The sequence below is a fragment of the Pyxicephalus adspersus genome, chromosome 9, assembly GCF_032062135.1.
Source record: "Pyxicephalus adspersus chromosome 9, UCB_Pads_2.0, whole genome shotgun sequence".
NCBI classification, from domain to species: Eukaryota; Metazoa; Chordata; class Amphibia; order Anura; family Pyxicephalidae; genus Pyxicephalus; species Pyxicephalus adspersus.
The window spans coordinates 26,964,999-27,034,548 of record NC_092866.1 but is presented as its reverse complement, the minus strand read 5'-3'; the positions used below and the strand labels follow the sequence as shown (position 1 = coordinate 27,034,548).

Sequence of the window (69,550 nt, the reverse complement as noted above, 5' to 3'; positions counted from 1 at the left end):
GAAGCAAACAAGAACGTGTGTGTGCTAGTGACTTTTGTGGGGAAATCTAGTCCGACGGCAAAGTCCGAGGTTTAGCCTGCAGAATATTGCAATATTTACCCCCAGGAGGCTCCTCCAATCAGGCATCGTAAGCGTTTAGACGCCTATGTAGAGAAGCTGAACTCAGTCAACTCTTGCCTAACAGGAAAGAAATAAGTCTTTTTAAAATATGCTTATTTCTTAGCGCATATAGATGTTTTAAACATTTCAACTGCACAAACTTTTTTTTTTAGGCTAAGGGTAATATGTGTGCCATTAGAAAGAATGCTTTTTTAGGGGAACAGTGAGTTTAATGCAAGCTCGCCAGTGTGAAACTGCCGGGGCTGCACATATCTATCGGAGATGTTGCTTCAGTTGATGACTTCCACGCGAGTACGCCAGCGCCTCAGATTTGGTTGATGAATTGATTAAAGGCCTCTGATTTTGGAACACGAATATGAATGCACGAGTGAGCTTCCGATTTTGCTTGGTGAATCAGCCTGATTATATGCAGCAATAGAAAAGGATGGATTCACAATGTTTGAATCATTAATCCATCCCCAATTAATTAAATAAATAATGTATTACGTAGAGAAAATACAGAAGAATGCAATTGATATTATAGAAAGGACATGAAAATGATCAATATAATTAAGCCTATATATGAGTATAGTTTTGATGATTTGGGAGATGGGGGAAAAGACCTAGGTAAGAACTGAAGTCAAACTAGCATACAATTGTTAAAGTTTCCATGTCTAAATGATTGGAGGGAGTTGTGTTATATCCACAGCCCATTATGTTCCTCTAAAATAATTATGTACCATGTGGGAAGCTACACACCAGCTACATATAAGAAGGATCAGGGCAAACAGGATTCAGACATAGGTAGGAAAGCTGCAACCCAGAAAGGATTACACTCAAAGACCACTAAGGTAAGTTTTTGAAAAAATGAAAACGACATTCTATGTTTGGATAGTTATGGCTTGAAGAGGACTTTGTATAAAACTTTATGGCACCTGATAGAAGTAGGATAAGTAAAAATTATGGAGATACATGAGATTTCTTAGGGAATGATTAGTACATATAATCATCACATTTAAATTTGTTTGTTGGTGGCAACTGCTGTTAACTATTGGTTATATATACCTATATCTTTGTAAAAAGCACCTAAAAAAATCCTGATATACATCATATAAATTATATACGAAGGATGTGGTGGTGTTAATGTTAGTTTCCCACAAAAACTAATTGGAAGTAATAAATGTATAAATGTAGAAGAACAAGATGGTAGCTTTTTTTTAAGTTTCAAGGTTGATTAACTACTGCCAACATCCCTAAAATAGACATATATTGAAAAAACTTTAAATGTAGGGAACTTTTAAGGTAGTGCATATAGAAAAATGTATGTTTAAAAACATTTTATTATTAGCATCTTAGTTAAAAACAGCTTTAACACAATACATGCTAGAAAAAGAAGCCTCCATATATAGTGATTACAATTCCAATGGTCAGAAAATAGCAAGACCTACAAATAACAATTCTGTGGTAATTAACACAATATCATACAAAGATAGTCCTCATATATCTCCAGTCTTTATACTTATCCTGCATTAGATGTTTCTGGGACCCACCCATCGGCATCCAACTGTAAAGATGGCATAACAATGCCATAAATGTGCTTGAATATTATTTTCCTAAGCTCATGCTTAGTCTTCCTCATGTAAAAACACCCACAGCCACAGAAAGCTAAATAAAAAATTTCCTTTGTTCTACAATTGACTTTTTGTCTTAAATTAGGGATGTAGCTGACTGGTATTTGAATAATGTCTTTGTCACAATAAATCCATTTGCACTATGTGCAGTTCCCACAAGCATAGCCCAAAAGGCTATGTAAAAGCTTGTCTCTGAGAGATAGTAATTTTTTAAGTCACTTGTGGACAAGGGCCTAAATGCTTCTTAATTTTTGGGGCAGATAACAAAGTTGCCCTATATTGACTACATATGTTTCTCAATATTTGATGTTGTTAAGAAAATTTGGTGACAATTCTTACTTCCTTTTTCTCTCTACAATGAAAAGAGAATTTGAGAACAATCCATTTTCTTAACTTTGTGATAGACTTTCTTAAGGCTGTTTTTTTTTTTTGTATCCTCTGTCTTGCAATCTTAGCTGTACATATTTGGCTGCGCTTTCGAAATCTTTTTATTCTCTTTATTCTCAGATATTGCGAGAAAGGGATACTTTTGATTAATGGTGTTGGATGTGCACTTGAGGTGGATAATATAGTATTGCCGGCTGTCGGTTTGCAATATAACTAAGGAAACTGAGATTTGCGTTTATTTTATTTGAATTTCAATATCCAGGAATGGAATCAATGAGGCACTGAATTGCATAGTAAAGTTTAAATTATAAGTCTTACTCTTCATTTTTTTTTAAGAATTCCAGTAATAGGGCATCAGGGCCCTGCCAAGTGATAGGAACGTCATCAATGTAGCAAAATGTGGTGGAAATACATCGATAAGACATCATCACAAAAGAGTTCCCTTTCCCATCCCCCCAGATACAGGTTAGCATAGGTGGGGGCACAACAGGTCCCCATAGCTACACCCTGCATCTGGAGGTATGTTTTGTCAGCAAAGGTAAAAATATTCTGTGTTAGAATGTAATTCAAGAGTGCTAATATAAATGTATTTTGTTCACACATTGACTGGTTCGTTGTCATAAGAAATTCACTGACTTTACTATGAGGTATACGCAAATATAGTGCCTCAATATCAATTGTCACTAATAAGGAATTTTCCGGGACTGATAAACCATCCAATGCCTTTAACAGATCTTTTAACAAAGACAAAAGGTCTTAAATATTCATCAACTACTCAGCTAGCTTCTGAAGAAAAAGCCCATTCCAGGAACAATAGGAGAGCCTGGTGGGTCAGTGAGTTTCTTATGAACCTTGGGAAGCACATAGAAAGTGGTAAATTTGGGGTATAGATTCTTCAGGTATTCAAACATGTCCTTATCAATAACCCTTTCAATTACAGCTTCAAAATTATTAAATAGTACTCATCATTGAATTTCTCAATCTGACTAGTTGACGCTTCTTGATACCACTCGTGATTTTTAATATTCTCAGACACATCTGTTCATACTTTTCCATGTCCATAATGACCACATTTCCCCTCTTGTCTAAGGGCCTAATTACAATTTCTAAATTCGTTTGCAACATTTTAATTATCTTTTTCTTTTTGATTGATACCTTTCCTTTTCATTCCTCAATTTCTAGATCTCTAAATGCTTGGGAAACCTGTTTCACAAATGTGAAGATAGCTGGATTCTGTCTCAAATCAAGGGCATTTTTTGATTTGGTTTTATTTTTGAAGAGAATTGTCCCAAATTTCCTTTAGCTTCTGTAGCAGGTAAAAAATCCTGCTCTGCAGGATCGTCAATATTACCCTCCTCCCAGAGTTGCATCAAGGTTTTAAGTGCTCTGAAATCATCTCATCTCGTAATTGTCGCATCCTAATTAACATTCCATGAGTGAAGGACCCCTGGTTGATTATCTGCACTTAGCATATACGTGTATGTATGGATTATAAGTGGTTTTTGAAATATTGTTTAATTGATGATTGTGTACAATTATTATTGTGTTATTTTTCTTTGGTAATGATGTATAGATATATTAAAAAAATTGATTATTGTAATTGTAGATCTCCTCATTCTAAAGAAGTGGACTAGGTTTCCGTGAAACTCGTAGAAAATATCTCACATTTAGGGTACTTCCAGCAGGAGATCTATGTTGGTGCTAATAACGCTTTTGTATATCATGTGTGTGTTAGAAATTTTTACAATGTGAATTGGAATAAAGCTAATTTTATAGTTTTTAATTGTAGTGATGAAACTGTCTATTTGGCCTTAAAAGTCCCATTCAATTGGTTGGTTAAAAAAATGCTTTAGTAATAGTGCAATGGCCCTGTACTTCTGCAATCCATAGGATCCTTCCCCGGTGTTACCGCTTTTAGACATATAAATCCAGACAGAAATGAACTGTTCAGGAGGTTACTGCCATGTGAATGTTGGGTCTGGTGTACTTTAGGGTAGAGCTTACTGTATTAGGTTTCAAAAAAGTGTGGCAATTTGAGAAAGATTAAACAGGGGGACGCCATCCCCATCTTTAATGGCTACTGGGGCGGATTGGGAATCTCGGAGTTTGCAAGCAAGGAGGGTATCCACGTTGTTACTCTTGTGATGGTAGAGTTGCATCATACTCTCTAAGTTCCAAGGCTATTAACATGGAGCGTAGAGAAATCACCTTCCTAAGGAGACCTAAGGATGGTTTGAGAGCAACCTCATTTTTCACCTTTATAGCACTGAAGTGTTTGAGCGTGTTAGTTCGAGTCCTACTTAAGATGTGTACTTATGGCAATGCTCTCTAAGAACAGCTTTGTGAGCCTCCCATAGAGTGGAGATGTACAACTGACCCTCTGTTTTCAGAAAAATACTGTTTTAAGGCAGACGTTAGAGCCATTTTGGAGGCCTCCATTTTAAGGAGGAAGTAATTTAGCCTCCATTGACAAACCATTGTAGTGGAGGGAGACATTTGAACATCCATGGTAAGTGGGGCATGATCGGATGGGGTGAATCTTTGAAGTGTTACGATTTCGTAGAAGTGGAAGATTGATAAAGAGATAGTCAATACGGGTATGAGTGTGGTGTGGGTTAGAATGGTTAACTTTTTGCTGGAGGGATGGTGAATTTTCCATATATAATAAAGCTGATGTCTTTTTATCAACTGTCTAAAGGAACAGGAGGTTTGCATAATGGCTACAGGAGGTGGTGTGGTTAATGTGGAAAGGCAGCCACTTATGGGTGAGAAAAGCAAATTAAAATCGCCTCCCGCTATTTAATGTGTTTGGTCAAATTCCTCCAAACGGTTTAGAGCTTTGGGGAGAAAGTTGGCCAGAGTTGGATGTTACAGAGGGTGAGGTGGGTGCCCTGATTATGGGTCCCATGAAGAATTAGGTATCTGCCCTCTGGGTCCACTATAGATTGAAGCAAGGTAAATTTAAAGGAATCTAAGTAATATAGCAACGTCAGCTCATTTCCTATCCGGTAAGTTAGCCATGTAACAGGTCAGGTAAAGGCGAGAAGCAAATTTAAAGGAGCCCGTGTGATCAAAGTGGGTTTCTTGTAAAAAGATCACATCTGCAGGCAGGCGTTTAAATTCTTGTAGGGCCAATTTCTGTTTGGTATTAGAATTTAGCCCTTTAACATTAAGTGAAGGAAGTCTAATTGCCATTGGACCCGATAAAGATTAACTGTAATGCTATGTTGCTGGAGCAAAGGCCTATGAAGGCAAGCTGCTCTGGGTGACCACTACCATTCCACATCAGGAAACCTAATCTGTTTTTTTGGAAGGTGAGGCGGTGGTAGAAGACAAGAGGTAAGGGACTGGGGGAGGAAACAGACTGAAAAAGGAACATAAAAAGCAACATCAAAACCAACTTTTAATGTGTCGCAACTCAGCGACAAGGGTGCTCCGTCCACCCATTAGTCACAAAAGTTCAAACCAGAGCTAAGGGAACAAATCCAATGGACTGGGTGAGAGGCATCCCATCAGAGTGAGGAGCTCGAGGGGTCCACAGACCTAATAAACCATTTATAGTCATAATCATAAATACAAACAGAGTTGTATTTGAGCTCCATTAAACTCAATGTTTCGCATATTTCTCGCCTTAGCCCTAATCTCTTCTTTTAGCTAAAAATCTGCAAATAACATCTCGCGGCCTAAACACTGTAGAGGTTTGTCTCTAGGCCCAGTGAGCTCTGTCAAATTTGATCACTTGAGAAAAAGGGCAACCCAGGATGCAATTGAAAATTGCCTGAAGTACTGGCTTAAATTTGGAGGCCTGCGTAACTTCTGGTAGACCTCGGACTGGTATGTTATTTCTCTGCCCTGTTGTATAGGTCTTCCAAAATACGGTGTAAGTCTTAGTTTTGCATCATATTCTAAGGATCTGTGTTCCAAGTGGTCAATGGTCCCCCTTTGCTTGTTGTAACTCCTCATCAAGACTTTCTACCCTGCCTGCTAGGGATTGCAGAGACTGATTGAGAAACGTGCTGCTGCTTGTCTGCAGGGGAGAGGAGAGGGATTATTTGGTTCCATTTTATCTGCCTGGGAGACAGGGGATTCCTTCTTAAAGTCCTGGATAAGTAGCTGAAAGGTCCCAGGCTGTGAGGATGGTGTGGAGGGGCCTTCTCCTGCTTGGATGCCTTGATTTTGCCCATGGTTGGAGCTGTTTATGGCCGCCGTATAGCTATAAAGTGTTGGCAATGAAGGAGGTCAATGCAACCTTTTTCAGGGACCACCAAGCCACGCCCTAAACTTGGGATTCTTTAACACCTATCACATGTAAAAGCCTATGAAGGAAGCAACAAAATTTGGTAGCTGGGAAAACAGCTGTATCAATTGTGTCAGCTAACTCATTTTCATGTAAGAAGCCGCACTGGATTTGATATACCGAGGGAAGAAAAAGAAGACTTGTGTATATATATATATATATATATATATATATATATGAATATATATTTATATGTATGTATATATATGAATATATATTTATATGTATATATATATATATATATATATATATATATATACATACACACACACTCATATACACAATACAGCCTGTATCGATCGAACGTTCGAACGTTCATCGCGCATGCTCAGAACATGCACGATCACTGAACGACCGTACACACGATAGATGGTCAACGATCGACGTACAATCCGATCCGCCGGTCCGGTCGTTCATTTCCAACGACTATCCTCGTTCGTCGGCGTCGTTGGTTACTTTTTTTACGAACGATTTTTGGCCAATCGGTCGCTCGTCGTTCGTTCGTCGTTCATTTCCAACGATAAAAATTGGACGTGTGTACGCAGTTTATTATAGGCAGGTTGGCATGCTTGTGCTCGCGCTCGATATGCAAAGTAGGGTATTTCCGCCCTTCCTTCTTCCGCCCTTGGATGTAGGTGGTGATGCGCACTTGTCAACCGGTGTGTTTGTTCACGCCTGCATCCCAGTTCCTAAATGTAGTGAGTTGCCCGTACTCCATGATGACACCCTTAAGGGAGGGGATGGACCAGGTTGATGTTGGAGTGACCTGCTGGGGTTACCATTTACTGTATTATACTGTATTATGTTTTAGATCCACTTTTGTGAAATTATTCAATACAGGTAATATTTTGCCCCCCCAAAAAAACAGCTTTCCTCTCATTTAAATTTTCTTTATACTTTGGGGTGGAAACTTTATACAACCACATGGTGATTAATGCTTGTCTTATCTTCTATATTTACCCTTTGGAAAAGTAGGCAAAACTCTGTTACCATGAACAAACACTGTAAAGCTGTTTCAGGACAACCTATCCTTTAAGGTGTATACCAGTGCCCTATCTAACCTGCATTGGTCCTCAGCCCTCTTTTTCTCAGTCATCACTCCCAAATTAAGCACCAGCAGCACCAGGTTGAGTAGGGCTGATTACAGCCTTTTGGACATTACAGTCAATTATTCCCAAACCTGCCCGCAGCATAAGAACGAGGAGTTAGATGATCAAATAGGCTAGATGATACCATAACTGACATGTCCTGGAGTGCCTAATTATCTAAATCTCCACAATTTTTAGAAGATTTAGGTGAATGAAATTGCATCTGAATAAATAAGAAAAAACTAAGTTGAAAGTCTCAAAAACACGATTTGCTGGAAATGCTAAATGAAAGGGTAATTTACCTTCCTGTCCTTGTATTGTATTGATGAATTTGATTTATATGTCGTTTAGTGGGGTGTTGTATTGATCTATATTAAAATACATAATTTTTATTGACATTATTTGTGTGATCATATTCTTTACATTGTAATGATCAATAAAGTCCACTAGGAGGAGCATACCTTCAACACAATATGTGTTTAAGCAGTCATACTGTTCTTCAATATTAACTTATATAGGTTCTGGAAATAGATACAGTTAAATTTACCACCATGATACATTTGGTTTGCACTTGTGCTCCTTATACCTGAAACAGAAAAAGATATATACCTTGTGTATTTGTGAATGTAGAAAATTGGAATTCAACCTGAAGATCTTATTTTTCAAGAGGACTGGTTAGGCTAGGTCAACCATGCTCTGGAAGATAAGATCATGTCCTAAAACTTTCTTGTAATTGTATACAAGGAAAATAATTAATTTTTTGGTAGGTGAACCTACTTTTTGAGTTTTCGTTGGGGTATAGTGATGCCGCCCAATGCTGGCAGCTGTTTAGATAGGGCCAGGCCGGTCCGCTGCCAGTCCGCCCTTAAATGGGTTAATCTCCCAGCATGTCCTACACCGCCTTCACCTGCCTAATGTCTGGTCAGTCGTTCCGGATTGGCAAGTCCTGGGCAACTGCTAAATAGCGCAGTTGTCCAAACGGGGGAGGGAAGGTAAAATTGTCATCCTTAGGAAATGGGAAGTTGTTACCAATGCACCCAATTTACCGGTGCTCCCGTCCCCCACAAGGCGGGGGGGGGGGGGGGGGAGGAAGGGAGATGATATAAAAGAGAGAGAAGTGTAAAGGATTGGTGAAATCAAACAGATTTTTAACCTGACAATTTGAATAACATATTATTTTAGCAAAGAAGCATGAATACAATCATATTTACAGTATAATTACATTAATATTGATCCAAGGCATTTCCAAGAATAGTGAAGAACTGACCTACAATAGCATGACATTTTTACATCACCATAATTACCAGTCATAATATAGTATAGTACGTCATCATTGTTTCCAATTCATAATGAAATGATAACCACATTTATAGTATAGGCAATAGGATGATAGGTTGTTGGAATACAGTAGATACAGTGTGACAATGACAGGTATGACTTTAGAGCACAGTATAATTGCATATTTTTCACAATATCATATCCTGGTAACATTCATAGTGTACTTAATGACTTACATGAAATCCTATGTGAGGATATTGTTAGACATGATTGATTGATGATTGATAGATGTTTGTATTTAGCAAAGTAAGTTATAGGAGGGGTTTACATGACAGAACATCATTTAAATTAGGTGGAGTAGTAGCTTTAAGGACAAAATTCCATTTAGTTTCTAAACATATTAGTGTTTTGTCAATGTCATCGCCACAAGAGTTGGGTGATAGAAATTTTGCAGTATTTGGATCCGCTAATAGTATGTGCCAGTGTTTAGAGAGTAGGTTAAATAGTCTTGTATGTTGTTTGTTAAAAGTAGTAATCACTCTTACTGTCTCATTGGATGTGGGTGTTTGCTTTGGAAGAATTAATGCCTGGCATTTTGAGATTTTTGCCTTGTAGTAGGCTTTCTTTAGATGCTTATCGCTATATCCTCGGGCTAATAGCCTTTCCCGGAGGGCTCTAGCTTCTTGCTCAAAATCAAAATCATCTGTGCAGTTCCTCCTGAGCCTTAAGTATTATCTTAGGGGAATGGTATTTTTGAGGGGTGAAGGGTGTGCACTAGACGCATGGAGAATTGTATTACCAGCTTCTTTCTTTTCGAAATAAGGTCATACTGACCTGACTTCTTGGTGTTTTACCTATGTATGTGTTCAAAAAGGGTGCTTTTTCTTTGTTGTATTACATGGTAAATTTAGGATTATAGGTGTTGCTTTCAATTTCTGAAAAGAACTTCAAAAAAAGGTTCGGAACATGTCCATATAATGATGATGTCATCAATATAGCGTTTCCAAATCCTAATATATTGTTTGTAAGGGTGTAATTTTGGGTTCTGAAACAGATTCTCCTCCCAGTCATCTAAATATAGGTTGGCATAGGAGGGGCCACATCGTGTGCCCGTGGCCACACGCTGTATTTGGAGATAAAACTGGTTGTTGAATATGAATATATTTTTTGTTAGAATATATTCCAATAGGGAAATTATGAATTCATTAAAGGCTGTATTAAGTGGAAAGTGACAATTTAAGTGTTTTCCTATGACATTAAGACCAGTTGTATGTGGGATACTGCAATAAAGTGCTTCTATGTCTATGGTGACTAGAAGCAAATTGGAAGGAAGTGTTAAATTCTGTGGTAAATCGGAGTAGTTCAATTGTATCTTTTAAATACAATGGAAGGTTTGTTACTAGTGCTCTTAGATAAGAGATCACTAGTTTACTGCATTGGAGGCATTTGAACTAATCCCTGAAATTATGGGATGTCCAGATGGGTTTTTAAGGTTTTTATGAACATTTGGGGGAGAGTAAAATGTTGGGCTTATAGGATGTTTTATGTAGAGTTAGTTTTTCCATGTCTAAATCAATAGTTCCCAGAGTATAGGCATTGTTTATAATGTTATATTGGCCATAAAAGGTATCAATTACCTTTCCTGAGATTTCCTTGTACCAGTCTGTGTTGTGTATGATTTTGTAACACGTTTGTATGTATTGTGGGTGGTCCATTATGCCAATATTCCCCTCTTTGTCTGAGTGTTTTATTGTAAGGTTTCTAATATTTCTAGTTAAAGCTTTTTGTGGAGTAGGGGTAATGTTTTCAGGTAGTCTGTTTGTATCTGGTGCCATATCTTTGTTCTCTTTTATGACAATGTTGCTAAATGTTTGAATATGGGAATAATTTGAAATTGTAGGGTAGAAAGTTGATTTAGGGCATTTTTAGGAGTATTGGGGGACAGTTAGATGCCACCAGTGTCTGTTGGTTCTTATCATGGGGTTCCTGGTTGTCTATTTTATTTTCTTCTATAATTCATACAGAATTGTCAGATTTTTAAAATCCTGAGTATTGAAGGAACTAAATTCTGATGGTATTGTAAATTTTGGTTGAGGTTGCGATTTGTTGAACATCACTTTGAGATTGGGGTTCCTGGCAAATAGCTGGATGTCTTTAACAAATTCGAATTTATCAAAGTCTGTAGACGGGCAAACAGATAATCCCAGTTTTAGTAGTTAGAGTTAATCCTGTTTTGGGGTGTAAAATGACAAATTTATTACTTCTAGGTCCTGTCCTCTGGGAATACATTCTGTAGGTAGTTGTCCATTATGTCGGCAAGACCAAATAAGCCTTTCACAAATGCATTTATGAGCACATCTACACAATAACTACAGGAATAATGTTAACACCTATTAGCCACCATATGGACACAGGGCACAACTTTGATAGTGATATTTTTCGCAGCCCTTGAACAAGTGTCACCCAACCCTAGTGGCAGTGACATTGACAAAACACTATTACATTTGGAAACTAAATGGATTTTTGTCCTTAATGTTACTACTCCACCTAGTTTAAACAACGTTCTGTCATTTAAACCCTTCCTATAACTAACTTTGCTAAATACAAACATCTTAACATCTTAATTAGGATATGATATTGTGAAAAATATGCAATTATACTGTGCTCTAAAGTCATACCTGATGATTGAAAACAATGATGATATACTATACTATAATATGACTGTTAATTATGGTGATGTAAAAATGTCATGCCTTGAAACAATATTGATGTAATTATACTGTAAATATATTAGTAATCATGCTTCTATGCTGAAATATTTTGCGATTCATATTAAATATTATGTAATTCACCAATCCCATACACTTCTCTCTTTTTTATATCATCACCCTTCCTCCACCCTGCCTTATAGGGGACGGGAGCACCGGTAATTTGGGTGCATTGGTAATGACATCCCAATTCCTAGGCATCCCAATTCCACTCCCCCCTCCCCCATTAGGACAACTGCGCTATTTAACAGTTGCCCCGGACCTGCAAATCCGGGTTGATTGACTAGACATTAGGCAGGTGAAGGCGGTGTCAGAGAGCATATCACTAGGCTATCCCCACCCTCTGGGGCCGTGCCACACTGCCCGGAGATATGCAAATACCTTTAACTCCTTTTTGATCTAATTTCCTTCTCAGGGCAGAAGTACCATCTCTGCCGTCCTCACCAGACCCTACAGCGCATGTGTGTGAAATTCACACACACAACTTCAATAAACCGCATACAAACTAGTTTGGGCGGAGGTTTTTATCCGCTATCAAACCATGGATAAGAGGTACGGCACATGCGCAAGGTCAGGGGCACACGCCGTACCATAGGACACGCTGGGAGAATAACCCATTTAAGGGCGGACCGGCAGCAGCATCAGTCCTTATATGGACAGCTGTTGGAGGCGCGGCAGCACTTTACCCCAACGAAAACTCAAAAAGTAAGTTCAACTACAAAAAATTAAAAAAAGTGGAACTAGGGGCCAAGTAAGCAGTTATCTTCTTTCTTCTTTCCTTCTCTTATGTCTTGACTAATTATTATTGTCACTACCATTGCTCAAAAAATAGTTTTTTTTTACCACAATTGTAGTTTTTGTGTGTGAAGCTAATCAGAAATTCACTGTATCCCAAAAGAAGCTCTATGTAATCTGTTACTTTATTATACTGAATACATTATTGTGATTATAAACTTTAAGGTCTCCTAAACCCCTGAGGAAGCCCCAATCAGGCGAAACGCATCAGGATACCCTGCTAATTTAATTTATTATACTCTTGACATGCGATTTAACCCATGGATATACTACAAACAGTGCAAAAAATAAAAAAAAACAGACAAAAAATCAATGTGTTAGTAGATACCTAGCGCATTAGAACTTTATTTAGTTTTAGGAAAACAACATAATTATTAGTAAAGTTAGATTTTTATATCAACATATATGCTGCCTATAAAAGCCTGCTTTTCTTACCTTCTTCCCACACCATATCTAAAAACAAAATGAGCCTACTGTAATTTATGGCTCAGTAGGAAACAGCAGCTGAGAAGGATATGAGAAAGGCCAAGATTCAAACTGATTTAGGCAGATAGAGGTATTGATACTTTTTTTTTATTTCTCCCTGATGGTTTAAATGAATTTATCTTTTGATTTGCCAGTCGCTGCACCTAATGAGTCAAGTCAAATGTACAATACCACTAGGCTTTAATTTTAAACCTTTGGATAGCATAGACTGGCACATCTAGAATGGGCTCTTGTAGAACAGCTACAGTAACTTTTTACCACAGTGCCTGCAACTTTCTTTGTTAGTCTGCATCTCTATGCCAGACTAAGCCCCTATCCACTCTTTTGAGTGCAAGTCAAAGTCTGGCATTTCCAACTCTGTCTGCTCTACCTATGACCAATCTTGAACGAACTGCTGGACTTCAGCAATGTGTTGTTTCAACTCCCTGATCCAAGACTATGTTCCAAATCTTCTGTTGGCACAGTGCCCCATGAGTCTGTAGGCCCACTAAGTATCTGCCCAAGCATAACATGGTACGGTGAGTGGCCTGGTTAGGAATTTACTGTATGTTATGGTACCACTTGTGCTAAGTAATGGGTACATTTCCTTCTTTTCTCAGTGGCTAAGCCTCTCACCAATTTTATTATATTGAACCTCCAACTACTTTGTTGCCCTGTGGGTTGTAGTGTGACTTCCATTCCTGAAAAATGGCCTAGTGTGTGACGCCATTCTTGAAAAAAATCACTTTTGTTCTAAATGTATTTTCTGTAGACAGAAATGCTTCCACACCATCTCAGCACCCCAATGTTTCCACACCATCTTTGGAGTCTGGTCACAGGTCGGTCACCATAAATTTAGTAAGAGGATCTACCATGGTTAACACATGCGTGTAGCCATTTTTTTGACATGTTGAGTGTAAGGAAATCAATAGTTAACACTTCCAGGGAGCATGCACCATTACCTTGACAACTGCAGTTATGATGCTACTTCTTTTAGTACTGTCTGGGTCAGCTGCTGCCCCTACAGACATGGATGTCTCAGAAATCAGAATGTTTATAGCAGCATTTTTCGGGAGACTTCTTTCTACTTAGAGCATTCAGCTTACACTTTTTATAGTATTTAATAAAGTAAAAATATAACAAAAACACATGCATAACAAGTACAGAAAAATAAAGACTAACCAAGGAACAATAGTTGAACAATTGCAACAATGTAAAACAAAAGGGAATAACTATACAATAATACTTAAGTGAGAATTGGTTTGCCTTGGTCCAGGTTGCTGTATAGGGTCAAATTACACAGGTCAACAAAAAATTAGTTTTAATAATCATCAGAAACCACAGCAAACTTTTCTAAATCAGTTTTTCAAGCAGATTTCGGATCTGTTTAACTTTGTACGTCCATGTATTTTGTACTAAATTGTTAGCACTATTAAAGTGAATGTTAATACATCTTCAGTGTGAAGTAAAATAAGGCACACTGTGGTATAGATCTACTGAAGTGTCAGACAGGGGCCATTGTTTCTTCAGAAATGCTTAGAGTATGATTTTCTTGTGTACTCTTCGTTTGGATTGTCACGGTACAGTATCCAGCAGTAGTCAGCCATCATACTTTCATTCCAGAAACCTAGGTAGCGGTGCTCCATTAACTGAATGTCCTGGTGAAAAATTCTCTTTGTTCATCACTCACCATGCCAAGATTTTCCGGGAAGAATTCTAGATGTGAGTGCAAGAAATGTATTTTTAATGACATGCGACAACCCAGTTTCTGGTATGAATCAAGCAGATTCTGAACTCCTTCCTTGCAGGAGACTTATGGTTGCCCAGGAAATTTTCACACAGCCACTTGAATGCATCCCCAGCTTCTAGCTCAGCTGCTGTGAGAGATTGTTCAGATTTTGATGAGAGTTTGATGAGAACATCATCCTGCAAAAACAGACTTGATCTGTGGCCCTATAAATATCCCGTCCTTCATTTTTGCAGTGCTTATGTTTGTAAACTTCTCAACAAGGTACTGAAAACCCATAGAGTTTGATTTACCCATGGTCGTTACAAGGTTCTTCATCCAGCCTAACTTGATATATAGAGGTGACAGAAAAAGTTTATTCGGATCAACCAGAGGCAGAAACTTGACACTGCTTGTTCCGGGCTTATAGGTATCTCTTAATAGCCAATCATGCTTGACATAATCCAGTCTCCCGTAGATTGGCTGTCCCACAGGCATAGGAAACAGCAATATTTTGTGAATCCTCCTTGCATTTTTATCAGCAAGCCAATGACCATTAGATCCCCACAGATGTTCCACTGGTGTGTTTTATACCGGATTGCTTCAAGTAGTAACTTCATGTTGTCATAGGACTCCTTTAGGAATGGGCAACTTGGTTTGGAATTACCAATATGCAGTAAGACTGCTTTCAAGCTTCTTTTAGAGGGGTCAATGAAGATACGCCATTCAGATGGAACATGCTCTTGTGACAAACTGTTAAAGAGTGCATTTATATCATGACAGTAGCACAGTGAGCCATCACTAGTGAAGAACGTTGTCAAGTTATGATTTCGTTTTCTGTAGTTTCTGGAGTTACAGTTACACCCTTTGCAAGCAAGTGCTTCTGTTTAAGCCTTGAAGCAAGAAGGCCGAGGGAATGAAAGAGACATACAAATCAATGGAGGTCATTTTGAAATTGATTAACTATTCAGAACACAAGTGGAACGTTTGTGGTGACCTGAAGGTGGTGGCTCTTCTTGGCCTGCAATTGGGATATACAAGGTATATGTGCTTTCTGTGCCTGTGGAACCGTCGTGATGACAGTAACCATTACAAAGTGAAAGAATGGCCACCCAGACCTGAACACACTGTTGGCCAGAAAAACGTGAAGCATAAAGCACTCTTTAATCCACGGAAAGTTTACCTTCCGTCACTTCATATTAAACTTGGACTATTTAAAAACTTTGTCGTTGCAATGGATCGTGATGGTATGGGTTTTCAGTATCTGAAAGACAAGTTTGGAAAAGTTATCACAAATGCTAAACTGAAAGCAGGCATTTTTGTTAGTCCCCAAATCCGCAATTTGATGCGTGATGCCACATTCAGAGACAAACTTAACCCAATTGAACTTGCTGCTTGGGAATCATTTATACTAGTTGCACAAAACTTTCTGGGCAACCAGCGAGCTAAAAACCATGCTGAACACATGAACAACATGCTAACAGCATACCATAAACTTGGCTGCTGAATGTCACTTAAAAATCATTTCTTACATTCCCATCTTGACTTTTTCCCACAAAATTTGGGTGATGTGAGTGATGAACAAGGGGAGAGGTTCCACCAGGACATTTCCGGTATAGAAACAAGATATCAAGGCCAGTGCAACCCCAACATGATGGGCGACTACTGCTGGTTTCTGCAACGGGAGACGGTTGAAAGCCACAAACGCAAAAGCAAGTGCCTGAAAAACTTCACTCAGGTGAATTATGTGTTATTGTATATGTTGTTTCAACATAAAACTACATTTTGTAATGTCGTGGAACTATGAGACAAAAGTTAGTTATGTATAGAGATTACATAGTAACTGCAAAACGAGAGAATGTAGCTAATCGAGTCTATTTGCATAATTACCTTAAGATCCTGACGTCCTAGGCAGAATCAAACTTCAGATTTGGATTCAGCGCGTTTGATTCAGTATAGGACACATGGATTGGATCAAGTAGCAGACAATATTTTTTTTTATGATGCAGTTTTTTTTATTAAATGTGTTCCTGAATACAGCTCAGAGATCAGTCTGAGGCCACTTCATTACCCTTATCTGCCACAACATTCCAACCTCTAGAATACCTGTTGTATAATAGTGGGTCTGAAAAGATGCTAGGTGAAAGAAAAGGAATATCTGATCCGGAGAAATTTATGATCTTGTTTCTATACTTTTAGACAAAAGCCCTAAAGGGGGACTCTAGTTTGTTTCTGGTAGAAGCTTTGATTTTGGGACCTGGCCACTATCAAAACTGTGCAACCTCTACTAAAGAGGGAATCACTGAATCATCTTTCTGTGTCCCTGCCTTATTATACTTTTACTATACCTATATAAGATTCACTGCAGGGTTAAGCTTTCCACCTGTCAATCCTGGGATTTCTACCCCTCCAGGCTCTTCATGGTGAGGTCTAGATATTAGGTATTGCAAGAGAGCATTTGCAAAGACAAAAGCTCCAGACTAAATAAACTATAATTTTCAGGGTTTCTCTGTCAGACGCAGGCTTGTACTGCATGGGCAAATATTTTCCCCTGGCCATGCGTATCAGCATCACTTAGAATGTAGAATGGTAGGGAAAAGGCAGCAAAGTCCAGCATGAAAGCGGATATCAGCTGCTGCTGGAAGTCAAATGATTTCTCCTGTTCTGACCTCAAATCCACCTCATGTGTTCCCACTTCTTGCCTTTCACATGTAGACATTTATTGAATGACAGCAGCAGTTTAGAGTGTTTGAGGAAATGTTGATATTATACACAAAAGAAAGTTTGAATTAATAAACAAAATAAGGGATTTTAAGGTACACAAACATTAAAAACATCATCTGTTCGTCTAAAAGCAATTTAAAAAAATTGTATCATGTTACACAGTTGCGAGTTAATCTTCTCAGATGTCATTAAACATACTCATTATTTACCATACCACAAGGCCTTACTTCTTGTTTTTTTTTTACATCAGATACAATCTCTGGAACTGTGTTTAGGAGTCCTCCAATATCATGTTGTCATTCCTCCTGAAGAGGGCAGATCAAGGCATCACTCGGTGCACAACTGAAGGTGCCCTATCAGATGGCACAGCTCAGCTAAGCCGAATCTGCAGGCAACCAATACTGCATGAAGAAGTTGGCAGCGCCCGAGAAAACTGTCCCAATGATCTGCCCAAAGCACCATTACCATATCTAAATAGCAGCGGCATTATCCAATGAACACATACCAAAATGCCCACTGCCCTCATTACGCTTGCAGAAATGGCATGTTGTTGGAGGAGGTGCATTTAAGCTGGCTCCATAGTGAAGGCACACACAGAAATATCCTGCAGCATATAAATCTGTGATTTGTAAGTAAATGCTCTGCTTTGTCCATCTTTCCTTTCCCCTGCTTTGTGAGGTTTGAGGAGTTTTTGTTTGTTTTTGTATAGACCAGAGTTTTTTGAGTAGATATGCATGCAGAGTATGTTTTTTATTTAAAGTAATAACTACTTTAAACTATTGAAGTAAATTATTTAAAGACTGTCAGTTATTGATTGTATTCAACATTGACACTCTATGGGATTATTATTATCTGTGGGTGATTTAACCGTGGAGAGACTCTTGAACACAGTTCCAGAGATTGTATCTGATGTTAAAAAACAAGTAAGAAGGGATTATATTATGGTAAATAATGGGCATGATTAATGATGTTTGGTATATCGGCTACTAATATACAGTATATGTATACACTTGTTATTAGAAAATATACATTTTTAATCTCATTAATCTAAAGAAGGATGTATGAAAGGCGTTATGATGTAGGAAAATACGTTTTGAGAAGATTACCACACAAACAAGTAACATGATACAAAATGGTACACCTTGTCTGAAAATTCTGTGACCTAGGAACTTGATTGTACCCTTAAAGAAAAAGGGTCCATCCTATATTAGTGAAACCAGACCAACACCGCTTCCTAGTGTGAAAGAGGATCATCAAATGTGGCAGAAAACACCATATTATCATCTAGATAGATCAGGATACTTTCTAAGTTCATGTCCCCAAGAGATTACCCTGTAATGTGCCAGGTACATTCTCAACCCTAAAAGCCATACTTTTAAATTTGTATGACCCCATGGGAGTAATGAAAGGCCTCAGTGACTGGGTGGTGGAATTGAGTGTGGAGCATGTGGCCTGTCCCAGGGCAGCAAAAGATTCTTCAGGTTGTGGAGGATAGGCAAGGGTGATCATCTGGAGGGATGCAAGGCTTAGGAACAACAGGCCATCCCGCTGGAATTAGCTTAGTTCTGAGGTAATTGGGAGGGAGTTCCAAACAGTAACTGGGTCTTCTGATGAAGCTTCATAATTTTTGGCTTTCTGCCTGCCGCAGGGGGCCTGTATCCACAATGTAATTAGACATTCTGTTACATCAGTAGCAATTGGAATTATTCATCAGTATGAACCTAAAAGTAGATACATTGAATTTCTATTTTTCTCTTTTATTGCTCTTCACATGACTGTGTTTTGGAGGACAAACACAGGTTCATTGGACTATCTTAAAAAACAGTTTGTAAAACATTCCAGAGGTTTAGCAAATATACTTTTGCCAGTTTGTTTACATTTGTTACTTGTGAATATGTACTGTATACATTTTTGAAGGTCAGTTTGAACACTTTTGCACTTTTTGTGCTTTATGTACAGAAATTCATACCAGCTGCAAATGAACATAGGAGTATCTAATGTAAGCAAATACAAATATGTATATAGTACTATGTATTTTACTATTATGAGAATCTGGTATTGGAAACGTGAAAATAACTTGAAAAAAAAGTTTGATAGCAAATACAAAAAATTTCTTTCTAAATTTAAATGTAAATTGCATACCTTTTAAAAGCATGTTTGTGAAACTACACTGATTTTGCATATGCTGTAGACATATATAGCCAAAGAAATGAGGTAAAATTATATCTTTACTTATATGTGAATAACTGACCCAAAAAGTATGTTCAATATTTATAATGCAAAACAATTATGTAAAGAATAACCTAAAAGGAAATATTCTAAACTTACCTTTCAAGCAAGTACTCTTGTTCAGTATCACCGTTGCTTCAAAAGCCTGAGATATTAAAATGACTAAAAGAATTGCTGACCACTCCAAGCTTATTTGCTATCATTTTACCAGACTTGGTATAGAGACCACTGCTGTTTCATCACAACAGCAGGATTGTAATTTTTTCTGAAACTGAAGACCTTTTAGGTATACTGATTCTTTACATAAACATACTCATTTTTTTTTTTTTTGCAAAGCCTTTAAAAATGCCAGTGTAATGGATTGCTTTTAAAGGTTATATAAACCTTATGATGAACTTACATTATCTCTTCTAATATGGTCTGAACAGAACCATATAAACTGTTTGGTAAATCTGCTTATTATGTGCCAACAATTACTTGCCAGTACTTTCCTGTGTCTCTGCTGCACTCTTACCAGTTGCATTGTTCTTAGCTATCTCTGAGGACTAGGTACTTCTCCCTCAAATTTTAGGGCTAGGTGTTTTGCAGGGTATCAATACTTTTCCTTATGTTAAAAAGCCCAAATAAATAAAACTAATGTAGCTGCCACCTCCAAGGACTGGTATGCTGCAATATAATACATTTTTTGTATCTGGATTTACCAATAAAGGAAACAGTAGTGCATAAAAGTCAAACAAAAAAACTTTATGACACACAAAAAATTTTTTTTTGTGTGTGTCAACAATACAGGCACTTATGGGGGTATAGTACATGTATGAACAGTTTCCCAGCCAAGTGGCGCAAAGACGTTGCTAAAAAAAATAACAGAAACAATGATACAATTTATATATATGATGATCCTAAGGCATTAAACCCCAAAGCATGATGACACAAATGTAAATAAACCAGTTAAAGATCTAAAGCTTGAAGAATCAGCCACACATATTTATTTCTTTCAGCGTGTTTCATGGAATTAGGTTCTCCACCTCATCATGAATGGAGACCAGACTGCTTATACTTTATACTGTTTTTTTTTAAATTTTATGTGATCACGTTTTAGGGTTTATCAATGTACGATCATTGTATATGTAAATTATATCTGTGCTTCATTTTTATTAATAATTTTTAAGAATGTATTGGTGCTATTAGACTGGGACACAATTTGTTTAATAAATGTGCTATATCTCTATATGTATTACATGATCAATTTTTGGGTGTATTTGATCTTGGAATGGAAACCATATGTAAAGTGTCAGAATTGTTGGCACATAAAACATTTTGACTTTGTGATATGTAATTTTCAGAAGGTATTTGTTGGCCGTCCCATTTACTTTCATGTTTGTATTTTCCTTTATTGATCTTACCACTGGGGATGTGGCCACTTACACCACACATAGCCCCTGAATACTCATAATTACCAATTACACAGCACTGCATAAATACTGTTTATTAATAATAATAATAATAATAATAATAATAATAATACTTGTATCTGGGTTTTATTATGCTGTAATAAAAATAAATTCCATTTCCAGCAGCATGGTCTTGTTAAATGTCTGCATCTATTTTTCATTAAAAACTAATCTTGCACATTACTAAAGAGTGTTGTTTTGAGCTGGAAAACTTCTCAGCATAAGCTAAATGAACAAATAATCTCTTGGCTGCAAACGTTTTAGTTCACAGTAGGATGTGTATGTAAGCCAAAAGTTGCCAGCAATATTGGTAATCTTTGATTCATCTTTTGTAAAGATTTGCCGTTATAAAGGCTGCTGGAACAAGTACAAAATCTTTTTTTTTTCCTAACACTTCTAACTGAAGTAGCATCATTATATAGTTCTGTTTAATTTGGAATAAAGAGCAGAACAGTATAATGCTCCTTGTGGAACCTCCATAGAAATACAGAGCGACTAATACAACTAACAGTTGAGTTGTATGGCACAATATGACCATAGGAGGATCACCCAGTCTCATTGTGCTCTAAACTTAAATAAGCTATGGGTTGAGTTCCTTCTATAGATGCCTCAATTGACTTCAAAATGAAATTCAATGTTACTTAAATATTAACTAAACTTTTACAGAAAATACAGTTATTCTAACCGCTTAGATTTGAATGATTTGATTAACAAAACTAACCCACCCCTGCACTCATATCTATAAATATCACCTGCACATGGTACAGCCGCTAGGGTGGAAGATTTGGGCAATGAAAAATTAGAATAAATATACATGGAGGGGAGGCTGCATATTTTTGACTCTTCTCTAAAAATATAGTTATTCTGTAAAATAGAACCTCAAGCTGACTTCCAACAGTGAAAAACATGTTTGAGACTGTAATAATTGGCAAATGTTTGCATTTCCATCCTTACAGTCTTGAAATGTACATAGGTGTACCAGACAACATAGTGTGGACCTATCATTTATCTGTTGCAGTTAAGTAATGCAGCTTGTTCACTCCATTGCAACCTCCCTGTTATTAAATAAAAAAGAAGAAGCAAACTTATGAGGTCATCTTTCTCTATGCTCCTAGCAAACTGTCACTTGTTACAAAGGGGACGTAACCTAAGTTAGAAAAAGCTTACACTAGGTAAGTGTCAGGTATGTACACTACATGCATTTAAAAGTGCTTTTTTTCTGTCTAAATTTAAACGTTAAAACACTACTGTCGGGTTTCTAGGTGAGCAATATGAAAACACTTACCAATTCTGTAACACATTTGTTGACTTTTGTTCAGACTTTCGTTGTAAACCTTTGTTTAGGCTTTAAAGCAATAGCTTAAGTTGCTTTTGAACAGCAGGCATCATAATACTCAAAACATATGTAACTTTTACATTTTAAATTCCAACAATTGCATGATTTTCCCAGATGCCTATGAAAATGCAAACAGTCTGAAGAGCAGTATTTGCAAAGAAACTACCAACTACCTGGCAGCAATGTTCCGATATTTATCATGTTTATTCACCCCATATGAGGACCTTTGGAATATATATCCCCATATGAGGACCTTTGGAATATATATAAGAATGTAGGGGTTCAATGCTCTGGGGCTCAGAATGCAAAAGTAAAAGTGTAATCTAATAAAATATGGAAGCCTTTTGTACAGTATACACATAAGTTATATATATATTATATATCTATAAAGTATTAATTTACTTCAACTTTTACACCTAAATATTTGGTATCATTTTTGCAGGTATAATAGTTATCAAATGTAGAAACAAATATATTTTTAGCAGTGTGTTTATGCATATTCTTTATTTTGAAACACAATTGTCTTCATTCAGAAACATGTTTATGATTTTATTTGTTTCTGAATCTTGCATAAAAAGTAACACATTAATTAGACAATTTTATTTCCTAGGAAAAGTAGAAGTTTGTTGTTCTTTGGAAACACTGATCTGAATAATTTCTAGACTTTTAAAAGTATGCTCTTCTTGCCAATGATTGTTATGCTGTAAAAGTGAAACAGTTATTGAACCACACCATTAAACCTTTCACCAACATTTTTGATGTAAGATTTTAAATATCTAACAAGCCAAAAATGGATTGAAACTAGACATGTGTTACTAAACTAGATCCTAGTCAATAAAAAGTATTTTGTTACAAAACAATGAGAACTGCCAGTTTTAAATTTTTTTCTAAAGCCAATCCTTGTGCAAAAATAATAAAAACTCTCAATTCCATCAGATTCCATCCTCCCAGCTTCCACTTTTTTACCTTAAAAATTGGATCTTCTGCTGAACATGGGCTGTTCTGGAAGTTCTGGACTATAAATATGAGCATTAAAACAGAACTACATTAAAATAAATTAATAAAATTAAATTGCACCTAGGCAGGTCCCTTATTGCAAAAGGAATAGCTAATTTGTTATTCTGTTGTGGCATCATTACACCACTAATTAATACCTTTCAAGTATCTGTGATGAGCCCTTAAAGGAAGTGAGTATCCAGTCATCTGGATGCATCCATGTCATGTCAAGGGAAAGATGATGGCATTCTCCCACACTGAAATCCTAAACATACAGCACTCTGGACCAGCCTATCACATGAAAGCCTAGTGATTATTTAGATGGGGGATGTTTGAAAATTCAGGCTCCAGGGCTGTCATCTTGAGTATGGCCTAATCATCCAGTGGGTTGCTTACCTGAATCAATCACAAAATCAATGTAGTCTGAAAATTCTATGCTCCCAACCTGCTTTTTTTGATGGAAAATATTTATTGTGACTTTTATACAGCAATTAGATGTTGTGCAGTGCATGGGTGAAAACATGGATTCTGGTTAGAATGCTGTGGACAATTAACATTGTTAAAGATGGGTCAAGATGGGGGTCCTGGAATCTGCAAATAAAAAAATTAGTAATGGCAGTTCCCATGTTATTTTCATTGGTTCTTTTTAAAGGTAGGTATTTTGAGGCATTTTAAATAATTGGCACCTTTTTTACAGCATGTGATGTCTACATTTTATAGGTACTAGTTTTATCATTTTAACACATAGTTTTTCTGCATAGGTATTTCATTCCATAATGCAGATCAATAAATACCACCCATATTTAAAAAATACCATAGGTTTCCCATTATCCTCAGTTGCATTCTCAGACCTGTGATTATTTAATCAGGGGCTATATATATATATATATATATTTATATATATATATATATATATATATAATATATAGTCATATTTTTGTATTTATTTGTAGTTAAAAAAGCAATATTGAAATTAAAAGCAAATCTGAAATTATATATATATATATATATATATATATATATATATATGTATATATATATATTTATCTAAGACAGCACTATCAGCACTTGGGAGGCATCTCCAGTTTCTGAAATTTCAGATCTTTTTCTGTTTTTAGCATCAAGAGTTTTCAATATACTCAAATGTTTTGGTAAGCACTTAAAAAAATTTGTAGAGTTGAGATTTTTACTCAAAAGTATATTTGTGAGCATTAAAACAGAACTAAATTTAAAAAAGGCAGGTCCTTTATTGCAAAAGGAAGAGGTAATGCCCATTCTACAATAAAAATAAACATACCTGCTAAATCACAATTTGTTTACATACACGCATTTATCTTGCTTAATTGCAGGCACCAACATTTTCTTCCACTCTTGTTCTTGGTGTCGGATCTTCAGCTATCCTAATTGGCCAGGTCAGAATGATATAACTCCCACATGCAAGTTTATTCAGTCCTGTCATCCTGCTCTGAGCTGTGAATGCACAGCTCCATGATCTTGGAAAAGAAGATTGCAAACAGGCATTGCCTGTACCTTCTGCAATAAAAACTCTGCCTGCTTGCATTTTTTGAATGTGGAATTAGTTCCTATTTAGTGAATCTTGAAAACCCTAAGTGCTAACACTGAGAAACAACAACTTTTAGTAAACCCATGCAGTGGAATAGAGATGCTTGCTATACGCTGACAGTGCTTTATTAGATACATATAAAAAACAGATCAGGTTTACATTACCAAATAATGAATAGCCTGGTAATAAATTTTATGTATGTACATCATATTTATCTTCTATTTGTTTTTGAAATATCCTGCCAAAGTAAAAGGGTGAATAGAGATGAGCAAACTACATCTGATAAAGCTTGATTTTCAATTTTTACTTTTAATTGTAGTATAATCTTTGGTTTGTAAATTGTTACAACTTTACTGAACAAAAATGTCACATATGCTGGTAAGACTACAGAATGTTGTATTAGATATTCTAGCCAAACCAGAAATTTATATACTTTTGTTCAGTAAAAAGAATGGTCTTGTTTTACATCAAATAATCATCTAGACTGGATATCTGGTCCAAATATGGCAAAACTACCTTACATTTATTTAATAAAGAGTTTGTTCATCTCTAAAAATGGCTATATGCTTAGCATATAGCAGTGGTACACTGTATCCCAGTAGAGAATAGAAAAAAATAAACCCATAACTCTTTTTCATTAACAATCTCATCACTCTTATACAAGGCCGTAACATTTGCTTTATTGATATTCTGATGCTCTGTACCCCAAATTTCCAAAGCCCCTTATTACTGTCTATTTAATAGAAGGGGTATCAGGAGACATTCTGGGGTGGTAAAATAGGTTTTGTTTTTTGTTTTTGTTCGGGGTGTGGAGCAGTGAATTCAGTCCATGAACAAGTCAAACGCACGGCTCAGCGTTCAAGAAAACCAAGACAACACCACACAAACCAGAATAGAAATAACCTTGATTTTTTTAGAGGGCATTGAGGAAATTTAAAGGAATTAGGATAAAGAAGGGAGAGCATAACCAAGGCCAGTTCTGTTAGCCTTCATTCAATTTTTTGTAAGTCTTTACTCCAAACATGCTACCATCCTCTCCCCTCAATGGCTCCATGTTGTAAAGAATTACATTTCAATAATCACATCCCTCTTGATGTCAACTTGTTTCTCAGTGGAATGAAGTCTCTGCTTGACGTCCCTTTACTCAGTGAACTCTTTAGTAGTAACCAAGGTCAAGTTAATATTGTTTTGAAGCAGTTTTTATCTCATGAGGAAATTTTGATTTTTCTTCTCCACATGAAAACAGGAATATGATGCAAGAGATGCATTTAATTTTGAGACTGAATGCAAAAATTTCTGATGGGATACACTGAGCACATGGTTGGTACTAGAAGCATCTCTTGGTCTGGGTGGTTTTATCAGATGACTGGATCATGGTCAATTAGTAGAAGATCAGTTGATGTTCACCTACTGTTTGGGCCAATGGATATATCCATGTATGATACTGTAGATACAGTACAGTAAGTTGGCAATTTTCAACATTCAAAAAGCTGACCCAAGGTCTTTAAATCTTTTAAACCTTTAATTGTATTTGTAACATTTGGTAGTTTAAGCATTAAGTTGGTTGGTTGGTTGATTAGGGTTGACAGCCAACTGTTGACCTGGGATTTAGTCACTGTTGCTTAGTCAATGATTGGTCACAGCATGGGGTCAGTCTAGTTTCTCCAATGAATGGCTGGTTTGATGATGACCAACCACACTTCCACAGCTGGTAGAGTCTATTTAAGGCTCTCACACATAATACTCCTTGTCCTTATTTTTCTTATTTTTACCAGCTGTTTTGGTGGCAGGCACTGTCTTTTCTTTTACCACAGCACCATTACTCTGGGCTGAGTTACTGATGTAATTTCGGGTTTGGTCCACTTGGTAGGATCCCTCATCCCTGTTTCTGTACTTGTACATCGCGTAGAGAAGAATGAGGATGCAAAGGGCAGCTGCTGCCACAATTCCCACAACCATTCCTGTGGTGCTGCTGGATTCCCTGATAACTTCCACTGCTCCAGGTGATCCTTTCTCCCCTGAGCCCGTAGGATTTGCTGTAGGGAAATTGTGGAAATTAGGGGAAGATGTAATAGATGGGAATTTCTGCTTATTTAATTTGTCCAGCTGAAAAGAGGTAGGGATATGGGGATATTGGTCTATGTTGGGTTTTGGGGGTTCCCTGTTATTCATTTTGCCGGCAGGGATATTCCGGACAAGGTCTGGGGTAGTGGTGGAGGTGAGAAGGTCATAAGGAGAGGAAGTTGAACCTCCTGACTTTGTATTCGGTCGAAAGCCAGGAGGTCTCCTTTCTGGTTTAGATGGTGGGGTTCTTTCTGTTACCAATGGAAAACTGGTATAGAAGTCCTCATCATCAGTTGGAGGAAAACTTGATTCAAATACTTCCCCTGATGCATAACCAGAAACCTCTATCCCCTCCTCACAATCACTATCTTCATGCTCAGAAGGGCACGGTGGCCTCAGGTTGGAAGGAACACTCAAGGAATCTTTGGTGGTGTCCAAAGTCAGGACAGTTCGATATGTAGGGGGAGGAGGTATAAAGGGGGAACGAGTAGCAATGGGAGGGGTATCTAAGGAATCTTCAGTAATTATGGGCAGTATTAACTCCCCTCCTGTAAACAAAGAAAAGAAAAAATACAAAACAGAGAAAATAGCAAAAAAAGATGTATGAGTAAAAACCTCAGAAAGTTAACAGGTGATCAATACACTTCCTTCTGCTAACTCCCTCACAGTACATTTAAACCTACTAGTATAGTAGAAATATATTTAAGCCCAGAATGTTTTAAAATTCTAATATCTAAAATAAATATTTGTATTTCAACATAATTATCTCTAATTGTCTTTCTGACATTTACATCTTATTACTTACACTTCTTTAACTTGTTCCTCATCCCAAAGGGTAAACAAATCATTGTATTAGAATATTCTGTTTCTTTAAAAATGATAATAATTTTTAGCATTTCTGAAAATATAGTTTTCTTTCCAAACCACATATATGTTTATATATATTTACTAGGTTGCTTAAAAATTGTTTACTCTTTAGCCTTTGTCTCAATATAGTTCCACTCTTTCCTGTTCTTACTAGCTAAATAATCTAATTTCCCCACCCTTAGTTAAAGCCTCGTACATACCTAACTATTTTTTACTTTCTTTTCTGCTTTTAACTTTACAGCATTTATTTTCTTCCCAGCTTAATAAAAAAATGTACTGTCTTTCTGATAATTCTGCAATGTTTTAATAGTTTTACATTTGTTTCTATCTATTTTATTTGTTGTCTTGCAAAGAGTATTATACCACATTCCCTAACCCTAACTGTCATTCATTATCCCCAAGCTAATCTTTCTTGTTTTATTTAAGTAACAAGTCTCCCACCCTCTCAACATAACTAAATCATTGCTTATTTATTATAACCTGTTCTCATCAAATAAAATTGATTCAGAATATTTAGACAACTTACATCAAACAATTGGCCACATGTGTTTTTAGCATGAAGACAAAAAAAATTACAAAAGAAACTGTGAAACCTCTGGGTAAAAAAAAAAATAAAAAACACTTTCTCCTCTTAATTGTTTTCACTGTTTCATGGTCAAAATCATTTAGTTTACCCAAACATTAATGATAATATATATATATATATATATATATATATATATATATATATATATATATATATATATATATATTTATATTTATTTATATATTATATACAAATTTAAGGCCGACCATAACTTAGTGAGTGTTCACCATAAGCTATGCTGCCCCTAAAAAACAAAAAAACAAAAAAAAAAAACAAAAGCATAATGACCATGAGTTTATAATTCATGTAGAAATTTAGAATTAGGAACAAAAAAAAGGAAAATCACTAAAGAGGGGAAAGGTAAACGAAAACACCCCAATATTTAAATCTTTCTTTTAAACATTGTCACCCTATTGATAAAACAACATGTTTTTATTTATACAGCTATTGTTAAAAAAATAAAAACAAAGTTCTAAATAATATTGTTACTTAGCATTTTATAATACTGCGCTCTGTATTGCAACTGATCGTGCAATTGCATTCCTCTAACATCATTAACAAATGGATACCTATCTTGGCTAGAAACTAGACAATCCACATTAGTAACATTGTAATGCTGTCTTGGGAGATCTTTTATAAATTAATATGGGGTAAATAATGGGGTTTTGCAGAGTAGAGAAGGGTCCTCCCCCTATCCCCATTATTAGCAATTACACCAATTGGTACTGACCCATTAGTAATGGGTTTGATTTTGCACATATCTTACTCATATTATCCTAATGGTTGACTCAGAATGCCAAAATTCCTTTTCTGGCGAAGGTACAACATCTAACTCTGTACTGGCCTTCAAAAGGTATTTATTTGTTTTTAATACATAAATATTTCATGTAAGTCATAAATATATTTTAGACATGTTTGGCACCATACCTCACATTCTACAGTTATTCTAAACAAATAGTGTTTCTGTGAATCTGGTGAACAAATCTTACTAGGAAATCTTGTCTATAATAGTGCATTTTGTTGAAGGTCGCAAACCACTGTATCACAATCACCAGAAGCAGTACCAGTCTGCCATTTGTCTTCAATTGGCTGTTGGGCTACCTAATGTATTTAGGGGCCAATTGAAAGAACTTGCATGACACGCCAACAATGATGCTGCTCATTGTAAGTGGTTTAGTTTTTTCGCCTACAACAGAAAGTCCTGTTACTAGAAGGAATGCTAGGTAAACTTTGCAGATTCTCTAAACCATTTGCTTAAAAACTGTATGCAGTTTAGCATAATACAGTTTTACATAATGTCAAACATACTGAAAATAAATTCATGTATACATATATACTCTAAATACAAAAAAATGCACTATTAGTTGTGTATTCAGAGTGAGTAATTAAACTGTCCAGGACCACCTGACACCTTTCTTTAAAATAGTACTGACCAGGTTCTGCAAATTCTTCACAAGTAAGCTTTAGTACCTGTCATGTTTAGGGATAGCTCTATACCTGTATTCTACATGGAGTACTGAACTAAGTATAGTAATTACCAGGGACTTCAGTGTGCATGCACGCTAGATGCAAGGCCTGTCTGGGTAATTTGAAGAAAAGGCTTTGGGTAGGCAGTAAAATTCTCTGAAGTGGGGTTACAGGTAAGTATATATCAGGCAATTCACTATGGCAAGGGAGGAGGTCCATACATAAATCCATGTATTTATTTTACATAGTTACAAAGTTAGGTTGAAAAAGACATCATGTTCAAACACTAGGATAGTGTTTGACTACAAAAGACTACAAACCAGCATGTCCCAGATAAAATCTTATATACATGAATGATTCAGACCAAACTAAAAAAACCCTTATAATGAATGGCTCAATTTGCTTCAACAGGGGAAAAAAGTACCTTCTGATCCTGTGAGGCAATTTGATGTTCCTTGGATCAACAGTTTCCGCTGTCATTAATTTAAAACTTTAATACCCAGTTATATCCTGTGTTTCTAGAAGAGCATCTAGTTTTTTCTTAAGACATTCAATAGAATGTGCTAAAACTACTTCCTGAGGGAGTCTATTCTACAGTTTCACGGCTCTTATTGTGAAGAATCACTTCCTTATGCAGGGATTATACTTCTTTTCCTCCAGACGCAAAGAGTGCCCTCCCATCCTTTGCAATGACCTAAAGTGAAAACTGAGAAGCAAGTTCCCTATATAGGCCATTTATATATTTATAAAGGATGATCATATCCCCCCTTAAATGCCTCTTCTCTAGGGAGAATAGATTGAGTTCAGCTAATCATTCCTCAAAGGTGAGATCCTCAATTCCTCCTATTAATTTAGTTGCTCTTCTCTGCACTCTCCCCAATTCCACAATATCCTTTTTGTGAACTGGTCCCCAAAACTGTACTGCATATTCCAGATGTGGTCTGACTAATGCTTTGTATAGAGTCAGGATTAGGTCTCAATCTTTACAGTCTATACCTCATTTAATACAAGAAATGAATTTGCTGGCTTCAGAAATTGCAGCTTACATGCTAATTTAAAAGTCTATGATCTACCAAAACCCCCAGCTCATTTTCCAATTTGACTCCCCCAAATGTATTTCCCCTAGACTGTACGAAGCATGCATGTTATTGACCCCCAAGTGCAAACCTTTACATTTAACAAGGTAAATGTAACTTGCCACTTGGCTGCCCAATCAAACAATGCATCAAGATCTGCTTGTAGAATATAGATATCTTGTATAAACTTTATTCCATTACATAGTTTGGTGCCATCTGTAAAAACAGAAATGGTACTTGTAATCCCAAACTCTATACCATTTATAAAGATGGTAAACAGTAATGGTCCCAACACTGAACCCTGGGGTACACCACTAATAACCTTAGACCATTCAGAGTATAAATCATTGATTGCTACTCTTTGAATAACAATAATCATACAATAACCCATTATTTATTACATTGTCTGTTTATGGGGTACTGTGTCAAATGTTTTTTTAAAGTTCAAGTATAGAGTGTCAACTGGTATTCTACTATCACTTATAACACTATTTTCCAACCAAAACTCTTCTATGTGGTTCTCTATCCAACTCTCTAGTAAGTACTTTCCAACTTTAGCACATATCGTTAAACATACTGGTCTCTTTACAATGTTGTGCATACTTTCAGTACGACTCAGACATATGTCTAAAAGAAAGGAACCAATCCCACCGTAATATATTTTGAAAAATACCACTGAAGTGGATGCTGAGCCAAACAATAGTTATGCATGAAAAGGGGAGAGATAGGGAGCAAATGGCTCTTTACAGCAAATAAAGGTCTAACATAGCGTAAAATGCTTTATTCAATTCACTAAAATATCTCTTTAGAAATAACATTGGTAAAAAAGGCCATGAGAATTCTGGCCATGATTTGATAAAACACTCTCACAAATACAGCATCCAGATATTGGTCAATAATATGCTCATGGTCTCTCCTGACCTGTTTCGCCCTAACAGGCTATCTGAGACCCTAAGAAATTACATTAATGAATATGTGTTTGTCAGGATACCTTTTTACCAATGTTGTTTCAAGGAAAGATATTTTAGTGAATTGAATTTTAAGCTATGTTAGATCTTTATTTCCTGTAAAGAGCCACTATTTCTCTATCTCTCCCCTTTTCTTGCATGGCTCAGACATATGTATAAAGAGTATTTTTTTTTGCCGTTTTGCTGCATTACAACCTGCAATTAAAATGGATTTTTCTTTGGGATTATTGTAATGGACTGATTGGGTCCAACCAGTCAGAAGTCACAAAATGAGTTACATGAACCTATCACATGATGTCTGTATAGATACAACAAACAGATTAATTCTGAAACACCCCAGACTCTGCCACACCACTAAATATGCAATATGAAGACCAAGGAGCATCCCAAACTGATTGAGACAAGGTTGTGGAGAAGTATAGATTAGGGTTGGGGTTTAAAAAAAACATTTCAAACCAAGAATATCCCACAAAGCACCACCAAACCCATTATAACAAAATATAAAGCATATGGCAGAACTACAAGCCTAAGAAAAGAAGGCCATTCACTAAAACTAACATGCTTGTCAATAAGGGCATTGCCACAAAAGCATCAAGGATAACATAAATGGAGTTGCAGAAATAGCTACATCTGTCAATGGGACCACTTTAAATTGCACAGAGTGGGGTTTTGTGGAATAGTGATCAGAAATATAAAAGTGTTAGACTCCCCTAAAACATGGAAGGTTGAACTTTTGCCCATCATAGGAAATGCTGTGTGTGGGGCCACCCCAATATCATTTTGGGAACACTATTTCCAGAGGAAACAATGGCAAATGACAGCATTATGCCATGGGGATGTTTTTTTAGGCAGAGACAGGAAAAATAGTGTTAAAGGAAAGATTAATGGCAGTAACTACCAAACAATTTTTGAGAAAACCTATTTTAGTTTGTAGGGATTTGGGACAACAAAACACAACAACGTTGCGCAACAAACAAATGCAACAAAAGTTCATCTTTCAGCAGGACAATTGTCATAAACATATTTCTAACGTGTACTAAAGCTATAATACGGTGTATTAAAAAACAATATTTATATTTTTAAATGGCCTAGCCAAAGCCCAGACCTCAATCAAACTATGAAGATTGAAGTACACCAACACAACTTATGTAACTTGATGTAGCTTGAGCAGTTATACGTAAAATAACGGACAAAAATCCCATTGGATAAATTTGCTAAGCCAACTGGGACATACTCCAAGAGACTTGAAGTTCTAATTCCAACCAAAGGAGGCTCTAAAAAGTATTGACTTTGGGGCTGAATGCTACTATGCACACTGTTCCAGGTTGAAATATGAAACAACAGGACAAACACTGAAGAAGAACATTTCCCCCTGCTTTAGGCCATGGTCCCTCTGAAAAGAAGTTACTTACTGCAGGAGTCCAGGAAGTTTTGTTTGGTGACCGTGGTTGCCATTTTGTTTAAGTAAACACAGGGCCCACACTCTTGGATAGAAGGGAAGGATCTGGGTGGACCTTTGTATCCTACTGCAATACAGACCAAGGTTTCTGACTGGCATGACAGGTGGTGTGTCACTCTGAAAGTAAAAGCTGAAGGGAACAGGACTGGGCAGCTCCATGTTGTTTTGGAGTAAAGATTTGGAAGCTGCAACACTTGCTGCTTGTGAGTACCAGGTCCCCTCTTGGGACTTATTGCTGAAGTGAGCCATTTTACTTTGCTGGACGAAGCTGTTTTGTTTTTGAATTATAGGGAAATAAATTTGTTTTGTGTTATGCCTAAGCATATTATTTTTAAATTTTAATTACCAGAGGTCACAAGAATCATACTTTTACAATTAGCATTCATTATCAAAGTCAAAAAAGCATGATTGAATGCAGTCATTGGGTTGTTTTTATATATATATATATATATATATATATATATATATATATATATATATATTACTTATTACCTGTTAAATAAGCCACCAATGCTTAAGAACTATTTATTTACCGGGTTCCCCAGAAGAATTTAAATGTAAAAACTGTTTTAAAGGCACTGAATACTATTTAAAGTAGACCCAAGCTAAACAAAGTAGTAGGCAAACATTAAAAAAGTTTTATAATTGCAAGTTGTCAGAATGGGAAATAGGTGGTACAGTGAAAAGTTAGTTTTATTGTTTTTTTTTAACAATATGCTTACTGAAGCCATAATTATATAGTGTAATAGAAAAATATCATTTAAAAATAAAGAATATACTAGGGTTGGAATAGCTATTTGTAAGGATATTTCTGGCCACTAAATTGTAAAGCAAATTGAAAAGCCCCCAAAAGCTGGACAAGGGGATCACTGAATTAAACAGCAGGTGTAGAGGAAATGCTCAGCAGAGCCAGCAGCCATGAACGCTGAGTGCTGTGTCTGTGGCTGATGATTAAGAGGCAGAAGGAAAGGAGCATACACCCAGGTTCAGACTGCCTGCATGCCTACCCATCCACCAAGGTCCAGGTTTAAAGGGAAAGCAAAAATGGAACTTGTTGGCAAGAAGAGGGGCAGACACATCTGTAGCTGGAACCCATGATCTCTCCTCTGGACCAAAACCTTTCAAGTCAATCAAGTACATAGGGTTCTTGGAATCCAAAAATTGATGGATTTCATATTCTTGGTTTTGGAGACAGAAGGTGAGGATGTTTGCCATAGACGACGAAGAATGGAGACTCCTTGGTGCTGGTGCAGAGATGATTATTGTGGGCAAACTTTGCCAAATGTAGCAGAGGCACTCAGTCATCATGGTGGGTAGATACAAGGGCTCAAAGATATTGCTCCAAGGACTGATTGACTCTTTCTGTCTGCCCATTGGTTTGTGGGTGATAAGCCAAAGGGAATTCTGCAGAGATGTCCAGGGATTTGCAGAAGCCTTTCCAGAAGCAGGAAGTAAATTGCACCCCACGATCTGACACGACATGAGTGGGCATACCGTAAAGTCGAAAAATTTCCCAAATAAAGATTGGCACCAATGCTGCTGCCGATGGTAAAGCTGGGAGAGGTATGAAGTGGGACATTTTGGAAAAGCAGTCCACCGCTACCTAAATAACCATCCAGCCATCAGAAGGGGGAAGATCAGTGATAAAATAGATGATGGATAGATGACACCAAGGTTCTGTGGGAATAGGTAGTGGAAGGAGTGGGCCTGCAGGGGTACAGGTGGCAGACTTAGTTTGAACACACACAGCACAGCCCTTGACACATACTTATGAAGATTGTGCCACCAGGACTGTCAAGAGAGAAATGTAAAGTTTCTATGTACTCCCAGATGACCAGAAAGTTTAGAATTTTGGTACAGAGTTGGGGAGGCACCAAAGTTTTATCAGGAGGGATAGTGGGTTCCAGAATAAAGGTCAAGGCTAGAATTCGGGCTGGAGGGATTATAAACTCTGGCTGAGCTGCAGTCTCGGAATCCCGTGAATCAAAGGAGCAAGAAAGGGCGTCTGCTCAAGAGTTAGTGAAACCACGTTTAAAGGTAAAGACAAAAATCCAACCGAGAAAAGAACAAACACCAACGGGCCATAAAAAAATGATCTTGTGGGGGCAACCCTCCAAGAGATAGCACCATTTTTCCAGAGAGAGCTTGATGGCTAGGAGCTCCCTGTCTCCAATGCAGTAATTATTTTCCATGGGGGAGAATTTCCTTGAAAAGAATGCACATAGACATCAAACTCCAGTGGGGGTCTGGAAGAGAACACCTCCCACTCCAACAGAGGAGGGATCAACCTCAATAGAAAGAGGCTTGGACACATCTGGCCTAACCAGAGCAGGGCTAGAAAGGAAAGCTTGCTTCAAGGCATAAAAAGTCTCAACAGCCTTTAGAGGACTAGTTCTTGGGGTCAGCATCCTTCTGGGTCAGTGTTGTTATGGGAGCTACCAGCGTTGAGTCATTTCTAATTATTTTCCAGTATTAGTGAACCCCAGGAAATGCTAATTAGCCTTAAGGCTACAGGGTAGTGACCAGTTAAAATAGCTCCAACCTTTTCTTGATCCATGGAGAAGCCCTCTTTGGAAACAATGAAGCCCAGAAAAGCTGTTGCCGCCTCGTACTAGTTGTATGTGTTCTTTGATAGAGTTTCTCTATCCAAGAACACAGGGGTCCTACAGGGGTTCTACAGGGCGGCAACAGCTATCAGGGGAGCGGAGCAGTTCCACTCCCCTGATTACTGTTGCAGCCCTGTAGTATATGTTCCTGGATAGAGTTGCTCTATCCAGGAACACAGTGTGAGTCTCACAGCTGGCTGCTCATGAATGAATCCAGCGTGGGAAAAATCCTCTGACTTTTCCCACGCCCACATTCATTAATAAATGCAAGATTCATGACTCATTTTGAGAGGAGAAGTATCGCGGCTGCATTTATGAATGGAGCCATGAGAATCCTCCTCTTAGTGAGATATCCCTGGGCACTACAAGTCAGAATGAGGGCTTGTCCGAGGCATTCTCGCTCATCCCTCGTGTGAGCTTGGTCAAACACTGAAAGTGGTAAGAAGGGCCCCAAGCCAAATACTCTGGAATTGATCTAGCACTAGAGAGTGTTGTTGAAGCCATGGAAGTCCCAGGATAACTGCAGATGAGGCCTGAGGGAAAACAAGGATGTTTATGAGCTCATGATGAAGCACATCCACAGACATTTGCATGGGCAAAGTTTGGAAGTGGATAAATCAACAGGACAGAATGCTACTATCCACAGCAGAGATGCACAGGGGTTGAGTCAAAAGGCCTATAGGCCAGGTACAATCCTTGACAGGAGAAGCTGAAATGAAATTATTTGCTGCCCCAGGGTCGATGAAGGCCTTAAGGGCCAGTGAAGACTTATTGTGGTGAACTGAATGGGTATGGAAGGATGCTGACTAGAGGAGAGAGAATAGTGACCTAGCATGCCTCCTCAGAGCATACTAGGTGCTGCAGTTACCCGGCTTCTGTGGACATAGTTTTTATTAAAAGTCATTTCTAAATGCAGAGGCCTGTGGGTAGGCGCTGGGACCTTTCTTCGGAAGATAGCTGATTCAGGTGAATAGTGAGTGTATGAAGCTGCCAAGGTACCTGGATTTGGGTAGTTTCCTAGGCATCCAGCCTCTGGGTGATTGATTGATTGGGGTCTGCTGAGGCGTAGGAGGTTGTGGACATGGTTAGTACAAAGAGTCACGCTTTAGGAGACGCTGAGTGCTGTGTCTGGGCTAGCTTAATAGCCAGGGATGATTAAGAGGCTATTTCCTGATTGGCAGGCGGGATGGGCGAAGCTGATAAAACTTGGAAGGGCAGAGGTGCCCAGGGTCAGAACTGCCCGCATGCACCTGCGATTTAGCAAGGAAGAAGTAAGTGTGACAAGCCCCTTATAAGTAAATTCCAATTGGTGGCTAGCGACAAAGTAAAAGCAAAATTATTTATTACCTTTTTCAGCTCTTGGTAAAAAAAAAAAAAATGGCGCAAAAGTTCATAACATAATGTTATTTTTTTATACTCAGGACACTTGATGTATGATAAGGGACCACAAAGCAAAGTTTCTTCTAGAAAACAAGATTGTAAACAATAGCCTGTCTTATATTTTTAAAAAGAATTAAGCAAAAACTTAGACAACAGAGTAGGTGTAAATAAAAATTACAACAGAATAGCTGTAAATATAATATACTTAGGTTTTGCAAAAGTGTTTGACACAGTATCCCACATATAGCTAATGTGTACGTTTTAATATATAGGGCTTTAAAAAAAATAATAGGAATATGACTTGGATCTTGAACTGGATTCAGACAGTAGTGATTAATAGGTCTAGGGTTGTGAGTGATGTACCTGAAGGTTGAGTATTGGGATCCTACAATTTTAACCTACTTATAAATGATATGGCATATTAAGAATAAAATTGACCTTAACTCAAAAAAAAAAAAAGTCATCAAGAGGTAGAAGTAATTGTCAAAAGAGACATTCAATAGAAGATTAAATAATGCTATTGTATGTTTAAATCTGATTCTTTATATATAGCAGTTTATCACTCTATAAATGAATTAGATTTCTTTTTTTAAGATTTTTTTTGTATCTGACTGATCTGTTCTAACAGCAACAGATATTCCTTAATACTATATTTGGTAATAGTCTGCCTTTGTGGATTCTCTTTAAAGACTGATATGAGGTAGCACAGTTGCAGATATTTAGCACAGAAACCAATGTCACAACATGATACTAAGGAGTGAAAATTACAAAGCCTCACTACATACAATGAACTTGTTTTTTAAGCTCTTTTGACAGGACAATTTATCTTATTGTGACATTAGTCTGAAATTAAAAAAATTAAAAAGTAGTTTGAAGTTTATGAATGGTATTATCTTATATAATATCTTAGATTTGTATTTATGAATTCTATCTTTGTCCCAGTTCAGTCATTTCTAAACAATATATGCCTTTGCCTTTCAAACAATGTAAATAGCCAAGTATATTAATCTACACATTAAAATTATCTAGTTTTCACACATATGGGTATACCTAATTCCCCCAACATATTTGCAAATAATACACAGTTTGCATTTCTGTACAGATAATCTCCAAAAATATAGGTTCTTTTTTAGTTACTCAAACTACATATGCTTATGTTTAATGCCTTTTTCATCTGAATGCATATTTAGCTTTGCCTATATCATATTCAATCTATTTAATCTGATACATGTTACAGAGGGAGCCTTACCAGTGCTAGGTTCGCATTCTTCCAGATCCTCATCATCACTAGGACACTCAGCTGATGCAACCAAAAGATCATCAGAATTCTGGGGGAAAAAATCCAGGAATTATTATCTTTATCACTATTACAGTTAGCAATCATTGCCAAAGTCGGAAAAGTATGACAACTAAAGGAAGTCATAAAATTTTTAAGTCAATAAAATTATTATTATTAATAATATTAATGATAATAATAATAATAATAATAAGAAGAAGAAGAAGAACAAGAAGAAGAAGAAGAAGAAGAAGAAAAGGAAGAAGAAAAAGAATGTATGAAGGAAAAAAATAGTAAAATACTGTATGCTACATCCCCTGGATCAAGATCTAGAATCACTTGTAATATTGGCAGCAACAGGGGCAACTTCACTGACAAGAACAACAGGGAGAGAGGTAGAGAAATAGGCAGCTGCACTGTGGCAGAAAGCCCACAAAGCCATCTGGTGTCTACTCTGGGGGTGGCTCTTGTAGTCCTTCCAATGGACTGAGTGGTGTATTTTCATATGGTTATTCATATAATTGGTGCCTAGTTCAGAAATGTTTTTGCATTGTTTCAGATGCGAACACAAATACTGCAGATGACTTTAGTTCTGTTAGATAGTGATACTGCAAAGAATGACCAAATGACGGGCTTTGGCCCTCATCAGACCTAAAGTTGCCCTGCCAGTGGACCCCAGCTGTTTCTGTGCAGCTGTCAACGGTAGATAATGAGGAAAGTTGTAGCAATTGGCAACTAAAGTTTGCCTTGACTAGCCACTGTACTTACCCGTCTTCCTAAATCTACAGCTACCTTGGTGCTGCGGAAACTCCTTTTTGTTCCTCCAAGTCAGAATAGTGTAAAAGAACCTGATGCTGCTGCATGGGATGGCAGAAACTGGGGCAAGGGGCAATGTAGGAAGAGCTCCTTAATGTAGGGCAATGTAGGAAGAGCTCCTTAAAGGAACAGAGGCTACTTTAGCCTCAACAGTAATGGTGTCTGCTGCTGTGACTTTGCACTAGCTACCTTTATATTCTGCATTGTTTCTTTACGATTTTTGACCTGACCTGTGCTTGGAATCTGACCTTGTCTGTCTGCTGCCTGCCCTTACCCTCACTAGGCCCGGGACTGCATTCACCTGTTGCCTGTCTGACCTGTGCCTGGAATCTGACCACGTCTTTCTACCGCCTGCCCTGACCTGTGCCTGGACCTTGACCACGTCTGTCTGCCCTGACCCCCACTTGGCCCTGGACTGTATTCGCCTGCCACCTGTCCCCACTATGAGGTCGCTTCAGCCTTCCTCCTCAGGTAGGGTGACGTTGAGGGTTGCGGCATGGTGGCATTCAACAGCAAAGTGCTATTGGCCCATCACCCCTTCCAGGGTGCCCTGGTGAAGACCTCATGCTGCTTAGGGATCCCGCACTATCTTCCTGTGGAGTTCCTTACAAAGTCCATGTACTGTATACCAATATGGCCTATATCCAATCAATACCATAGAGATACAAACAAGATACAGTAAATTATACACCAGAAGGTTAGGTACTTTCATACCTTTTCTCCCCCTTACAGGCAATGCATGGCTTCCTGTTCTGCCAGAAAAAGCGTGACATGACAATATTTTAATGTTTGACATCAGAATGTTTGAGAAGAGGTGGCAGGGTTTGCAGATGGCAGAGAAGCCTAGCAAAGATAATCATTTTGAACAGGTGATTAGAGGGACAGAGGCAATGATTTCCATCCCCACATTTCTGCAAAAATCCTATGTAATATTGGAGGGTAGTTTAAAGAGAATGGGGTCTTATCAATCTAGAAACGTAGGTAAGTGATGGCATATGTAACTACTGTTAAAGTAACATGAAAACTGTAAAGGGTTATGAGGACCAGTAAAAGAAAGTACACTTTAAAAATAAATGTGGTGATTTGAGAAAAATTTTTTAAAATCTTCTGGATCTTGGGAATACCATTACATGAGTTTAAAATAAAATCAAAATGTTAAAAAATAAAAAAAATCTGCAAACATGGGTGAACATAGATCCATTTTACCAAACCTAATCCCTGACATGTCAGTAGTAGTTTCTAGAAATCTAGCCAGTGGTTTCAAAGCTAAATTTAATAGAAGGGGAGAGTGTTCTCTTCCTTAGGGCCAAAGGGACTTTGGGAAAAAATGGGTCTTTCCATAAAGAGGAAACCTGGTGTGGCAACCCAAGCTGAAGCTGTGGGGCAGGCGTATAACTTGTAAAGAGATACTAGGAAATGTTCATCAAAACCCATTGCCTGTAGCACCTCAAAAAAACAAGTGAACTGGACATTATTGTCTTGGACTTCTTGTCATCCAGGGTTACAATGGCCAATTATTCCTGTGGATGCGTATTCCAAAGCAATAACATATTATTGTCTGTAGCCGATCTGCCCCTAAAAAAAAATCTACTTGAGAAGGGCAAATAAGCGGGGCATAACAGGGGACACCCGTTCAGCTAGCAACCTAGAGAGTACCTTTACATTTTTATTAATCAATAAAATGGGCCTATGTGAAACAGGCAGTGTGGATCCCTGTCCTTCTTAGGTATGACATGTAGGTGTGCCTCTTGGCTGGAGGGCAGGGGGGCCAGGCCCTTTCCAAAAGAGTATTGTAGAAATTGTGAAGGGTAGGTAAAAAAAACTTCCAGGAGTATTTTGAAGTAATCCACCAGTAATCATCTAGATCAAAGGCCTTCGTTGAAGCTGTATGCCTAGAGCCAAATAACTTTTAAGGAGAGAATGTAAGTTTGTTTGCACTTATGCAGTTATGGTAACTGAGTTGTGTTTATTGATGATAGGACAAAACCCATTGTCGCTCCTACAATTTAAATTTGCACTTGGAAGATTGCCATTGCAACTTTTTGTGAGCTGATATGTTACTGACTGCAATCTAGACTGCACTTTTCTCAGGTCTTGACTTGCATGCGAACATTGCTGTTTTAAATGTTTCCATTCTGCAGAGAGGTAGGAAAGTATTGGACCTCGCATGTATGCTTTACTCACTTCCCAGAATAAAATACGGTCAGATTTGTGTTCACTATTATTGGCTTAAAAAATCTTAAAAAGGAATGACTAGTTCCATCTTGGCTTTGGAACTACAAAGCATGCAAATGTAAGTTTGAACTTTCGGTGACAGAAGGAAGAACATGCAGCTTTGAAACAGTCATCACCTTATGATTTTTGCAGATTATTCTGTAGAACTGATGCGTAAAACTGTAAAAGTACTTAGAAACCCTGTTTTATAAACTGTGGCAGCAGCACAAGTGGTATTACACAATCCCTAGTATAGTCTCCTACATTATAAACTATTGTAACATTCATACAGTTTGTATAAGCACAGCAGCCTAGCAAGACAAGCAGGCACGTTTCCTCACTGCATTAGGTAAGACTGTAAACCCAGTCCACACCTTTTTTTTATACTGTAAGGTACGGCTTAGCAGGCACTCAAATGGATGCTTGTCGCCACCAACATATGCCTGCCGCCAGCAACAGATGCCCATGCCCTACCTTGGCTCTGACTGGTGCACCAGGGCAGCAAGGTAGGAATTCAAGGAAAGCCCTCTCTAGATGGTCTCTAAACACACACAAACAAAAATAACATTTTTGGGGGAAATTAGGAGAGAAGTGGAAGAAATAATTATTCAGGGCTGTTTATGGTAAACTGAGGTGTTAAACAGAAACAAATTTTATAAGAAAAAAAATTGGGATAGCTTTACCTGACATAATCTGCAAGTCAAAGTTTATTCCTTTGATGTGCAGAAGACACAACAGTAATAATGGTGCTTTATATCTATATTTACAATCTGAATGCAGTTTATAAATACTATTCAGGAACATTTTTTATATAAAAAGCTGCTGTACTCATATATTGGCAAAAGGAAGTAGTAGTGGCAGTGCAGCAGAAAGACTAAGCATAACCTGAGTACATCAAGGAAATGTTTTCATATATTTGTAGTAGGCGTTCACAGCTGGTTAAAGTACAACTTTTTAGCACATCTTTGAAACACATTATATCAGTTTCTTAAATTTTAAAAGTAATTTCTACAGTATATGGGAAAGGCAAAAGAATGATGATTAGTCTATAAAGTATAACTGCACTACCAATAAAATATATATACACATTGTTACATTTGATGAGATATACCACATTAGTGGAAGTCCAGCTGCTTGATCCAATAATATTGAAGGTTCCTTTTCTGTGTGTGACACTTGCATTCATGACTCAAAGCTTAGACTTGGGGTGGCAAAATGCACAATGGCCCAGGCCCCAAACATTCATAGGGAACCCCTAGAACTTCCCCCTACTTTCCAAAGCTTCTCCTGTAACTGAAAATTTCAGCTCAAACATGTGATCTAGAGTAAAACACTCTACAGTAATACCTTTTGCATCTCCCCAAAAGCTGCAAAAAAACATTTAGAGAGGTAAGGAGGAGGACAGAGATGCTGGACCAGAACAGACTGTAATTGGACGCTTTCAGAAGAGGAGAGGATGTGCTATCAACTTGTCCTACACTGATTGAATCCCTCCCAAGTTCAAAGGCACTTTAAAAGTAAATAACAGTGTGTCTTTATCTGTATATTTTGTAAGTTAATGAAAGTGTAATGTAAACCCTTTTATGTAAAGTAAAAATTCTGTTGTTTGTATTTTTTTTTTTAGGTGCAACAGCCTCAGTCTTCCGCTCATTAGCTGGGTAGTCCCTGTACGTGTGTGCGTGCTTGGCATCGAAATGCCCCTTGAGATTCAACCCCTTGAAAGTGCTGTTGTTGTTGTTGCACACTAAACACAGAGCTTTGTTGCCACGTTGGAGGAAGAATAATTCGTAAGTCCATTCAGGGTTGAAGACACGACGTTCAAGGTCAACCCTCAGGAGACTGGTAGCTGTGCGTTGCTTTTGCTCTTTAGGCATGGTAATTGGGGTTTCTGTGCGGGAACTGGATGTTATTGTGGGAACTCGCAATAACGCATCAATTCAATTAGGATCCAATAATAAATAACTAGGGGGGCATTAGGCCGGACTGGAATACTAGCTAGCCTGTATCTGGCCTAAAGGCCAGAGTTTGCCTACCTCTGGGCTAGGCAATTGAGAATGAATGGGAACGCAGAGCCTCCCAGGATAGCTACGTCACGCATCCTGGGAGGCTTTTGGGTCCTCCTTTTGCTCGGGCATGCGCAGAAGGAGCCTTTTCGCACAAAGAGAAAAAAAAAGTTTTTTCCCATCCTACATTACCCGGTCTCACAGCTGAGTCGGGTGACGTAGGATGAAGAGCCTGGAAGGAGAGACGAAGATGGCAGCGCCGGTTCCAGGACGGATGCAGGGACGACGCGGGACCTGATGCAAAACACCCCCGGATGGATCAGGCTGCCCTGCGGGATTAAAGGTAAGTGTATTTTTTTGGCCAGTTTTTAGTTTAGTTCCCCTTTAAATATTGGTGTTTGAAAATTCCCATTCATTCCAATAGGCCAGTCTACACCAGGGTGTTTTCTTGTTTGGAAAGTGTTAAAATGTCCCAAAACACCTAAAAACACCTCCCAAACACCAAACTAACTCAGAAATTATTATGAATGTTCCATCACATGAATGGGGCATTTTGAGCATTTTAGGGCATTCAGGAGGCTATATCCCCTATTCAAACTCTTCTCTGACACATATCTTGGCTTAAAACATCTTCATGTCAGTGTATATATACCTATAACTATAACTGATTATGCTAATTCAAACACTTATATTAATATTAATAACACTAATAACAATAAAATTAGATCTCACTATGTTCTATGACAAATTAAGTGTGACTTGAAATTGGGTTTTATTCATTTCTAGACTCTAAAACTCAGCCTGGAAAGACTTTCACCGTTTAGGATATATACATCAAAGCATTATCTAGCAGTAATACCTCCACTTAGCTTAAGAAGAAGGCAGAAATAAATACAATTCTCAGAGGCTTTTTCTAACCTTGGAAATTACTGCACCATTACCATGGCAACCCCTAGAAAGCACTGTCAGCATTTTGTATTGTGATAAAGATATATCCTAATGGAATGTTGAGGGCAGATTCAGTATATTAAAAAAGTATTATAGGACTAAATAAATAACAGATATATAAACAAAAAAACAATTAGGAAACACATGAATCAGTTTGACAACCACATGGAAAAAAGTGTTTGCCTTAAAAATATTGGTTTTGCATAAAGGAATAGCATTGAATAGCAGTATAATTGAACATTCAGGTCAGTATTAATACTATTTAAATTTTAATCTTAAAGTTAACATAGTCTTGTTTATACTTTTAATGCAGAATACTGGTGTGCGGTGGTCCCACAGCTGTGGTAATAGGGATCCAAGACTTCACTATTTGTGGAAACAGGATGTAATCTCTAATGAGCACTAGTGTCTCTACCAGGAGTTCAGAGTAGAATTGTTTTTACACTGGAGTATTCAGACTATGGCTATTGGAGTGATATTTGTACCTGTTTTATATGTTTATACCCTTATGTTCCCTACCCTTTAGTCATTGGATGCTACCACCCCTGGGTATTCTGTTGGGCTATACAAGGTTTTGGTAGGACACCAGATCATATCCCTTTTTAACTGTATGCAAAACAAATATGTGTTGTCCAGTGCCATATAGAATAGATGGAAGTAACATCCTTCTTTACAAATAGAGATCTAACAGGACCTTGGACACCAAAGCCTGGGCTACAATGTCATTTAGCCCAGTAAATTTGGTACAGCTCTGCTAACTTCAGCTATCCACTATGTTCTAACAATCCTTTTACATGTTTGGGTATTCTTTGAAGAATACCTTTAACACTCACTAAACAAAGGGAATTATCCCATGCAGTGTGATAATTCACTTCGCTAAGTGAACAGCCTTGACACTTTTAGTAAATCATCCCCATTGTTAGCCTATTTCCTTATCTGGGGAGTCCTGTTCTTATGTCTGGAAATTATTCAGAGGAGAGTTTCTAGCTACCAACTCTATTAACATCACACAAACATTTTCTCTCATTAAACCGGACCCCATTTCTTCTTGAGAATCCCCAATCCCCCCTATTTTTACCTACTCCCACTCCACCGTCCCCAGCTTGTAATAAACATTATGTCGAATTAGGACAAAATAGAGCCAAAGGAAAACTCCAGTCCATTCCTTAGACTGACACAGGAAACTGCAAAATGACCTGCTCTTTCTAATTGCATATTCAAAGAAAGTATCCAAAAATATAAACTGACAAAGGTAATACACTTTCTCCAGGCTCACACCTAAAGCTGCGTACACACGGCAAATTTTTCTCGCCCGATAATCGGTATCAGCCAATTATCGGGCGAAAATCTGCCGTGTGTACAGTCGGTCGTCGTCCATCGTCCGACGACCGTCCTGGCGGATCCATGGACGATGGACGACGACCGATCCTAATGAAAGGGAAGGGGAGAGCGCGCAGCAGGGTGCCGCTCCGTCGCTCTCCCCCTCCCCTCTCCATAGAGCATGAACGGTGCTGTATGTACAGCATCGTTCATGCATCGTGCAGTCTTTTCTCGTTGGAAAGGATCGTGAAAGATCCTTTCCAACGAGAAAAATTGCAGGTGTGTACGCAGCTTAAAGTTTCCCCTAGACAAAACATTTCATGCAAGCCCATACATATTACACAGCATTTTACTTAATGTTCCTCCTACATCACTGTTGGAAGACAGAACACATGGATAGTGACAGGTGGAGGGAGCCTGTATATAATTCTACAGCAAGAAGCAGTTATTGCTGGGGATTGGGGAGTTAGGTCCCTATTCCACCCCCAGACCTGGGTATTATTGCTCCTCCAAGTGGGTCTGCATACGGATTATGGCCCCTACCACCTGTAAATCTCCATCCATTCCACCAATCGTGCACATCCCAGTGTAAACCTAAAACAGATAATAAAAAATGTCACAAAGGAGGGGGATGTCTGCATACAAATTGGGATTGTCTGTACTGATTGGGGGTTTGTCATTGGGGGGGGGGGAGTCACTGAGGAGATGATTGTCACTAATAAGGAGACTTGCAAAAAATAAGGTGGTCTGCAAATAAAGGGGTTTGTTTGAATTTGTGGGTGTAATGCACTTAAAGGGGGGAGAGGAGTCTTGCACTGAAGAGTTTTATAACTTCGGGGTTTGGCACTAAATTATTTCTGGGTTCTAGAAATTCTAGTTCTGAACATCATTGATCTATGTTCTAGATAGTAATCATAGCAGCCAAATGCACCAAAATGGCATTTTTAGGCCACCAAATGTATGTGGACCAGTGTTTCCCAACCAGGGTTTCATGGAACCCTAGGGTTCCGCCAAATGTTGCTAGGGGTTCCTTGAGTCCTTGAGTTCAGTTTAACAAATATCAAAGACTTTTTGGTAATCAATAAGGGTGACATTCTTACCAATAGCCAACAATCTAGGGCGGCCAACTTTCAGGGGTTCCCCTGTGTTAAAACACTCAAGAAACACTGCTGTGGATCATTGAGCTATTTTAAAAAAGGGGGAAGGGTATAGAGCTTAGAAGGCAGAATGGAGAAGTAGGAAATTTTTCATTTCACAGGTTTATGATTTATCCTGCTTGTTTATAATCATCAAGAAGGGTACCATGAGTTGAATACCTCAGCAGCACCTCCCCCCCCCCATTGGCTTTTTGGTAACTCAAGTTGAGCCAAACATGAGTCACCTAAGAAAACTGTATTAGCTAAATAAAATAGCTAATAAAACACCTTAGCCTGGGAGCTACATACCTATCTAGGGCCTTCGTAGTCAAACCATGGGACACCCTGTCTAAGGAGCCAATTCCACCTGTTCCCTACCACCTTACACACTAATGTCCCTGCGCTTTTTTTGGTTTGTGGGTATAGGTGCTTCTGGTGGTGAAACACCAGAGGTAAGAATGGGCCTTCTGACTGGATTGAAGCTTTGCCATCCCATATGCAGGGACACCTTTTAACTATCAAAAGAGAGGGCTAATCCTTTACTTTTTGGTATAGTTACACATGTCCAATGCAAAGTTTATTTCTTCTTCCAGCCTTTCTCGTGTGATGATCTTAGTAGTTCAATGGATCCCTACCAACGACCTAAGCTTACAGTGCTGCTGGATTAGAAGAAAATGTGTTCTTATTTTCTAGAGCCTTACCTATCTTCAGTTTGTTTCTTGTTTGTTGTGAATGAGGTGCCAATCTACCTGAAAACAAACTCATTAGTAAAGTCCCTACATGTGAAATTCAATGATATTTATATATCAATGATATCTTATATGAAAGAGAGCTGTCATTAGCTATGTTAATAAATATGTGCAGATTAGACAATATGTATAATTAGTGTGCTTTACCCCTTAGGAGTAACTGTAAATTCGGAATATGTGTACTGTATTTTAAGAAAAATGGTAAGTTGCGACAAGACCTTCATCAGTGACAATATCCCTACTGGCTGCCTAGAGTCACAGGAGGAGGAGAAAGTTGAACAGAAAGGGCTGCTGATCTCCCCATGTCAACCCCAGGTAGAAGTGCCCAGTGGCCCTGGCTGAGATAGGGAAGCATCCTCTTTTATTATTATTAATATTATTAATAAACAGGATTTATATAGCGCCTACATATTACGCAGCGCTGTACATTAAATAGAGATTGCAAATGACAGACTAATACAGACAGTGATATAGGAGGAGAGGACCCTGCCCCGAAGAGCTTACAATCTATTCTCTTTGTCATAAGTTTCCATTCCTGGGATGCAAGATAAGGTGGGGGGTGTGAGTCCAGATGAAGAGGGGCTGTAGGGAAATGCACATTCCATTCATTGAAAACCCGAGCAATTGCTTCCCTAGGATAGGGGAAACAGTCAAAGGACTCAGTTGTGCTGCCTGACCCACAATTAAAGTGGAAGTATAGTTTCAAAATAAAAAATTGGGAGCATACCAGTTGTTTTGCAGAACTGACAGGCGATGTCCTTTCTGCAATAAAACACACATATAGTATATGTCGGTTCACAGTCTTTTCTGTAAAGTACACAGCCATTGTGGCATAGCTATCCTGGCATAACGTTTGATACTGGGTATGAATGAACTACCGTGAGCGTGCAGATGGCCAAAGATTTAGCCAAAGATAGAAAAGAAGGAGGCACCCACAGAGGAACAAGGTTAAGTGAGTGTGCTTAAAAAATTGCAAACAGGCAGGTAAGTTTACTTTATTGCAGAAGGGACATTGCCGGGGTGCTGCTCACTCACCTTCCCCTCTCTATTAAACAGAACAGCATTGTGTGTACAGCATTTGAACATTCATCTGTCACAGTGACAATCTTTGGATGTCCATCAGAGTCCCATTTTCTTTTTGCTGTGCTTAAAAAATGTAATTTTCATATGTTGCATTATAACTACTGATTTCTACTTGGTAGCCATTCTTTTGCACGCACCCTACAAAGCCAAATTAACAGAACTAGCTCCAGCAGAGTAGAGGGAGAGGAAGCCAATTTGTATAACTCTGAGTTAAACCAGCTGCTCGTACAAAGCCTTTGGTGCTGGAAGCAGGGATGTATCTGCTACCTGTCGAAACTCTAACACCCACTGCACCCGTTTCAAGGAAGAGACTCTAAGAAAGTTGCAAAGTATTTTCAGGCTTCAGAGTCCAGGCCTAGGCACAGATAGCACCCACAAGAATTTATTGCTATTGAGTTTACATTCCAGATTGGATACTTTCAATCAACTATCAACAACATATAGAAGTTCTTATCACAAAAAGGGTTCAGGACAGCCAGGGAAGTGGGGAGATATGTGACAGATATTTGTCAATCTGCAAATGACTATCCAAAGCCAATGAGTACCCCCTGACTTTCTTTTAAAATAAACCAGAATTGAATCTTCTACTGTTGGATTAAACTAATTGGTTTAGGCAAGCTGCTGAGTCTTGACAGAGCAAATATTTACAAAATTAAGACCACACACTGATATCACTAATATCTGTAATAATTCAAATTACCAAACTGATGGTGTTGGGCTAGCCAGCAATCGCAGAGCCAAGTACCAATCTAACTAAATTTTTTATTCCTTCCTTCTTTACCACCCCCACCCTCTCCACACACACATGCACACTTAATATAAATAAAATATTAATTTAAAATATTAAACCGAAGAGCTAAAAATTTAATGTTTTAGAAGGATCTATCCAAAGCCTTCTATCTCTGCTTTGAGGATTTATTTTTTTGTTAGGAAGATCTCTCCAAAAACCTTCTGTGTAGTCAATTTCTCTGAGAGTTTCCTATGGTATCTGGCACCAAGGACTTAGTAGCAGATTATTTAAAGTGTGTGTCAGGCCAAAACCTTAATTCATTCATTATTTAATTAGTAATTAACCCTAATTATTTCTATCAGGAGCCTCATTTAAAAGATTTATCCTTGATTATTGTCCTACTGACAGTTTTACCAGACAGGGAGAGAGAAAAATCTGCAACAGGGATACAAAAAATGTAAAATTGTTATCATACTTACCAGTAATTTCCTTTCCTGGCATCCCTTCCTGAAAGTGCACGGTTGGGTCTACTCCGCCCCTTTTTGACCCCCAGGACCAATAACAATGACCTTAAAAAAGCTTCCTCTTTATAGCTCCCTAGTTCAGTCACAAGTATGCAACAAGAAAATTTAGAAGAATGGGGGGGAGGGGGGGGGGTATAATAAATATAAGTATATATAAGTATAATAAAAAAATTTATTTTCCTGGTTTTCAGTCAAGGCCTTATGAAGAACCAAAATGAGAAGCTGAGCTTGAAGCTTTGTCCAGTTTCTAATGCTGAATGAAGGTATTATGAGATTTCCAACTAGCTGTTTTACAGAAAGTTTTTAAATTACCGCATTCTGGATTACTGCTTGAGGGCAGTTGAATCTCGAACAAACTGCGGAAGCTAGGTGTTGGTTAGTGATGTCATTAGATCAATTACCAGATTTCCCTATATAAAGGATTTTTGGCCGCAGGTAACAAGGGTTTTAGGGCCTACTCATTGGGATATAGAAAAGACCTTCTGAGGTGATCCGCCAGCCAATTTTCTTCTAAGTAAGCTGCTGAAAGGTCCTGGAGATGTTTTTCTGCTTATGCAATAATTACCGCTTGTTTGCTAGAATTTTGGCAAAATCCCTGCAAGGCTGCTATTAGTTCCAACATGATGGAAGGTGTTGATACTGCAGGGAACCCGTGACCTTGTGCTTGAAGACCCAGACAGTGGGCTTCCCAGCCCTTGAGACTGGCATCTGTTGTAAGAATGGTCCAAGGGTTCTGAGAAATTTCCACACTTTTGGCCAGATTTCACTTTAAAGCCCACTATTTCACATCTTTACAGACAGGAAGTAGTAGGAGAATATTCTGTTTCATGGAGACTCTGTCCTATTGGTCGAGGAATCAAAATTGGAGCATGTGTCACCAGGCCCAAGGTACCGCTGGAATTGAGAATGACATGAGCTCCAGAAATGTTATGCATCTCTGAACTATTCTGGACTTGGAAAGAAAAAACAGAACTCTTTTTGCTATTCTGCTTTGCTGAAGATATATCCTTCCTTTCCTGGTATCGAAGGTCACTCCAAGATACACCATCACCTGGGTTTAGTTGCTCTTCTAGAGAGTCGCTTTCCAGACAAACCTCAAAAGGACTTTCAGTACTAAGGCCTTGTGAGATTCCAACAGACTCTTGGATTTGGCTATGACCAGAATATTGTTGAGAAACAAGCTGATGCCTTTGTAAAGGTTCTTGGAGCAGTGGTGAGACAGAAGGGTTGGTTACGTAAATTGCAAATGGTGCTAGGGATAGTGAAGTGCAGATATTCCTTAAAGCTGGGAGCTAACAGAAAGTGGAGGTATGCGTCTTTCACATGTATTGATATTGGCCAATCTCCAGGATGGACTACTGACCTTATTGTTTGCAGGGACCTCAAGCGAAAGTAATTGAGGTGAAAGTCCTTTAGGTCTAGAACTGGGGAAAAATTTCCGGAAGCTGACTGCATTAGAAATAGCCTGGAAAAAAAACATCTTCCTTGTTCTTCCAAGGGAAATGATTTTATGGCTTGCAAATCCAGCATTTGCTAAAGATAGGTTAACAGGATCTCTTGTTTTGATTCTTCTATTGGTAACTTGGTTTGAAGAAAATGGGATTTCAAAGGTTGAGAGGAGAATTTTATTTGGTAAGCTGTGGAAACTACAGAGACCATCCAGGCATCCAGAATGTTGTCTTCCTAGATTTTGGAAAAATTGGAAAGCCTGGCTTCCACTCCTTAATCCTGAGCAGAACCACCTTCAGAAGGATTTCCCAGTGGACTTGACAGCTTGGGTGAGAATTATAGATTGAGAATTATGCCATCGGGATTGAAAGGTATTACGGGATCTAGGCCCTCCGGAATCTTGGACCGAATCACGGAACGAGCAGCATGGTCTAAGTACTTGCTGCTTCCTTCCTCGCTGAGAAATCAGACCCGACTTACTGCCGGTAACTCTCTGTATCCCCTCTTCCAAAGGTTAACGAAGAGTTTACTTTCAAACAGTACCGAGCACAATGCCTGCTTTGAAGATGAATCCACAGCCCAAAGACGAAGCTATAACACCCTTCTAGAGGTGATCGAAAACCCCATGATCTTTGCTGATAATTTTAACAGATTAATGGAGTCTTCAGCCAAAAACTCCTGACCATCCTAACTCTTGCTTTTTGCTCAAAGAGTTGTTTTTCTTCCTGCATTGGAGGAAAGGTAAGTGCTTCTCCTTTTAGGAGAAGGAGGGGATATTTCCTCCCATTGTATGGCTTCTCTAATAGACCTATTAAAGGTAGATACCAGGGAGAAATCAAAATAAAATGTATTCTCCTCTTCATTATTGGAATCGAAAAAAACTGTGAGAAGGACCAGGCTGTTGGAAAACATTTTCATGGCCTGAAGGAACATGTGCTTTCCCTAGATTTGTAAACTTCTTAATTCCTTCTGCAATAGCTTCATCAATATAGCTCTTGACATCTCTGGATTCTACTTCCATGTTGCGGGAACATATTATGCGCACACTAATTTCGATGGTAGGGTTCAATTTGCATAAGCCCAACAAATGTAGCTAGTTGGATGACCAGCCGCATATCCACTAAAAGGAGATGGAGACCTGTTGAAATCCACAGGGTCTTGTGGTTCTTTTTGTCCTATGACCTCTTTTAGAGGGTAAACGATCAGGAATGAGTCCTGGTATGCTTTCTTTCAAGGCTTTTATCCCTATATTAGAAAAGCACCCATTAGTACTCTTTTGCAAAAATATAGCGGCAATACTAACCCTACTAATAAAACCCCTATCTTTGCCGCATAGATTAAAATACTTGTGTGGGTGAGCTGTGAACTGGTGAAAAAAGGACAGTCCAAGTTAAATTAAAAAAGGTACTGAAAAAAAGTCACTAAAATAAAATTATCAAAAATGTCTAATATTCAACAAATAGCAAAAAACAATAAAAATGATGATAAAAAGCAGAAAAAATAAAGGTTGTATAACCCTACCTGACATCTTTTAAAATCAAGAAAAAGGTCATCAGAAGTCAAAAACAATTAGGAGCATTTAAATCTGCTGCACAGGAGGTATGCTGTTGCTGGCTGCCTTGCAACCTATAAATAATGCTGATGACTGAAAATGACATTGCTGGTTCCGCCCTAGTACTGGCAAAGGGCAGAAAAGATAAAAACATGACTACCATACATGCTCCTGGAAGCCACACAGGTGTGATGAAGATCTGGAAGGCCGCCGGCCTACCCTCAGCCACCAATGATACTATGGATTGTTTAAAACCAAATACAGCTGTCTACTGCTCCACATCTTCAGTGATTTACCACCAGCACAGGGATTTTCCCCTGGTGAGCCTGAACCAAGGAGGGATAGTAGGGGCACAATGACCTCTGGAGAGGACCAAAGAAGAACTGGGGAGTCATAGAGAGGAAGCCTTTTTATGGTCAGGGTCATTGGTCCTGGGGATCAAAATGGGCGGAGTTAACCCAGCAGTGCGCTGGCAGGAGGAGGGTCAGAAAATAAAAAAATTGACAAAGCTTTTAGAATTTACCTACTATACCGAAGACAAGCATTATTTCTGTTTATTTTGTAGCTTTCCCTTGACTTCCTGTCCAGTAGAATGTTGTGAAGAAGATAGGAATCTCTCCATTGGAGCCTGGGACAGCAGAAAAAAACTGGACAGTGGTACAAAACTTTTCACACTAGGTAACAAAAAAAAACACATGCTCCTAGCCATCCACATAATCTGGACTTAAATGTATTTAATCAATTGTGGAATAGCAGTGAACCCCTTACAATATGACACAAAGCAAGTACCAAAAGTATACTGGGAAACCAAAAAGGGGCTAACCCCTATTAGGAACTGAAAAAGTTCCAAGAGGGGCATAAAGCGAGATTTGATACTGGGTATGAATGAGCCTTGTACTCACTGTTGAGGCAAATTTGCTTTAAACCATCCTCCAGCTAACCAGTATATCTCTATAACGAACTTCATAGATATTCCAAGTAAGGTAATTTCTCACATTGAACCTATAAATACTGTTTACTTTAATATAAGTAAGTTCAGAATTCTCTATCCCCTCTTACTGGGGTGTACCTTTTTATTGAACATAATTAAACTTATGATCTCTAAATCATGTTTATGTACTTTTAATATACTGATTCTATGGGGAAGGCTTGTTAGCTTAAAAAGGGATGGCTTGTTTATTATCCTCCTAAATACCCTAATAGGTATATTATTAATGCTTGCAGATGTGTCTCCCTTGGCCCAAAGTCATGTGAGCTACCATTATTTTGTTAAATTCTTTATCTTATCTCTTTTATCTTGTGGTTGCTTTATATTATATGTTAGTAAGGACATCTTATTCATGTCACATTATGGGTGTATATATCCGTGCATGTGTATATGTATGTGTATGTATGTTTATATATTATATATGTGTGTATAGTTTTTAATTTTTTTGTCATATCCCCCCCTTTTTAGATTTACACCACCTGACCTCTACATTATTTAAACTACCATTGCAGTACTCATGAGGAAGCAGACCAGTTCTGCAAAACGTGTCGAGTTACTGAGTCACCCACACCTACCCATTTGTATCCCGAGAGTAATATGCTATAACTATGGTGGTAGTAGCAGTTTGTCTAGTGGCCCTTGAGGCCCCATTGCTTATTTGATTTTAATATTATATTGATTGTGTAGTTAATACATTTTTAAATGAATAGTTAAGAAAGAAAATTTGTATTTTTATAAAGTATTTGTCTGCTGTAAGTTCCTAAAAAATCCTGCTTTGAACTTGGATCTTTTTCAGTTCCTAATAGGGGTCAGCTTCCTTGGTTTCCCAATAATCAATGGTGGCACAAAGTGACTATGACAAGTGGCCCAATAAAGAAATATTTAGTCAAATGATTTGGCCAATTTGACCGTGCTTTTTAATAACAAAAATAATATGTGAAAGATTAAAAATAAGTAAAACACCAAAATAATCAGCACTTTTATGTCAATACATACTTTGATAAATAGTAGTGGCTGTAGCACATGTGGCATATTCTTTACCCTTCACTGTAGTGGGCACAACTTTCCCCCAGTAAGCAGACCAGCCTTTAAGGCTATACAAGTTGTTCTGCTGTTGGAGCTGGATAGACAAGTGGACACCCCCCTCCCACATACAGACACACATCTGCTGCCAATGGGAGTGGCCCTCCAGCACCAAATATAGCCCTGACTGTATGGTTGCCCCTCTACTACTGCTACTCAGTGGTTGGGCAGGGCATTATGGAATATCATGCCTAACAAATTTGGACTGAATATGAGCAAGAATTAAATTCTTGTAGAGCCAAACTGAATGAAGATAATTTAGGTCGATTTTGTGCTCAACCTAAATCCAAACAGCAATTAATACATTTTAACTAGGGCTCTTTAAAACATGCTTTAAACATTGTATGGGTATAACAATGTCCAAATTATTTGATCTACAACAAATGCACTATTATCCACCTCACTCTTTTTTGCTACTTTTCTTGCCTCATCGTTTTCCATATTTAATTTAATGCAAATAAAAGATGTATTTTTTAAAAAAGAAATCTAAACATTATGTTATGATATATGATTGCTGATGTCTGAATTTTGGAATATGCAAATGAATAAACAAACAAACATTTTTGTTACACCAGCAAAGGAAACAGTGTATGGCATTTTTACAAGGCAAAAAGAAAAATATATGAAAAAAACAAAGAATAGATTTGGTAATATTGTAACATACACAATCACATTATCACTGAAGAAAGCAAAAAAGGTGAAGCTATTCTTTTATTTTATGATCATTATGTTTTCATTATTTTAAATCCTGTCATGCTCTCTCTGGTTAGATATATGTTTATATGTACCATTTTGTTTGTTTATTAAATCTGTAAATTACATGAAAAAGAATCCTCAGAGCTATGAAATGCATTGAGTTTAAATATTGAAAATTGAATTGCTGATGGTGTTGACCGTGTAATCCCCACATCAACTACTGTTACTCATTGGAACCACTGCTACATATCTATATATTTATGCAATATTGTGGGGCCCTTTCAATGTAAATGTCAATACCTTCTAATTGTAAATTTTACCCAGCATTGTTACTCTCATTTATGTTGATGACTCAATGTAGGCATCACTATAGTATGATCATTACAAACTCTTTTCCTTTTATCTGAATTAAATCTAAGAGTTGTGGAACAATGTCAATTCTGGAGATATTTGTACATATTATTGTGCCATAATGCAGAGTCCCAAAGATGAAAATCAAACAAAGCATATCACAATAAGCACACCAACTGTCAAGCATGATTTCGGGGGGGGGGGGGCAGGAATATGTACTTATTTTGCAAACACAGGGCACATTGCAGTCAATGAGTCAACCATTATCTCTTCTGTATACCAAAGTAGGAACAGGACATTATCTGCAAGAAACAATGTATTAGAATAGCCTAGACCTCCAATTGCTGTGGCAGGATCTTATGAGAGCTGTGAATAAAATCATTACCACCAGCCTCAATGAACTTGTAAAGAAGATTGCCCATCATGGTTGGTTCAGTGGCTAACATTCTTGTCTTTGCAACACTAGGTCCGATGTACAAATTTCAGCCAAGACACTATCTACAAAGAGTTTGTATGTTCTCCCCATGTTTGTGTGTGTTTCCTCAGCCACATGCCAAAATTATACAGTTAGGTTAATTGAGTTACCCTCAAAATTGGCTTTAGACAGTATCATGCCATATGACTATGGTAAGGACATTGGATTGTGTGCCCTCATGAAGGTCAGCTAGTGATATGACTATGTACTATGTAAAGTGCTGTGTTATATGTTGACCCTATAAAATTACAAGCAAATAAATAAAGACTGGGCCAAAATTCCTCCACAATGATATTGGAGACTGATAGGGCCTGATTTATTAATGCTGTACAAGGCTGGAGAAGATACACTTTCATCAGTATACCTGGGTGATCCAGCAAACTTGAAATAGATTACCCAAGTTCACTGATGAAAGTGTATCCACTGCAGGCTTGGGGACATTTAATAAATCAGACTCATAATGTCATACAAAAATTGGTTACTTTGAGTTATTGCTTCTGAAGATGGTTGTACAAGCTATTGATTACTGTTGGGTGTACTTAGTTTTTCACACATGAGTTTTCCATTTTATATTATTTTGTTGAAAGCAACACTAAGGGGTCTATCTATAAACCAGCAAACCTGGCATTCACTAAAACATTCCCTGGTGGAGAATTGGCTGCTGGCATTGAAACACATGACCTGAAATATTCTTCACAAAGAAATGTTTCAGTGCATGTTAGATTTACTGCCCCTAATGTCCAATCCAGAGGATACACGTGAGGTATATTGCTATATCTTTGCTGCTTTGGTATATGTATTTTTATGAAAAGAAACAGTACCTACTCAGTAACTCATTGTTAGGATTTTAACAAACACTTTTACAGATTCCTACCCTTTTTCTGATGTGAATAAAAAGGGTGGGAATACTTTCATGTATTTTCAAAACTGATTTCTGAAAAGAAAGAAAGTTGCAGTGTGTGCATCTCTTTAGAAGTAAATATCCCTTAGGGAGTAACTCAACAAAAATTAAATTCCCATTGCAATTAAATACCTAAGGGGATTTATTATCAATCCAAACATGCAGTAAATTTATTGGAATATACTCAACACCAACAGTATACAGAACACCTTAACAGTTTTGGAAAATTACAGAAACCAGACTAAAATGAAAAGTTAAAATGTAAGTATATTAAATGGAGCACATTTACATGCTATATTATTTTGTTTCTTTTTTGTTGTTTTATTTGTTGGCCAGTATTTGTGAAAAGAGTTTTAATTTATATGCAATAGTAATATTGTACTTACTTGTGTAATGCTGTCTCTCATAGTTGGGGACCTCCCTTTCCTAGTGGTGGTGGTTGCCATGGTTGTAGTTGTTTCCATGATAGTGGTAGACATGTCAGCCAAAAGTGTAGTGGCTGTAGTCTCAGTAGTCATGACTGATGGAACCTCACCAACAAGCATGAGATTGCCCTCTGTCCTGATATTAGGGTCACTCTCTGCAGCTAGGGATAGCACCTTTAACCCATTGTAATACAATCCTGAGATCTGACCCTGGAACGGGCGCCCTTGGTCCTTTCCACCAACTTTGATGGCTGCCTGGCTGTTGAATATAGTAAGCTGCCGACCTAGAAGATAATAAGAGTGGTAAATCATTAATAGTTTAGATCCCAGAACATATAAAACTACAATACTATATGATAACATAAGGGGTATTTCTACCAACATACCAAAATGTTACATGCAGCATATCTATTTACATCCATGTAAATGGTTTTATTAAAGACAATATAAGGATTTACTGTGAATCCACCTTAAAGGCTTAACACTTGGTAACCATTCTATAGTTGCCAAATAGTCTATATCTTCAAAGATTGCCTGTGGAAATATATCAAACATTTCTGTCACGTCAAACTATACTACTACTAAATATATGCTTTTCTGTAAGTCAGTTTCTATAAACTTACAATTGGTGGAGCAGGTTTACACAAATCATGAAAGTTTACATGCAATAAACAAGCTGCTTGTCTGTAGTGTTGAAAAGCCAGCCCAGGCATATTTTTGTAATGTTTTTTTAATTCCATTCTTAGTAAATGTAATAACTTAAATTTTAAATTTCAAAGCCTGCCTTGGATGCGATGCTATCACTTTATGCAAAAGCATGGCTAAGTGGAGACTCCAAGCATGGGAAGTGAAATATAGATTTTATTATAATTATTAGTTAATTATATTTTGCTGTATTATGCTATATATATGTATATTATGCTGTAGTAGCCTGCCTTGGTTCTGATTGTTTGAAGGATCATCCAAATTCTTCTAGTGATGAAAGATCAAGATACCTTTATCTTGAAAAGCAACAGCCTTTCCCTTTCATCCCACTGGTCAGGCTTTCACAAAACATATCCCCCTGTTATCCCTAAAATGTACAAAATTTAGATCTGTCATAAAGTTTTGGTTCACACTATGGGGTTCTATCTCTGTGAGAGTAAATTCTGCATTACTTTGTTGAACCCTAAAAGCAAATAAATACTTTTGTAAAGTTTATTTATTTTATGTTTAATACTTTTTACTCCTGTATTATTTTGTAATTTATTTTTGTTTTTTGTTTTATTTTTAATTTTTATGGACTCCTTGACCTAAAGGATTGAAAGGATAGAAAATAGAAAAATATTAATGAGGATTTTGAGATCTGAAGAGACTTAGGGTATTTCAGATTAATGTGATAATCTGCCACCATGTTGGGCAATTTCTAAAGACACCTGGAGTGTGGTGATAGGCTTACATATTGACAGACCTTCTTTACCTATACCCTCTGTATCCCCAATCAATGACGGCAAGTACCACTAAAAAAACTGAATTTTAATACTAAATTGATCCAGTATATATGGAAATGTAAGCCTTATACTTCAAAAAATGAATAAACCTTACAAAAATGAAGGCACAGTTGAAAAGAGTTTTAGAGTTTATTCACATATTGAGAATGCCCCACACCATTTTGCTTTCATGATCATTTACATTCATATGGTGAACAATGTAACAATAGACAGAAATCAGAAGCTTATCAAGTTCAATAAATTTGCAGATCATTATTCGTGGTATATACACCAAATAATTAAACTAGAAATTAAATAAGAAAACTTTTACTAATGTAAAAACATATTGAAGGATGGGTCTTGCTAGACAAGGCTCAACTGAACAATAAGTGTATCAAATACACATATCAGTTACATATAATTGTTAGTAGACAATGAGGGTACAGACCTAAACTAGTACACTAGTACACAATGGAATTACAAACATTGTGGAAAACCTATTCATTAACTGTTGGTACATTTTCATATGCTTATTAAACATATTAATTTTTTAAATATAATATGTGAACCTATGTAACACATTAAATAAAACATAATATAACCTGTAACCAAAAAAAAAAACAAAAAAATGTATAAATACATTTATATATCTCTACATAGATAATATATCTTGTGTTAGATAGTTGTAGTGAGTAGTAAAATGTGAGTTATATTGAAGAATATATTATTAAGGTAATCTCCGAGTATATGAAAGCTCACTGGTTTCGGTCTCCATCCAGGACGGATCCCAGCAGACTGCTGAGCCCGTCAAGGAATAGAACTCTGGGCAGCGCATATCTACAGTACCCAAACAGGGGATGTAGGCAGGTGGTGGTGCGAGCCTGTATAGCCTGAATCCCGCCATGCTTGGGCACCGGCAAAATGATTTAAGCCAGTGTGAGGGGGCGGGAAAGAACAATATTTATCAAGAAACATGGGTGAAAATGAGTAGAAATAAAACTAAGATAAAAAGTCAAGAGAAAGAAGGGGGAAGGAAAAATGAAAGAAAAAAAAAGGGGGGGGATGGAAAGAGAAGGGAAAGGAAGGACTGAGAGGAGAAATTATTGAAATAGGGGAGGGAAAAGAAGATAAGCAGAAGGCCAAGGAGAAGAATAGATGGTATATAGAGAAGAAAGAAAGTGGGGACTGAAAAAGGGGAAAGGAATGGTGATGATCTTGTAAGATGTTAATAGTGAATGAATGGCAATAATGAGCATGATTGTATTTACATGAAGAAAAAAATGTGTAAAATGTGTGAAGTGGAACAGAAGTTATGAAGGAAATGAAAAGTATAAAATACCAATAGTGTAAAAAATGAAAAGGAAGAAGAGGAAGAAGAAAAAGAAGAAGGGAGCAAGTGCCTGGAATGTGAATATTGATAAACAGATAAATAGTTATAAAAGTATAAATATGGCGCATTCAAATGACAAGTTGGTTGAGGATAACCTGCATGCTACTGTAAAATAATGTAATACAACATATCAACTTAAGGTAATATAAATCAGGGTAACAAGTATTAATAGTAACATCAATTTTAACATGATACAACACTCACATGATACAATGCTCACCTAATCCAGTCTCCAAGAGTAGCTCTGAAATGTATCATATTTCATTATATTTTATACCTAGTGAGTGTCATTACACTCACTAGGTATAAAATATTAGAAATGAGATTCAAGGTCCTAAAAAAAAGTATAAAACATAAACAAACATTCAAAGTAAATAATCAACGCAGGCATTAAATCTTACTCATGCAGTCAAACACTTTACAGAGTTATATGATTGATCTGTTAATCAAAGCTAAAGTGTATTTGACCAGAATAATGTTTATATGAATGGTTAAAAGGTGCAAACATTGTAAGTCCTGGATATTTAATAAACATTAAGGACAAAAATCCATTTTGTCACCTGTGAAAGTAGTTTCTTGTCAATGTCACCACCTCTAGGATTCGGAAAGATTTTTTTCAAAGCTATAAATGTGATGAACTTAATATTAAAATTATGGTCGGTTCCCTCATGGTGGCTAATTGGGTTTTTTTTTCCTATTGTTGATCGAGTATTTGTTTATATATTCTTTTTTGGAAAGCTCTTTTGGTTTTTCCATGAATGAGCAATCCATGTGGTATCTTAATGTGGTATCTTGATCTGTGTGTTGTACTATTAGGTAAAAAGGATAGCCTGGTTTTCTTTAATCCATAGGCATTGTGTGCAACTTCCACACTTAAAGGTTGCATGGATTAGGGCTTGGGAAGAAGTGGATTTGTTAGATTTGTAATGACTTGAGACCAATTAAATTTTGAGTGACAAAGATTTTTCTGTGGTTAGCTGGGTTTGATGATGTAGATGTATAACTATGGAACAATCTGCGGTTAGTATGTTCCAAAATTCAGAGTAGATATAAATCACTTGGGGATGTCTGTTAAAGCTTGTGATTAGACTTAAGGTTACTTTAGGTCTAAGTGGTTTTTGGAGATATGTGAGGGTGTTCCTATCCTGAAACATAATTTTGAATCTGAAGCCAAATCCATATGTGACAGACTACTACTAAGTAGTTTACATCAAGAAACTTCTAAAAGAAAAATCTACCAGAAAGTGAAATCACTGGATAGGAACACTCTCATATATCACCAAAAACCTGCTAAACCTAAAGAAACCTTATGGTGAATCACACACTTTAACAGACAATAAGTGATTTATGATAAATTTGGAGCTACTCTTGGAGACTGGATTATGTGAGCATTGTATCATGTGAACACTGTATCATGTTAATATTGATGTTACTAATATTAATATCACTGGTAGGAATTTTGGATGAAGTTCATGAACACCACTATTTGTCAGCAACCACTGGGTTGCTTTAATATATTTTAAGCATTGTCAATATTCCACTTGTTAATCATTACTATACACCATTCATGATTTTTATTCTCAAGTCTGATCCATGGGTTTTTTTTACCATCTTGGCCTGACAACTTAATTTATATATGTTGTATATGATTCCTAATTACATTTGTTACCCTGATTTATATTAACTTAAGTTTATATGTTGTCTTACAATATTTTACTGTCACATACAGGTTATTCTCAATCCAACTTGTAATTAGAATGTGCCATAGTTATATAGTCATATAGTAATATGTTTATCGATATTCACATTTCAGGCACTTGCTCCCTTCTTTTTCCAGTTCCATTTCTCTCTTTCAGTTCATAATTCATATCTTACACTTTCCATTTCCATCAAAACTTCGCTTTACACATACAATTTTCTCTTCATGAATCTACAATTATGCTCATTCATGCAATTTCACTAATACCATCTTACAAGATCATCACTATGCCTTCCCCCATATTCAGTCCCTGCTTTCTTTTTTTTCTCTTTACCATCAATTGTTCTCCCCGTCCTGCTTACTGCTTATCTTCTTTTCCCTCCCCTATTTCTCCCTATAGTCCTACTTTCCCTTGTTTTTTCCCCTCTCCCTGTCCATTTCTTCTTTTCTATTTCATCTTTCCCTCTTGCACCCCCTCCTCCTATTCTCTTATCTTTTTATTTATTTCTACTAATTTCCACCCATGTTTCTTGATAAATATTGTTCTTGTAACTTTTCCACCCACGTTTTTTGATAACTTATAATCAATTATCCTTTATTCCATTCTTACTAAACTACCTCCTATTTCATTCTGTTCTCAGTGTCCTCTCTGGACATTCCTCTACTACCCAGAATCCCCTGATTGAAACCCCTTTAAGATTTTTCATACCCATTCTAATTAGTTTTACTATTTGAATATATTGATACATAAATATTGTTATTCTTTTTTCAATTTCATCATTTTCCATCTGGCTTATTATTATTCAAATAACCTACCTCCTTCATGTATTTCTGGATTGTACATTATCAACCCTCCAACAAGACAATTATCTATTTTCACCCTCTATATACTCGGATATCCCCTTAAATATATATATATATATATATATATATATATATATATATATATATACTTCACAGTATACCTCACAATTTACCACTCACTACAATTACCTAACGCAACATGTATTATCTTTATAGATATATGTGTCAGTGTTCTCCCCAGCCTTTTTTAGCCGGGCGCACCACCCGGCACATTTCAGTAACCACCCGGCTGCTTTTGGGTGGTTACTGAATAGTTGAGTCACAATACTGGGTAACGATCCACCTAAAATTTCTTCCCACCCAGCTTAAAAAGAATTCTGGGTTGAGCACTGTGTGTGTGTATATATATATATATACATTATTGAACACCTAATATAAAGTGTAACTCATGAAACATAAAATAAACATATATATATATATTGTGACATGGCAAAAGGAGGGAAGATATATTTCTCCCCATTTCCTCTCCTATGGGAGAGATTAACCAGCAATAGGTCTGCTGGGATTCCAGACCTGGGTTTTGCATGTCACTCAGAAGTGTTCTGATCCAGGCCAGAGTTTGGTTTTGTGTGGCCATTAATTACTGCACAGCTGTGAGTATCAGGTTAAAAGGGAAGGAGAGGAAGGAAGCTCTATTTGACCTGGGGCACAGGGAAGCTGCCTGTGAGAGCCATTGTTGTACTACATGTGAGTAAAGGTTGCTGGAACGTCTGTGTTGATTTATTTTTGTTTTGTTTTGTTTTATCTTACGCAACCTTTTTAACCACCTAAGCGTTACACTGAGGTCTAGATTTCTGTACCAAAAGTGATCCACTGTTTTTAAATTGTAGACCTGTAACTTACAGAAATATGTCCGAACAGGGGTTCTAGTAGATAATATGAATATAAAAAATGTTTGAAACACACAATCATGTAAAAAAAAAAATTACTTTTAATAAAATTAAAGGAAAAACACAAAAATCAGCAATGTAAACAAATCATAAATACTGAAAAAGCAATAACTCTGTATATTGTAAAGTACTATATTATTCTAAAACACCTCCCTAGTGTGGCAATTTTTAAAACTTTGATTGTGTATTTATTGGAGTTTGTTTTGAATTATTTTGTATTTGATTGGATACGGGAGTTTGTATCCAATCCAATACAAAATAAGAATTTGAATTTCCAAGTTATTTACTTTTATTTTATTTTTTTTTATTTTTTTGTATTGGATTGGATGCTGGAGTTTGTATCCAATCCAATACAAAATGAGTGTTTGAATTTACCAGGTATATACTTTGTAATTATTTGAATTATTTTGTATTGGATTGGATACGCAAGTTTGTATCCAATCCAATACAAAATGACAGTTTGAATTTACCAGGTATATACTTTGTAATTATTTGAATTATTTTGTATTGGATTGAATACAGGAGTTTGTATTGAATCCAATACAAAATGTTTGAATGAGTTTCAGTTTGAATTTCCCGCACACGCGCCAACGTCATCACGCACGCAGGGAGAAGCCGTCCGGTTTTTTTTTTCTCCGCCGGACGGCTTCTCCCTGCAGAGATCATCCGGCGCTGGAACGAGTAGGACGTCGGACGATCAGCGGGACCAGGTAAGAAGCTGGCCGGCTTCTTACCGGTCCCGCTGGCACCCGACGAAGGCACCCGACGCTGGAGAGATCGGCGGACGATGACCGATGGAGGACGACGCTGGATGAGCACAGGGGGACAAGGTAAGTGAAAAATCTCGGGCTTAACCATCCTTGCAGTTTTTTTTTGCCCGAGCGAAGGTCGGGCTTAACTGCAAGGAGGTTAATAAAACTGGCTGTGGGTCAGTTTAAACCTTATCTACTGTCTCCAGTGTGCTTCATACACCAATCCTGCAGTTGGAGAGTACCTTTTAACCCAGAAAAGGTGATCCTACAATATATAAATTTTTATTTTATGTTTCCTGGGTTACACTTTATTTTAAGTGTTCAATATTGAGTTACATATGCTTAATAAGCATAAATAAATGTGCCAACAGTTCATGAACGAGTTTTCAACAATGTTTGTATTTCTATGGTGTTATGTACTAGTTTAAGTCTCTACCCTCCCGAGAAAGCCATACGGCAAAATGCATCAAGCAAATAGATAACTGTGATTTCCTTCAACCCTTGTCAATCTTTCGATGTTCTTCACTTTGTCTACTAACAACTATATGTAATTGGTATGTGTATTTGATATGCCTATACTTCAGTTGAGCCTTGTCTAGCCAAGACTAATCTTTCACTTTTTGCATTAGTAAAAGTTTTCTTGTTGCCAAAAATCCCCTTTCCCTTGTCATTTTCCTTTTAATTTTTTGATATATTTTACAGGGCTTGACAACTGACATAATTTGTCAAAAAAATACACAAACTCAGTGTGTCTCTTTTACTAGTGACTTTTTTAACCATTTCAGGGGATGGGTACTATTTACCTCATTACTGACATCCCAGAGTGAGGGACGAAAATCTGGGACCCCCTTTTGCACCCTGAAAAACCAGATTTCAGAGGAATAAATAGATGGATTAATTGATAGAAGTGCATACAAGCTTGCTGCCCCATTTCCAATGCGGGAAGGTCCCCAGCCTATTGAAAGGTCTGGTTTTAACAATATGGGGGGAGGGTGGAGTTGTTTCCTTCAATGCACTTCCTGCCTTTTTGCCAGCTAGTCATCTGTTTGGTATTTCTGTGTTTGAAGGTTTGTTACCTTACTTTGCCTTGTCTGCTGCCTGCCCTGACCTCGGCCTGGTACCTGACTCTGCCTTGCCTGCCGCCTGCCCTTACCTCAGCCTTGACTCGCTGCTTTCCCGCCTCACCACCATTCCCTAGCAACCTGTTATGGGTCGCCTCCCCCTGGCAAGTGACACGGGATTACCTGAGGCACCAAAATTAAGTGACTCCCAGGTAACCGGCGCACCCCCCAAGGAGAGCCTGTGACACTAGTGGCCACCAGGCTGCTTTTCTCACCAGGTCGTGGCCCCCACGCTCTCCCCACCAGGGGTTGACAGGGATCAGAAGACTTCTGCATGGGAATAGTGATGAGGCTGGAAAGCAGTGAGTCAAGATGAAGTAGCTGGACTGGCCGGGATCAGGGCAGGCGGCAGGAAAGGAGAGGTCTGGTAACAGGCCGAGGTCAGGGCAGGCAGCAGGCAAGACGAGGTCAGGTAACAGCCCGAGGTCAGGGAAGGCAGCAGGCAAGCCGAGGTCAGGGCAGGCAGCAGACCAGGCAGAGTCAGGTAACAGGCTGAGGTCAGGGCAGGAAGCACACCAGGCAGAGTCAGGTAACAGGCCGAGGTCAAACACAGAAAATCCAAACAGATGACTAGCTGGCAGAGAGGCAGGAAGTGCACTGAGGATCCAGTAACCTGAGTCTGGAACTGGAGAGCTTTAAAAAGGCCCAACAGCCAATGGCAGGTCAGGAATGAACAATTTGTAGCAGCACCTACTCAAGAATCCCCTTCAGCTGTGCACAGCCTTAGTTTCAGTGCAAGGGATGCCGATGATCTTCGGGAGGAGTGGTAGCAGTCCACTTATTACTCTCAATTGGTTAAAGTTGGCACATGAGTGCAAATTAAAATGTGTATTTTCCAAAGAAATTCCATTATAATTCACAGATTAATAAAAAAAAATTTTGTATGGGTACAAACAAGGTAATAGCAGAAGCAGGAGGTTAAAATTGTTTTACTTTTTTTTAAATAATTATTGGAAACATGAAGGAGGTAAAATAAGAAAACACCTTGCCACCAAGTAAAAGTTTATTACAACAATGGTCCTAAGCACTTTACAACTAGATACAAAGGGGTAACACACAAACATTGGAGTTTGCAGTACTAACTGTACTGAAAAACAAAAGGATTTGGCAAACACTGTTGGTAAATGCAGCAATGCTTTGAAGAGCCTGGTAACCAATGCTAGAAGTGAAACAGAATAAGGGACTTGGAAGCTTTTTTCAATGAAGAGATATATGACTTAGTTATTCTTCACACGAATAGATTGTTAGGATTTCTGGCTATACTCTCTTTCAGAAAGACAACAAGTAAAACAAAAAGGTTGTGGTGTCTAAGAGGTGATCTGAAAGCGAATAGGAAAGAAGAAATTGTTGATCATCACGTGCTCTACGTGATGATGTTGAAACTTTATGGGTAGAGTTGCATATGGGGATGCATAATACACAGTTAATCACTGGTGTTTGCTATAGCCCCCCAGTGCTAAATAGGAGATAGATAAAAAGGGCTTCACAGGCTTGGACAGTGGTAGTGGTGGGTGATTTTAACTACCCTGTCATTGACTGGGGTAATGACGCTAAGGGTAGAGCAAAAGGATAGAAATGTATGAAATTACAAGATAATTTTATAGTAGAACTTATAGAAGCCCAACTGGAAATTAGATACTTTGCTAGACCAAGTTCTTTCTAACAAAGATACATAGGTTGAAAAAGACATAAGTCCATCAAGTTCAACCACTAGGGAAATAGACATATTTGTTTTAGAGGAATGCAAAAAACCCTGGATCAATTTGCTACAACAGGGGAAAATTCCTTCCTGTGAGCCAATCCATCTGTTTTCCTTACTGTTTTTTTTAACAGTCTCTTGTTGTCTTTACTTTAAAACTTTATTACCCAGATAAATTCTGTGCTTCTAAAAAAGCATCCAGATTATTCCTAAAGCAATCTATAGTACCAGCTGAAACTACTTCCTTACGGAGCCTATTCCACATTTTCCCAGACCTTACTGTGAAGAATCCCTCCTTTATCCGGAGATAGCACTTCTTTTCTTCCAGATGCACAGAGTGCCCCCTTTTAGGTAAGGTAAACATAGGGGCTTTTAAACATAGGGGCTTTTTCCTACATGCATGTACTTGGACTTTGAAAAAGCATTTGACACAGTACCCCACAGGTGGGTATTGTGCAGGTTAGGCTCTATAGGTTTACAAGAATCAGTTTGTAAATAAATAGAGAACTGGATTAAAGACTGCATCCAGAGAAGTGATTAATGATTCATACTCTCAACAACTAAGGTTATTAGTGGAGTACCCCATGGTTCAGTTTTGGGATCTTTACTGTTTACCATCTTCATAAATGATATAGAGTTTGAGATTAAAAGTACTATTTTTGTGTTTGCGTTTGCGTTTTTGTGTTTGCAGAAGACACCAAACTTTGTAATATAATCAAGTCCATACAGGATGTCTATAATCTTTAAACAGACATGTGGAGCAGCAAAGTGGCAAATGACATTTAACATTGATCAATTTAAAGTTATGCACTTGGGGCCTATTACCATGCATGCTTCATTCTGTCTAGAGAGAAAACATTTGGGGAAGTCAAAGTGGAAAGGAATCTGGGGGTTTTGGTAAATCATAGACTTAATATTAGCATACAATGCTAAGCTTCAATATCTAAAGCTAGCAAAATACTTCTTTTGTCAAAAGAGGAATAGACTGCAAAGATAAAAGAGGAATAGACTGCAAAGATAAAATGAAACATAAAGCATTGGTCAGACCACATCTGGAATATGCAGTCCAGTTTTGAATACCAGTTCACTAAAAAAGGACATTGTAAAACTGGAGAGGGTGCAGAGAAGGGCAACAGAACTAATAAAAGGAATGGAGGAGCTCAGCTATGAGGAGAGATTAGCTGAACTGAATCTATTCTTTCTTGAGAAGAGACGTTTAAGGGTGGATATGATCACCCCATATAAATATAAAAAATGGCCCTGGGTGCAGAAAAGGGCAACAGAACTAATAAAAGGAATGGAGGAGCTCAGCTATGAGAAGAGACTAGGTGAACTGAGAAGAGACGTTTAAGGGTGGACATGATCACCCTATATAAATATGTAAATGGTCCATATAGAGAACTCGCTTCTCAAATATTTACTTTAAGGTTATTACAAACGAGATGGGGGCACTCTTTGAATCTGGAGAAAAAGAAATGTATTCTCTGGATAAGGAAGGGATTCTTCACAGTATGGTCTGTGAAACTGTTGAATAGGCTTCCTTTAGAAATAAAGACAACAGAGACTGTTGATCCAGGGAACATCAGATTGCCTCACTGGATCAGGAATGATTGTTTTCTCCTGATGAACCAAATTAAACT

General features: G+C 37.6%; 1 protein-coding gene across 1 annotated transcript; it reads right to left on the bottom strand.

Moving 5' to 3' along the window:
• Positions 1-24,943: 24,943 nt before the first annotated feature.
• On the bottom strand, positions 24,944-58,288 carry LOC140338677 (neurexin-1-beta-like). Its single transcript, XM_072422967.1, has 3 exons — positions 57,988-58,288; positions 38,557-38,635; positions 24,944-26,870 (listed from the first exon to the last, which is right to left on the bottom strand). The coding sequence occupies exons 1-3, from the start codon at positions 58,144-58,146 to the stop codon at positions 26,566-26,568; spliced, it is 543 nt and encodes a 180-aa protein (XP_072279068.1). The 5' UTR covers positions 58,147-58,288; the 3' UTR covers positions 24,944-26,565.
• Between the last annotated feature and the right edge of the window lie 11,262 nt (positions 58,289-69,550).

Excerpts from the sequence above, each read along its gene's own strand:
- LOC140338677 (XM_072422967.1), bottom strand. The coding sequence starts at position 58,146 with ATGCTTGTTGGTGAGGTTCCATCAGTCATGACTACTGAGACTACAGCC. Across the intron at positions 38,636-57,987 it reads TGAGAGACAGCATTACACAA|AATTCTGATGATCTTTTGGT; the intron begins GTAAGTACAATA and ends TTTTTCCCCCAG. Across the intron at positions 26,871-38,556 it reads AGAATGCGAACCTAGCACTG|CAAATCCTACGGGCTCAGGG; the intron begins GTAAGGCTCCCT and ends ATTTCCCTACAG.